At 40.5% G+C, this 71,590-nt stretch overlaps 4 protein-coding genes and 3 long non-coding RNA genes across 9 annotated transcripts in view; 6 read left to right on the top strand and 1 right to left on the bottom strand.

Annotated features, from left to right (window-relative positions):
* Positions 1-8,188: 8,188 nt before the first annotated feature.
* Positions 8,189-17,815, top strand: gpn1 (GPN-loop GTPase 1). The gene is made up of 13 exons (XM_074657526.1): positions 8,189-8,407; positions 9,835-9,928; positions 10,166-10,272; positions 11,744-11,781; positions 13,211-13,289; positions 13,379-13,473; positions 14,393-14,438; positions 14,534-14,680; positions 14,821-14,903; positions 15,415-15,454; positions 15,766-15,856; positions 17,024-17,131; positions 17,289-17,815. Exons 1-13 carry the CDS (start codon positions 8,234-8,236, stop codon positions 17,381-17,383), a joined length of 1,197 nt encoding a protein of 398 aa, XP_074513627.1. The 5' UTR covers positions 8,189-8,233; the 3' UTR covers positions 17,384-17,815.
* A 7,166-nt stretch (positions 17,816-24,981) lies between these two features.
* On the top strand, positions 24,982-28,665 carry LOC141781470 (uncharacterized). Its single transcript, XR_012596872.1, has 2 exons — positions 24,982-27,882; positions 28,381-28,665. It is a non-coding gene; the product is annotated as an uncharacterized LOC141781470 (long non-coding RNA).
* A 2,539-nt stretch (positions 28,666-31,204) lies between these two features.
* On the top strand, positions 31,205-37,398 carry LOC141781476 (stathmin-4-like). Its single transcript, XM_074657235.1, has 7 exons — positions 31,205-31,318; positions 32,838-32,902; positions 33,068-33,160; positions 34,254-34,462; positions 35,524-35,688; positions 35,803-35,820; positions 36,206-37,398. The coding sequence occupies exons 2-7, from the start codon at positions 32,890-32,892 to the stop codon at positions 36,212-36,214; spliced, it is 507 nt and encodes a 168-aa protein (XP_074513336.1). The 5' UTR covers positions 31,205-31,318; positions 32,838-32,889; the 3' UTR covers positions 36,215-37,398.
* Positions 37,399-38,638: 1,240 nt separating this feature from the next.
* LOC141781482 (interleukin-17F-like) lies at positions 38,639-40,245 on the bottom strand. The gene is made up of 3 exons (XM_074657246.1): positions 40,115-40,245; positions 39,114-39,319; positions 38,639-38,988 (listed from the first exon to the last, which is right to left on the bottom strand). The coding sequence occupies exons 1-3, from the start codon at positions 40,145-40,147 to the stop codon at positions 38,745-38,747; spliced, it is 483 nt and encodes a 160-aa protein (XP_074513347.1). The 5' UTR covers positions 40,148-40,245; the 3' UTR covers positions 38,639-38,744.
* LOC141781489 (uncharacterized) lies at positions 38,855-40,367 on the top strand. The gene is made up of 3 exons (XR_012596876.1): positions 38,855-39,016; positions 39,197-39,356; positions 40,234-40,367. It is a non-coding gene; the product is annotated as an uncharacterized LOC141781489 (long non-coding RNA).
* A 1,694-nt stretch (positions 40,368-42,061) lies between these two features.
* LOC141781491 (uncharacterized) lies at positions 42,062-55,419 on the top strand. Its single transcript, XR_012596877.1, has 5 exons — positions 42,062-42,206; positions 49,168-49,302; positions 49,383-49,556; positions 53,744-53,845; positions 54,235-55,419. It is a non-coding gene; the product is annotated as an uncharacterized LOC141781491 (long non-coding RNA).
* A 10,672-nt stretch (positions 55,420-66,091) lies between these two features.
* The window catches only part of LOC141781527 (SH3 and multiple ankyrin repeat domains protein 2-like), a 231,139-nt gene continuing 225,640 nt past the window's right edge, over positions 66,092-71,590 (top strand). Inside the window, exon 1 of one of the 3 annotated variants that reach the window (XM_074657353.1) lies at positions 66,092-66,402. In XM_074657353.1, the coding sequence (XP_074513454.1) occupies positions 66,307-66,402 (96 nt within the window). In that variant the 5' untranslated portion in view covers positions 66,092-66,306. Of the gene's footprint in view, positions 66,403-70,673; positions 71,379-71,590 lie in introns of those variants that run through there. The other 2 variants (XM_074657358.1, XM_074657364.1) reach the window with 2 other exon arrangements.

A 71,590-nucleotide genomic window follows, 5' to 3' on the forward strand; every position in this document is an offset into this window, starting at 1 on the left:
TAAAGTCATAACTTTACGAGAAAAAAGAAAATAACACGCAAAATTACTACTTTATAATATTATGACTTTATTCTCAAAATCTCAGATTTTTTTTTTTCCTCAAAGTGGCCCTAATACTCCGTAGTACCGTCGTACCATAGGCCACTGGAGAGGGGCTAAAGAGACGCAGGTTGCTGACCGCTGGTCTAGAGGATACTGAGGAGTTCTTAAGAAGGTACCTGAGCTTGTTGGGGAGTTTATACGGTTTCTTTAGCAGGTTTTTTGAGGTCGCACATTAGAGTTCTTGCTTTGTGATGCAGCTCAAGAGTTGGAAACGTTTTCTTACTCTCGATTAGACCGTACAGGCCAACAGTTACACCCCAACAAGCCCCACTAATTGAACCTATATTTAGACCGGAACCAGCGACACGTTACCACGCTGGTATTAAAACACTGGAGGTCAACAGGTTCCTCCTCTCCTAATAACACCACCATCACACCCAGATCAGGGTGAAACTCAGTGACAGGTACGTCTCCGGCTGCCTCACCCTCTAATACACCCTTTATACACAATACGACGAGTAGGGATGAGCTCACGTTACATAACCGCACAGCCTGAGGGCTTAATCACTTCACACACTCACAGACACACACTATGGCTATTGTTTAAATATGTGTCAACAGTTTCACAGACGTTTCCTTTACTGCAGCTCTGATTCATCTGGAAGATTTGGTCTTGAAATCTAATATTTATTGCTGTTGTTTCTCATTCTCAAGGCGTCAGATACAGATGCTTTGTCACAGCCGTCGGCGTTTGATACCGCCGCACAAGGCACCCTTTAGCATCGGTATGAGATCCGCCAAGCTTTCCATTAACTACAATGTAAACCCATCCACAGCAACAGTAAACATATACAGTAGGTGCCATCCCAGCAAGGGTGCTGAAGACCTGCGCCCAGGAACTCTCACCAATCCTCCACTCACTCTTCTGTGAATCCTACCATACTGTCAAAGTACCCACCCTCTGGAAAACTGCAACCATAATCCCGTACCCAAAAAAAACCCCGGCCCACAGAACTCAATCACTACTGCCCCATTGCCCTAACATCCATAATAATGAAGTGCCTGGGGAAGCTGCTGCTAAACACTATCCTGCCAGTTGTTGCCCCACAACTGGATCCCCTCATATTCGCCTATAAGGCTAAGAGTGGCACGGAGGACGCTGTGGCCTGCCTGCTACATCTCCTCCTCCAGCACCTGGATTCCCGTGGCAACTTCGCCAGGATACTCTTTGTGGATTTCAGCTCTGCTTTCAATACCATCCAAAGGCATCTGATGAGCCGGAAACTACACCATCTCAACACTCACCCCCGTCTGATCCATCTCATACACAACTTCCTCAGTGACAGACTGCAAGCTGTGCGGGTGGGCACGACCACAATACCTGCACTCACCACCAACACCGGAGCACTGCAGGGATGTGTGTTGAGCCCATTCCTGTATACAGTATGCTTTATACACCAACGGTTGCACCAGTCCGTCACCCAACACCACCTACCTCAAATACTCAGACGACACGGCCATTCTTGCCCTACTCACAGACAACGACCTGCCCTGGACTATCACAACACAGTTGCTCTCTTCACCTCAAACAGTTGAAGTAGTTGACAGCTTCAAATACCTCAGAGTGACTCTGGACGATGAACTCAGTTTTGACCAGCACACTATCAGTCATCTGCAAACTGAAAAGACTTCATGTTGCCCCCCATCTCCTCCTACTGTTGTACCACAGCATCATCCAGCCCATCCTACTCTACTGTTCCACCTGCTTTTTGAACATGTTATCCGTCACTAACCGGCTAAAACTCACACGCATAACCAACTCTCTGCCAGGATAATTGGTTTCCCCACACCCAACTTCACAGAACTCAACAACAAAGTCATTGCACACATTGCAATCTCAATAGTACAGGACATCACACACCTACTCAATCACCACCTTACCCATAATGCCCCGCTCCGGGCACCGGTACAGAACACTGAGGTGCAACAGGGCTCACTTTGGGAAAAGCTTGATACCGGCAGTCATAGCCGCCTTTAACAACAGGCGTCGCTGAACAGACACAGGGCTTTCATCCCGGAGACCTTCTGTTCACGTCTCGTGCGTTATAATTTTAACTTTCACTTTTACAATCAGCTGTTCTTTCATGTCCTGCGTTCACAACATTCAGTTTCATTTTTACTTTACAAACGTGGTCATTTTAAGCCCAATCATGTAGTTTTTTTCCTAAACCTAACTTGTTGCCTGATCTTAAACAAGCGTTTTTTGTTTAATTCAAAACGTTAATCAGGTGTTTACTGTGACAGAAAAGTGACGCTGAGAGGTCTGACAGAGCGTCAGTATGTGACGAGTTGGGGAGAGAACGCGTTGCAGAAATCAAACAGCAGTTAGCCTAAAGTCTGTCAGAGATAATGTTCATTTTGATTTGGTTTTAATCATTTAACAGATTTCAAATTGATTTTATTCATTTGATTAAAAAGTTAAATTTCAGTTCCTGCATTTTTATTTCATGTCTTCTAAAGCATTCTGAGCCATGTCACCGTCTTTGGAGGTGACGCTGTGTTTTTGAAGGGTTAACGTGAGCCTCAGACCCAGCAGCGTCTGACTCTGCAGACTCGCATACCGGCGCTGAGTTCAGCCGGGTCAAGTGGAGGGATCGCGGTACAGCAGGTCACAGGGGTCAGATCTGGAGAGGAGATACCAGCAGCTGCTGGAGTCCAGACTGAAGGAGCAGGCTGCTTTTATTTTTATATTACTTAGTGTCGAAAAAGTAAAGTGGAGATTTTCCACCACAGATAAAGTCAACGAAAAGAACTTAAAATCGTATTACTGGTCACTGGAACTAAGTCTGGTCCTTCAGAGACTTCATAGGGGCCGGAGTGTGCCACCAGGAAACTGTAAAACACTTTAGGAAACTTGATTCCAGCTGTGCTTTTCCTGCTATGACAGGGCAAAATGTCTGAAAGGTCTGTTTCCCTGCTGTTTACTGGTGTGTTGGGTTAGTAGGATTAACTCCCCAGCATGTTTCCTGCACTGATCAGCTGCTGCTCTGATAAATAAAAGCTGAGCTGGTTAGAAGAGAAGAGCTATAGCCGTCTCCTCGGTGATCAGAGGAGCTTCATGCTCTCAGAATAACAGTGTGTGTGTGTGTGTGAGTCATCGTCGGACTAACAGCTCAGTTCAATAATTCAGCGCTCCTCTGTAAGCATGAATTATTGAGTCTGGAGACTGTGTCCTGCACTGGGGAAACCACTCGGCTGAATATTCCTCCTCTCATCAGAAACCAGCTTTTCTTTTCTCAGATGATCGGCGTCTGGAGTCAGGAGAGTGTGACGGTGTTTTAAACTCACCTTCACTTATTAGAATCCGCTCTTTGGACAGTTTGCACTTCACATGAGCTGCATACATACAGGAATACGTTTTTGCCTACAAATACACAAACACGTGCTGCAATGTCAGCTCTTATGTTGGCATGTTTTAGTAGAAAGAAGTGATTTTACTGCATCGCCGTCGCTTTCAAGTTCAAGTTTAGTGTCAGAAACAGGCACCAGAGAGAGAAACTCATATGCAAAGTCCCGTCAAAAGTAAACACATCATGTCTCCTGCTTCAAGTCCCTGTTGATGCTTTCTGTATTAAACCAGGACCACCGTCTCTCCTGAACCAAAGAGCTAAGAGTGTCTAAACAGAACCATAAAAAAACATGAATCATGCTTCAGTTGCTATAGAGAGGAGGCGAAGTCCGCCCCTTCAGGTGGACCACTATGGGACCTTATTCAAGAAAAAAAATGAACCATACGACTTTTTTTCTCTTAAACTTATGACTTTATTCTCATAATATTACGACTTTATTCTCGAAATCTCAGATTTTTTTTTTTTTCCCTCAATGTGGCCGAATACTCCGTCGTATGAAATACTTTTATTGTGACGACAGCAGCAGGAAATGTTCGGTTTGTGTTACCGATAGCCGAATACAGCTCTGAATAAACTGGAGAGAGTAATCAGTGAACAATGAGATGAAATCCTGTTGTGTTGAAGAACACGCTGCCTCGTTCCTGTGAATCCTGTGTGTTTATGAAGGTAATCTGAACGGCACCTGTAACAATCAAAAGTATCTCTACTGTAGTTTCAGTCTGTTGTTGATGTCATCGCACGGTGCTCTCCAACAGGACAGTGTCGCTGATTCCTGTAATGAAACTGAACCATCTGCATCTGGTTTACCCCCCCCCCTCTCATCTTCACATGAATCGCTAATAAAAGTGTCACAATAATTTCATCACACCCGGCTCTGATGAAACGCAGACTACAAAGGGAAGCTTTAAAATTATAATGCCGCGCATTAGCACTCACTGAATATTTCCTTTCTTTTTTAACTGGATGCATTTTAATAAGACACACTGCATTGATTTGCATTTTTCTGTGTTTGGACGTGCACGACGCCATGCGAGGAAGTCGCAGTAAAAGTTTCAATAAAGATGTTTCTCCACTGACAGAGTCGGATGTGATTTCACTTGACTGCTTTTATTTATTTGTGATGTTGTAGTTCGTGTTTCTCACTTGAACTAGTTGACTTTATTTATCTGGCACGAGAATTTCTTTCAGGATGAATAAAGGTCTATCTTATCTTATCTTATCTTATTTATATTTGTCATGAGCAGCCTCTTGCGGAGCCACATCCAGACCAGATGATTAACAACGAGGAAGTCAAAAAATGTCAATTGAAAAATGTCCACAAAAGATGTGGCAAGTGTGGTTTATGGATGAAGCTGTGCACGTTGTCGTAAGGCAGCTCCGTGAGTTATAGTATCATTGCACTACGCTGATTTCCCACCAAGTTTATACCAAGTAACACCAAGGATTTGCTGATGCTTTACTTATGTTACTTATGCTTGTAACAGTATTTTTTACACTCTAGTAATACTACGTTTACGGGGATCTATTAGCAGAAATGGAATATAATATGAATAAATATGTTTTCTTCAGTATATAATCATCTTAAAATAAGAATAGTTGTGTTTCGTTACCTTAGAATGAGCCATTTATATATATATATATATCCTACACGCTTAGTACACAGGAGAATCTTCACTTGGTTGCAATCTGCAACCCGACCACTAGATACCGCCAGATCCTCCACACTGCACCTTTAAGTCACCGCCCCTTCACATGAAAAGGCGTATAAATACCACGATGATGCACAAGGCGTTTAGCGTGCAATAAGTACGCCTTTCTTGATTTCTGGGTGTCATTTGTACACCATGTATCCTGTACTGACAGCAATGTAAACGCATCTAAGAGTTAGTGACGTAGTATAAAAAGTGAGAATGCAACAAACACCGGCCCTTTAACCAGGAGAACGTGTTTTGTTTTATAAGTTACATTAGTGATGTTTGTCACGTGACGACTGACTACATGTTTTTTATTGACGTTTGTGACGTGTTGTCTGTAGTCATGTTACGTTGTTTCCGTGCATGTTTACTTACTTATTTTAAGCGCAACCATGACGTGTCTAAACCGAACTTAAGCAACGTTTGCGTGGCATACAAATGACACGCGACAAGGCTAAAATGCATACTCAATGTCTGTATAATGTCGTGGTATTTATAGACTTCCCGTGAGACCGGGTTGTTTAAGTAAAGCATCTAAATACTTCTTCCACCACTCATCAGAACACAGTGGTTAAGTGCTCACTGAACAGCACCTTTAATCTCATCTACACAGCTCTGATTGGCTCAGTTGTTTCTGTATAAATCACTGAGAACACCTGAGATGTGGACCCGGAGCCAGACTGGTCCTCTTCAGTCCTCATCAAATACAGCTTGTCAGCCCTCATCCCTTCACGCAGTCTCAGTCTTTCTTTCCCTCTCCAGCCTGTCATTATGTAAACGTTCTGTAGATGTTGTGAAAACGTTGTATAGACGTATAAAGTCCAGCTAAGGCAGGGCTCAGCAACCTTTACTATCAAAAGAGCCATTTTAGGCAACAAAATAAAAATATGTCTGGAGCCGCAAAACATGTGATCATTGTGATGAAGGTAACACAGTTTATAGTCTAAGTATATAGTATATAAGTCTAATGCAGTGAGGGACAAAGAGACAATGTACTACGGAGTATTAGGGCCACATTGAGGGAAAAAACATCTGAGACTCAGAATAAAGTCATAATATTACGAGAATAAAGTCATAACTTTACGAGAGAAAAATAAAATAACACGTAAAATTACTACTTTATAATATTATGACTTTATTCTCATAATATTACGACTTTTTTCTCGTAAACTTCTGACTTTATTCTCGAAATCTCAGATTAATTTTTCACACAGTCCTGTTACCATGACAACGGGAGCAGTGTTGTGTCTCTATTGTGATAATTTCCACACAGGCTTTGTGTGTGCTTTTTATTTGTTTATTTGGCAACGTCTCCCGGCCTTTTCTTTTAGGGAAAGTCAAATTCTCTTTTAACTCATAGGGACCTCTGCTGACAAACTCCTTATCTGACCGGGCGGTCCAATCAGCAGGCTCAACAGGTGCTGTCTTATGGACTCACCTGTTGCAGGCTGAGCTCTAGCTGTATACATGATGTACAGGTGGACGTGTGATGACGAGACACACATGCATGCACATATATACTCACTGTGTATGATGCTCAGAAATATAACAAACACATTATTGGTAATATATAGTATGCAACAATAATAACAACTCAACTTCACAATGAACAGACCAACTGGAGGAAACTCACCTGCTGCAGGCGGCTCCATCACTGTTGAGTGCAGTGAGCCTGGTGATCCCTCCTCGGCATCATTGTGCTGTTGGAGCGCCATCTTGTGGCGTTTCTGGGTGCTTAATGATTGCACAGGTGAGGCGGTCCTCCTTATACTGTTATATGCTGACACCACCAGCACCGACTGGAAAGCTGCTGCAAACACAAACAGCTCTTCACAGCTGTTACAACGCCTCCAGCTGTATGCAGCCTTTTCTTTTACACTTTATTCTTTGCTTAGGTTTAAAAAAATATCATTAATTGTTTGAATATTTTCCTCTTTATGAACATCTATGGATCTTTAGTAAAGTTTTGGAACAAGAGTTTGTATTGTAGTTTTAGTTTGTGTGTTTTAAAGGTGTTTCTAGGCACAAGAAACCAGCTGTGACATTGGTTCATGCTTTATAACTAGTTATTGTCCCCATAAAAATAATACATGATAAAGTAGATAATAAATGAAGACTGTGTGTTATTATTTTTTAACAGGACACTACTAGGAGATGTGGAAACTTTCCTGAGACGGGAGCAGTGGTGGATGAAGTACCAAGTAACATTTCACCCCTTATTTATACACCCAAAACTTATCAATTTATGTCTCATTTTATCAATTAATTAATGGCTAACTTTATTTTTAATATTATTTTTGCTGTATTTAATGACATATTTATTAATTTATCAAGTCATTTATTTATTTATTTTTGATTTTGGCAGTTTGTGTCCTCCATAGAAGACAAGAGTTTCACAGTCAAGTTTTTTTGTTGATATATGAGCTTCAAGTTTTCAGAATTGTGCGCCTAGTTGCATTTTTTGTGTGAATATAATGAGGAAAATACTATAGTCTACTATTCTACTATAGTCAGACGTTATATTCACATTTTACCGACAACCTTCTTTTTTTAAATTTTTTTTTTTACTTTGAACACAAAATTAAGTTATTTGTCAAAAAATGTTTAATAATCAACTTAATCAGGAAATGACTCAAATAAATATGAAATATCATAGAAATACCAAAATAATAATAATAATAATAAATAATAATATATATATATATAAATACTATGTATTTATTTAAAATAATAATAATAAATAATATATATATATGTATATTAAAAAATAGTAATAAATAATAATAATAAATAATAATATATATAAATATATATATAAATATATATATATATATATATTATTATTTATTATTATTATTTTATATATATATAATTATTATTTTATATATATATATACACATATATATATGTGTATATATATATATATATATATATATATATATATACATGTGTGTTAAAGCACTAGAAGTGAGGACTCCTTCATCCTCCTCCTTTCTTCGAGCCACACATTTTTACGACAGTACCAGTGCCTTTACGACAGCACCAGTGCCTTAAAGACAGCCGGCTCCCTTACCGTCAGGCAGCAGCATGGCGGAGGCTGCGTGGTGTTCCGGTGCTGAGGAGGATTTAACGGAGAACCGGGAGAGTTCAGCCGCGGGGACAGACAGCGGGACACCGGGAGGAGCTGCTGCAGCCCGGGATAAACCGGTGTGTCTGATCGTGCTCGGCATGGCGGGCTCCGGGAAGACTACCTTCATCCAGGTAGAGACAGGAGCTAACAGAGCTAACAGAGCTAACAGAGCTAACAGAGCTAACAGAGCTAACAGAGCTAACAGAGCTAACAGAGCTAACAGAGCTAACAGAGCTAACAGAGCTAACAGAGCTAACAGAGCTAACAGAGCTAACAGAGCTAACAGAGCTAACAGGAGCTAACAGAGCTAACAGGAGCTAACAGAGCTAACAGGAGCTAACAGAGCTAACAGAGCTAACAGGAGCTACCAGAGCTAACAGAGCTAACAGAGCTAACAGGAGCTAACAGAGCTAACAGAGCTAACAGAGCTAACAGGAGCTAACAGAGCTAACATGAGCTAACATGAGCTAACAGACAGCAGCTGCAGGTTTCATCCCCTCACAGATAAAACTAATACTCACTGTTTACTACAATATCCGCTAGCAGCTACAGCTTAATGAACGCTTTATGGTTGTTCAGGCAACTCAAAGCACTCGGTTGAGATTAGAGAAAGATGGTGGCTTTGGTTCAACACTGACTGAAAACCACACAGAACAATATTTAACCAAAACTGATTCCCTTCAACGTGTATTTGAGATGCAAAGCAACCAACATGAGATCCAAAACATCTACAAAGAGCTGCAAAACAACCAAAATGAGATGCAAAACAACCAACAAGAGATGCAAAACAACCAACAAGGGATGCAAAATAACTACAAAGAGCTACAAAACAACCAAAAATGGATGCAAAACAACCAGAAAGAGATGCAAAACAACCAGAAAGAGATGCATAACAACCAGAAAGAGATGCAAAACAACTAAAATGAGATGCAAAACAGCTAAAATGAGATGCAAAACAACCAACAAGAGATGCAAAACAACCAAAAATAGATGCAAAACAACAAAAAACAGATGCAAAACAACTACAAAGAGCTACAAAACAACCAAAAATAGATGCAAAACAACCAGAAAGAGATGCAAAACAACTAAAAAGAGATAATACTCACTGTTAGCTATGGAAAGCCGTTTGAGCGTTTATTCCATATCCTTGATATCAGACGTCAGTGTCATCCACTAGTTCTGTCTTTGTCAGCACTAGTTGGACATTTGATTGCTCTAGTTGGATAGTTTGTCTCACTAGTTGAACAAAAACTCTTACTAGTCTGTTTTTCAGCAACTAGTGGCACTTTTATCCAACTAGTTCCAACAGAAGCCTTTCTAGTGAGACTGTGCACTGCACTAGTAGGACCAAAGCCCAACTAGTCAGCTTTCTGACCCACTAGTCAAATGACTAGAACAACTTGACCCACAGTGCTGAGCTGCATCTCAAATTAATCTTCAGATTTCAGATGATGTTCACCACTTCTATGTGACATTTACTGTCGACCTGCTATCTCCCCCTAAACACCCCCTTATATGTAGCTCTCTGATCTGATCTCAGTGTTTTTGTTTCCTCCAGAGGCTGACGGCTCACCTTCACTCTCTCAAAGCTCCTCCATATGTCATCAACTTGGACCCTGCCGTCCACGAAGTCCCCTTCCCTGCAAACATCGGTGAGGGACGGTCTATTTCCTGGACATGCACAACATATATCTAAAGTGCTGTTCAGTTAAACACGTGTGAACGGCGGCTCACGTGCAAGACAGTTACAGTAATCGCAGCACATTCCTAATTTTAGACTTGAAGGTTTTAGGCAGAGTAAGTCGGAGTCGGTCCAGACAGACAGTGTTCAGTGTTTTTGTCCCTCCTGCTCTCTGTGGCCTTCAGTCTGTCTGCCTTCTCTCCTCCAGACATCAGGGACACCGTGAACTACAAGGAGGTGATGAAGCAGTACGGCCTCGGACCAAATGGAGGCATCGTGACGTCACTAAACCTGTTCGCTACACGCTTTGACCAGGTGACTCAGTCTGACTCCACCTCCTCTGTGAACTGCATAACCACCACGGAAGCTGTGAATTCACTAAACCAAAGCTTTGAGCTATTTAAATCAAAGAACTGTTTAGACTAAAGCTCTGAACTGTTTAAACAGCCCAAAGCTTTAGTTTAGTTTAAAGGTCTGTGGAGCCGTGTCCACCAAAGAGTTTTTTCCAAGCTGAAACCGCCAGTTAGCTGGGATAAACATTACAGGGGGAGGTGGGGGATGACGTCTTCACTGTGCTCCGTGGTCATTTAAAGTGGCACTCTCTATGAAGTCACTGTCTATCACTGAAAGAGGTAACGCAATGGAGATTGAGCCTCTGGTCCACTGATGGAAGTATTGCAATAATTATATATTTGCAGTATTACAAACTGGGTGTCTGTGGGGACATTTCGGGGGGAAAAAATGCTGTATTGCAGTTTACCTCATTATATTCACACAAAAAATGCAACTAGGCGCACAATTCTGAAAACTTAAAACTCATATCAACAAAAAAACTTGACTGCAAAACTCCTGTCTTCTATAGAGGACACAAACTGCCAAAATCAAAAATAAATAAATGACTTGATAAATAAATATATCATTAAATACAGCAAAAATAATAATAAAAATAAATGTAGCCATTAATTAATTGATAAAATGAGACATAAATTGATATTTCTGTTTTATTTTGCATAAATAAGTTTTGGGTGTATAAATAAGGGGTGAAAATCATGCAGAAATAAATACATAAATACAGACATTTAAAAATAAATATAAAATTTAAATAAATGTATAATTTAATAAAAATAAATACATAAATAAATAAAAAGGGAAAATTAAACAGAAGTGTAAATAAATAAGGGAATTAATACAAAGATGAATAAAGAAGCAAATTAAAACATATATATAATTTGCTATATTTAATGACTTATTTATTTATTTATAGAGTAATGTATTCATTTATTCATTTATTTATTATTTGATTTTACCATCAGGGAAATTACAGACATGGAAAAGTTTGAGATTGATCTCAGAATCTGTGTGCTGGATTGTTAAACTTCCATTTACGTCCATCGCTCACTTTCTGCTCCTCTGGGAAGCAGCCGGGCAAAAAAGTTTAATAAATAAAGTAAGTAAACAGTTATAATAGTATGCATATTTATAATATTTGTTTAATGTTCAACACAGGCCATTTCAGTAGAGACATCAAATATATGACAATAGAATAGAAATAATTTAGTTTTACTTTTGTACGGCGTCCGGTCGGGATTAAAATCTCTGATCAGGTGCAGGTGATGTTAAAATCACCCCACCTCCCCTAGACACATTAATCCAGTCTGAATGGAGCTTTAAACAATAATTCATGTCCTCTTCAGGGACTGTTTAGTTTAGTGTCTGATGAGATCATGACAAACAACAGACTGAACAAACTGATGTGATATAACAAGTGTGTGTTTGTGTTCCTCAGGTGATGCATTTCATAGAGAAGAAGCAGCAGAATCACCGGTCAGTACCAGCATGTCAGCGTGCTTCTGTTTGTCCCGGTGTTGTCTCTGCACAGCTGAGTGTGCTCATTTCCATCCTCATCCTACTCTAACAACAGTTTCTCTGCTGTGCTTAGAGACTGCACATTTTGAATCATTACAGTTCAACTGTTTGTTTTTCCCACATTCAAAGGAAAGTTCAAGTATAACAGTGTTAATTTTGACAGCTATTTTAGATTCAGTTTTAGTCTGTAGACGAAAATGCATTTTAGTTTTAGTCACATTTTAGTACTTTTTATCCTTCATAGTTTTATTTGAGGAAAAGTCATTATATTCTAGTCAAAATGTTTTCTCTTAATTTTGTCAACTATTTTTTATTTTTATTTTATTTATTATTTTATTAAAATGTCCTTTTTTAGTCATCAGATTAAACTGAATATTTCAGTCAATGTAGCCAAATCAATAATTGTCATTTTATTCAAACTTATTTCACATAAAATTTGATCTTGTCATAATCTGATGAGAAGTCCTCCTGACTGCTCATTAGTGATGCGCAGTTCAGTCGCACCCACCGGCCCGTTATGAGAGCTAATTCACACCCACACCGTGCAAAGATCCAGTATGTGTTAATCCACCACCCGAACCAAACCACAAACTTTATGACTTATAGGAGCACAGTTGTCAGGACTGAGGTCTGAGACAAGAAAGACAGAGACGGACTCCATATGACCTACATTTTGGCAAGGTCGTGTTTGTTCAACCTCAGCCCCTTTAATAGGTCTATAATAAACTGTGTGGCCAAGATACTGACACTTAGACCCTTGAAACCACAATTATTGACACCACGGCCATTACAGCATAAAATCATGCCTTCTATAATATCAGGCTTTCAATCTAGAATTGTAGTTGTTACTATTTTCCCACCACATTGAGCCCTCTTCCCATGTTGTCCCTATGGGGCTAATATTAATATGTAGTATTTTATAGCAGTTTTAGTATCGGACATTTTTGTACTCAAGAGGAGGAATCAAGAGGGATTAAAATCAGGGACTAAAAATAACAATGCATCAAAATCAATGTTGTTTCTAATCATTCACATATCCCAGACTGTGATAATCCCTCCCCAAAAAAGTCCCTCGAGCATTTAGTATCCAGAAAATAATTCAGTTTTTATGTTTTCATAGAAAACAACAGTGACATTATGTAAAAAACCTGGCATTTAAAGGGTTAAAAATCTGAAAATTAATGAATATTTGGTAGTTATGATCAGGACTGACGTTGGTTAAAAGATTTAACTCGGTGAAAGTGGAAAATAATATAAATATATCATATTTTATGGCAGTTTTATGACGCAGACCATAGTCATGTTCACAGCTGCACCAGATCTCAACTGGACGCCTCGTCTTCCTCCACAAACGTCACTCTTATTGTCTCTCCTGTGTCCTCTGCAGGTACGTGCTGATTGACACCCCGGGTCAGATCGAAGTCTTCACCTGGTCTGCGTCTGGAACCATCATCACAGAGGCTCTGGTAGGTCTGAACGCTGGGGTTTCTGTTGGCCGTTCTTTATGGGATAATATCACAGTCGGCTTATTGTTCCACGTGTGTGTGTTTTCCAGGCCTCGTCCTTCCCCTGCGTCGTGATCTACGTGATGGACACGTCCCGCAGCGTCAGCCCCGTCACATTCATGTCCAACATGCTGTATGCCTGCAGGTACCACACTGAACTAATGATGTATACCGTTGTCTATCATTTCTATCAGTCATAATAACACTGTGCTCACCAAAGTCTATGAACACAGCAAATAACACCAATACAGGGATGAACACATTGGACTTTTATTCAAATCATATACCAATCATATACAATGTGTGATATATCCAGTATATCCAGTAGGGGGAGCTAACTGAACAGATAAGACAAACCAGTCCCATCCTACACACTAAGTGCATACAGTATGTACTATATATTAACCCTTCATAGTTGGTAAAATGTAATCTATTTACCATCTTTACGGCCAGTATTATCAGGAAATGACACAATTCCTGCACCAAAGCACCTTAATGAAACTGACTTTAGATGCCACTTTGAGTTCAACTTCACTGAAGCCCCATTCAGCTGGAAGAGAAAGACAAAAGCTTCCACAGGGGGGCGAAAGAGACACAGACATGAATCACATATTGATATCATTCAGTGTGACTTACACTTCCCGAGGATATCATCTCTGATGCCCATCCAAATAAATGTGCAAAAATCCACTGAGAAATCAAAGAACAAAAGATTTGTTTTATTAATATATCTTTATTTTCTTTCTCCCTTGTTTTGGGATCATTTTTATAAACCGGTATCGTTCTGAGCACCAGAGTCCCTTTAGACAACCTCTCATTTTACTGCAGCAGGGTCTGACAGTCTGAACCGCTCAGTTCTGGTTCTGACAACAACACGTTTGACTTTTTCATTTTTACACAGAAGTTTTTTAGCCTGCATTCTGACTATTTCTACTGTCCCCACTCTGTCCACTCCAGAGTAAAAACCTGCCTAGAATGAGTAGTACTGCATGCTAACATGTCTCACAGTAGTCCTGCAGTTCTGCTTTCAGTTCTTTGTCTCAGCTGATGTTTCTCTCCTCCAGTATTCTCTACAAGACCAAGCTGCCCTTCATCGTCGCCATGAACAAGGTCAAGTCACTTCCTGTCTGCTATGTGACTGTTCAACATTTAGAGTTGTTGTTGAGTTATTTCTCTCTTCTTACGTCGTGGACTTGCTTGTGCAGACCGACATCATCGACCACAGCTTTGCAGTGGAGTGGATGAAGGACTTTGAGGTTTTCCAGGACGCTCTGAACCAGGAAACGTCGTACGTCAGCAACCTGACGCGCTCCATGAGTCTGGTGCTGGACGAGTTCTACACCAACCTGAGGGTAAGAGGACGAGCACGGACCAGGAGGCCGTATCTAACCGATAAGATTCACCGGAGAGCCAGATCAATTAGGGATTAACTCAGAGTAGAACCCGATATTAACGGTCCACCCCTCCTGACACGTCATCTCTATTTCTGCAGGTGGTGGGCGTGTCCGCCGTGACAGGAAGCGGATTGGACGAGCTGTTCGTTCAGGTGGAGGATGCCGCCGAGGAGTACGAGAGGTGAGTTACAAACTATTTTCCTACTTGTTTCACTCATCACATTTTTCTTTAGATGCCCCAGAGTTTGATTAAAAAGGTTTCAGATATCATCATGCTGCGTTCCACCTTAAAACAACTTGATGCAGTTTATCATTGTGTTTTAATACAGGAGATAAATATCATCCTCATCACTGTGTTCTAAATGAAACAACAAGTCAAGGACTACATTCTATCATTTTTATAAATGGGATTATAGAGAATTTAAAACTTGAATGACTCGTCTCACGGGCCGACTTTAAACTCTTAACTCTGAATATATTTAGTTTGTATGAATGTATTCTGTGATTGTCTCTGATGCTGCGTGAGCTTTGTTTCATCTGGTTATGTTTCCTCTCTGCTGTACTCAGATCTGTCTCGCAAAAGAGATCTTGATCTCAACGAGGTTGCGTGATTAAATGAAGGTGATATGTTCTGTTCTCGTGGAGGAAACGAGGTTGTGTGATGTACTGAACTCTTTCTGCTCCTTCCTCAGGGACTATCGGCCTGAATACGAAAGACTCCGCAAACAGCTGGTGAGTGTGGTTGTGTGGGTTCTAACTGATACACTCCTCCAATCACAGGCATGCATTCGCCCACTGAAAATTTGCATAAGCGCAGCCGGCCAATCAGGACGTGCCTACCCGAATACATGGACCCCAACAGTATATAAGACAGCCCACACCGCTGCAAATTCATGCTTGTGATTGGAGGAGAGTATTACCCCTTAGAGTCCAGTAGGGGGCTCTCCCTGTGCTTATAGAACTAGGGTTACTTTACCGTAACCTTTGTTTTCTGTCCTCACATGTCTTGTTTTACATGTTTTAACGGACTTCCTGTCCCTCAGTTGGAGGCTCAGAGCAAGAAGCAGCAGGAGCAGCTGGAGCGGCTCAGGAAGGACCTGGGAGCTGTCGACATGACGAGCACACCGTCAACAGGTAGAGCCGACTGCTACTGAAAATAGAATAGGATTTACTGGTAACACTTTATCTTACAGCTCTGTAATTCATAATGATTCCCTGGAAAGAGCTATTAGTGGGGAGAGAGGACGGCTTCAGTTAAACCCAAATATTTTAAATGTTGATTGAATCGTACGTTCAGCTGACCTGCTGACCTCGATGCCTTTCCTCGCCTCATCTCCTCGTATCTTAGTCCCGCCTTCAGGAGGAGAGGAAAAAGACACGAGGAGATGAACAGGTGTTGAACAAATGAGACATCCTGCCTCGGAGTCGTCAATTAAATATAACGCGTCTCATCAGCTGTCCATGTTTTGTTTCACCGCTGTATTTTATGATCTTGTCAGTGTTCATGACAACTTATATATTTGTACTATTAATTAAATTCACAGCGTGGCATAATGTGACAGGAATGCGCGGATGTCATGTTGGTTGCAACATCATGTCACGATTACAGCAGGTGAATAAGGTGTAGCCTACATGTAATGATATAAACATCACTAACATGAAGATGAAATGTCATTAAGGAATGCAGTTAGAACAGCGGCTTACGAGGCGCTACACAAGCGGTGAAGGGCAGACAGTTTGATCATCTTAAATAACTACAACTTCTGAATGAAAAAGGAACATTTGTAGAGTCCTGTCATGGTCTGAGATTATTCCAGCTGTGTGTCACGCCTGTTTTAGACGTCACATGTGCCAAAAAAGCAAAGGATACGCCGGTGTATCCTCGCTTACAGCTCCTCCAGCAGGCCTCCCTCTCCTCGATCTTCGAGATGCATTTCAGGAATTGGGGATGGAGTGCTGAGATTATTGAGGATCAAGGAGGGAGGAGACACAAAATCGAGAAATGAGAGATTACTGTAACTGTAATTAGTTAACTGGAAGTGTACTAATAACACAGTCTCCATTTCAGTGTTAGTTGACAGCCCTTTTCCCTCTACAAAAACAAGAGTAACACTAAATAAAAAGCAACCTTTAAAACTATAGAACAAATACAAATCAGGTGCCAGAATTTACCGTCTCTATTTACCCTGAAATGAGCCGTGATATGTCTGTGAAACAGTAGTGAGGCTGATATCAATCAGACAAGTCTGCTTGTTGTTGTATTTTATTGTTGTATTTTGCTGATTGACTTCCTGTCCACAGAGGAAGCTAACATAACCGGGCCCAGTGATTTCATCATGACACGTGGTAACCCTGACGACAGCGAGGACGAGGAGGTGGACAGCGACACGGATGACATCGACCACAGCGGTGAGAAAAGAAACCTGACGTTTATACACTATAAAAAAAACCCTCACATAATTCACTGTAATAAAACAAAACCAAAAGAAACCTCAGTGATCACCTGAATATGAATATGTGGTCAGACTGCTAAAAAAAATACAATCTTGTTTTTATTTATTTCTAGCAACGGAGGAGAGCAAAGAGACCGACGCTTTTGGAAACTTCCTGAAGGAGAGGAAGGAAGTGGTTCAGGTTCGAAACAGAAAGTGTGATGCCTGAGGACCCCTGACCCTTGACCCCTGACCTCTGACCTCTGCATCCTGATGTCCAACTGGGAGAAAAGACAGCGGTGGCGTGAAGGTGAGGGAAATAAACAGCCTCCCAAAGGTTTCCCTCCGTGTGATACAGACTATCACCTGGAGCAGATACGCTGGAAGTACAGTATTTTTTTTCTCAGAAGAAATCTGAACTCTTAGAGCTGAACTTCCTGTCCGATCAGGTGACCCTTGACCCTGTGACCTCGCACATTCAGAAAAGCTGATTGGCTGCTCCTCAGTGTCGCTTCTTTCCTGAAAAAAATAAGTTATATTTTTATATTGGAAAAGACTTCTATTCTGCTTTTCTTGTGTTTTTCATGACTGTCGATGTTTGTTTGTAAAAGCACTGAAAGGATTTACGATCTGCAAAATAAAAGTTAGCTTTTAGTTGAAATTTGGTTTGAATTTAAACTTCTGTTTGTGACATTTTCCACCACGAGGCTCTGGGAGTCGGTTGCAGAAGCTGTTCTAACCAAAGTGTTCACAAACTCTTTGTTACGTAGAGATAAGTTGTTAAAGGGACTGTTTGTAACTTTTTAAGCGTATAAATGTAGCGGGTCGCCACACGTTCGCGTGTGGCCGCTGCCTCTCCTCTGCCTGCCTGCCTTCACTCAGACAGCGCACGCATTCTCAGCTCGCTCCACCTCTAGACGTGAACGCGCGCTCACTCCACACTGCAGAAGAGTTAGTTTAGCTCTGAGAATATCTAGTGAATGTACAGTGGACGTTTGTGCAGAAATAACTGCTGCAGCTCCTCCAGACCAACAGAGGTTTCCCGTGTCTTGTAAAGTGACGGAGTATCTCAGCGAGTAAAGTTATCGTCTCGTTACCGACCGGGTGCCGGTGTCTCCCTGCTCTCTCCGGCTGCGGGCGGAGAGAGCAGGGAGACATGCTGCAGAGCCCCGCTGCATCAGCCTGCGCTGAAGCAGGAAAAGCCAACACTAAGATCAGATCTAAATCATGTTCATGGAGAGACCTTCGTCTGGTCAGCTCAGCTAACATTACTGCCAAGCAGCTGAAATATAGTGATATTGTGGTTTTAGCTGACGTGTGTCGCCTCACTGTTTTGAGCGATGCTCGTTCAGGTATATTTAGAGCGAGCAAGCGCGAGCTCGACGCTGACTTTGGTTGATTTCACGCCCACAGGTGTCGCTGTTAAGAAGCATTTCTGAAAGTTACAAATAGTCCCTTTAATATTTCCAGCCACTAACTGCAGGTGTAACTGTTGTGTAGCTCGCTGACAAAACTAACGTTGGCATGCTAATATCTGAACCGTTTGGCGTAAAGGAGGTGATATAGAGTACGGTCGACATATCAGCCCTGAAGCTTGAAAAATGCTGTCAATATAGCCAAGCAGCCAGAGCTAAAGGACAGGGAGGGACGGAGCAGCAGCTAGGAGGACGGTCCTAAGGACCAAGCGTCCCTCTGTAGTGGATGCTCCAGAATAAAAAATAAACTTGGTGTTCAGAAAAATAAAGAAAGCAATTGCAATCATACATCATAAACACGTTTGTGTAATTACTCTCACTGCCAGAGAGGGAGACCATACCTCCACACTCCACATTAAAAAAGCTATATACAGAACGATACCTTAGTGAAAAGAAGTGATTCAAAAGAAGTTCAGCAGTGCATCTCCGGCAGCCATGATGTGTGAACTAAACACTGACGGGTGAATTCACGAAGAATGGATTGCTTCCGCTAACAGCGCCATGAATCTGCCCCGTCTGAAAAGTGAAAAATATCCGAAAAAATTAAATCCTGAAACATTTTCTAAAAAAAAAAAAAATCTGAAAAAAGTCAAATGTTTGAAAAATATCTGAAAAAATATTCTTAAAAAATATCTGAAATGTTCTGAAAAAAAAATCTGAAAAAAGTCAAATATTTTAAAGATCTGAGTGATGTTTGGGAAAAAAAAGTCTAAAAAAATAAAAACCTGAAAAATGTTCTAAAAAAAAAATATCTGAAAAATATTCTAAAAAAAAAAAGTCGGAAAAATTTTCTAAAATAAAGTGTGAAAAAAATCTGAAATGTTCCAAAAAACAAATCTGGGAAAAGTCTCAAATGTTTGAAAGATATCTGAAAAATATTCGGGAAAAAATAAAAACCTGAAAAATGTTCTAAAAAAGAAAAGTGAAAAATATCTGAAATGTTCTAAAAAAAAAAAATCTGAAAAAAGTCATGTTTGAAAGATATCTGAAAAATATTCGGGGGAAAAAAGTCGGAAAAAATAAAAACCTGAAAAATTTTCTAAAAAAGAAGAGTGAAAAATATCTCAAAAAATATTCTTAAAAAAAAAGTCAAATGTTTGAAAGATATCTGAAAAATATTCGGGGGAAAAAAGTCGGAAAAAATAAAAACCTGAAAAATGTTCTAAAAAAAAAGTCGGAAAAATATCTGAATAAATATTCTTAAAAAAAAAGTCGGAAAAATATCTGAAAAAATATTCTAAAAAAGAAAGTCGGAAAAATATCTGAAATGTTCCAAAAAGAAAAATCTGAAAAATGTTTTAAAGATATCTGAGAAATGTTCGGGAAAAAAGTCGGAAAAAATAAAAACCTGACAAATGTTCTAAAAAAAAAAGTCGGAAAAATATCTGAATAAATATTCTTAAAAAAAAAGTCTGAAAAATATCTCAAAAAATATTCTTAAAAAAAAAGTCGGAAAAATATCTGAAATGTTCTAAAAAAAAAAAAATCTGAAAAAAGTCAAATGTTTTAAAGATATCTGAGAAATGTTCGGGAAAAAAAAGTCTGAAAAAATAAAAACCTGAGAAATGTTCTAAAAAAAAAAAGTCGGAAAAATGTTTGAAAGATATCTGAAAAATATCGGAAATGTTCTAAAAAAAAAAATCTGAAAAATGTTTTAAAGATATCTGAAAACTATTCGGGAAAAAAAAGTCTGAAAAAATAAAAACCTGAAAAATGTTCTAAAAAAAAAAAGTCGGAAAAATATCTGAATAAATATTCTTAAAAAAAAAGTCGGAAAAATATCTGAAAAAATATTCTAAAAAAAAAAAGTCAGAAAAATATCTGAAAAAATATTCTTAAAAAGAAAGTCGGAAAAATATCTGAAATGTTCTAAAAAGAAAAATCTGAAAAACGTTTTAAAGATATCTGAAAACTATTCGGGAAAAAAAAGTCTGAAAAAATAAAAACCTGAAAAATGTTCTAAAAAAAAAAAAGTCGGAAAAATATCTGAAAAAATATTCTTAAAAAGAAAGTCGGAAAAATATCTGAAATGTTCCAAAAAGAAAAATCTGAAAAATGTTTTAAAGATATCTGAGAAATGTTCGGGAAAAAAAAGTCGGAAAAAATAAAAACCTGAAAAATGTTCTAAAAAAAAAAGTCGGAAAAATATCTGAAAAAATATTCTTAAAAAAAAAGTCTCAAAAATGTTTGAAAGATATCTGAAAAATATTCGGGGAAAAAAAGTCGGAAAAAATAAAAACCTGAAAAATTTTCTAAAAAAGAAAAGTCTGAAAAATATCTCAAAAAATATTCTTAAAAAAAAAGTCGGAAAAAAATCTGAAATGTTCTAAAAAAAAAAAATCTGAAAAAAGTCTCATGTTTTAAATATATCTGAAAAATATTCGGAAAAACCTGAAAAATGTTCTAAAAAAAAAAAGTCTGAAAAATATCTGAATAAATATTCTTAAAAAAAAAGTCTGAAATATCTGAAAAATGTTCTAAAAAAAAAAATCTGAAATGTTTTAAAGATATCTGAGAAATGTTCGGGGGAAAAAAAAGTCTGAAAAAATAAAAACCTGAAAAATGTTCTAAAAAGAAAAATCTGAAAAGTCTGAAAAATGTTTTAAAGATATCTGAGAAATGTTCGGGAAAAAAGTCTGAAAAAATAAAAACCTGAAAAATGTTCTAAAAAAAAAAATGTCGAAAACAATTCTGTAATATATAATACAGATTAAAAAAATATATTTTCCAATATTACCAAAAGTATATAGACACTGACGTCCAGACTACCCAGCCAAGTAGTTTTGTTGCTTAAAAAGGTTGTGCACTGCAGGGGGTTGCGCAGGCGCACTGATCGCTGGTGTTGCTGAACGTTTGTAGGAGAACGCAGAAAAACTAACCGTTGTGTGAGGCTACGTTGAAGTAGGTGGTGCATCATGCATCAACTTTCCTGATGCATCACAACATTGTATATGTTCATTATTGAATCTGAATCATCGTCAGCAGCCTAATTCTCATCAAAACAGAATTTGCAACAGCCACTTCCTCAGAGAGCATCGAGAAAATCAATCTGCAAAGTTATCCATGTGGCAAAGTATAAAGGTTGTCTATGTTGGCAGAACAATGGAGAGAGACCGATGGCTGCCCACCCAGAGCTGGGTTCTGCCCAAGGTTTCTACCTGTTAAAGGTTTTTTTTGTGCATGCTCATGGGGGATCTCTTGTTGGGTATAGTACTGCTCTTTATGAAAAGCGTCTCGAGATAACTTCTGTTATGATTTGACGCTTTATAAAAATGAATTGAATTGAATTGAGAGAAAAACATGAATGAAATGTTCAGACGGCGAGCTGCAGAGATGTTCCTCAAAACTTCAGGAAGGAATTTACAGAGAGAAACCGTATCTGGGATTTAATATCCAGTCTGTCAGTTACCACTAGCTAATTATTATCTCACTATAACTGCATGTGGCTATTAGCGCTGATCTTTGTGAATTGGACTTCAGCTCCAAATGTCTGCATATAACCTTATTTGAATATGTGCAAATAGCACAGGAGCACCGAGACGCTGTTTGATTGGCAGAGCAGTTAGAGGTGCATTTCATCCTTTGCAGGTTTCTTTCTGTCTTATTTGTGCAGGTTTAGCAGCTGTGAAAGCGGCGCAATCCTTTTTGTGAATTTACCCGTCAGTGTGCAGTTTATTAGGTACAGCTAGCTAAAGCTAAAGCAGTCTTTTACAGCAGTCCTGTATTAAATCCTCCTTCATAAAGTTTGTTCAGGTGTTTGTGTTGTTTCCTTTATATGAAAAGAGAGGAGGCTAAAAACCAGAGCCAGCTCTCTGAATGGAAGGAAGTAAACTCCCACTCACTGTGTTCACTTTATGAAATGCACCGCGTTGCGATGAAAAGAGCATCGGCAGTTGTGTGCTTTGTTCTGTGATGTTTCTGATCGGTGTGGTATTAGCGTGTCTCTTCTGAGTGCAGCTCCTGACAGATACTGTGATGGTGTTTGTCTTCATTCATGTCTGAGCTCTGTGAATGGATTCAGATCCTCCGCCTGCCGACCATCTGCCAACACTCGCCAACACAACACTCTCTGCTGTCGCCTACACGCTCGCTGAAATCCGGCAGCGTGGTCGGACTGAAGAGCGGCTGAGTCACTTTCCACTCGTTCAAAAGCAGTGGCGGAATGAAACTAAGTACATAAGTGCAAATCTGAAGTATTTTTATTTTCATGCCACTTCATACTTTTACTCAATTTTACTACAATTCAGAGAAAAATATTGTCGTTTTTACTGATTTTCCTTTTAATAATAATGTATTAGTATTAATATTGAGGTCTAGACTGTTGGTTGGACTAAACAAACATTGTAAAGATGTCACTTTGGGTCATTGTGACACCATTTCCCACTATTTACAAACCAATCAATCAATCAATTAATGGAGAAAATAATCAGCAGATTAATCCATAATGAAAATAATCATTAGTTAATGGTTCAAAATGAGCTCCAGCTCGACCAACTACAACAGCAAAATCCTGCTTTTACATTAATGCATGAGGAATAATAATCTACTGAGAATATACAATAGTACAACAGTCACAGTTTAATACTTTAACTATATTTTCCTGATTATACTGACATACTTTTACAAGGCAGGACTTCTCTCTTCTCAGATCTGTGTTCTTCAGACACCACTGCTCAAAAGGACAACAAATGAAGAGTCTGTCTGAAAAAACTGCAGAAAGACGGCATGTTTTTTTATTAATGAGATGAATTGAACACGTCTCCATTACTTGCATCTTAAAAGAAGATGAACCTACATATCCAGCTCTGGAAAAAATGAAGAGACCACTTCAAAATGATCAGTTTCTCTGGTTTTACTATTTATTAGTATGTGTTTGAGTAAAATGAAAATGTTTGTTATATTCTATAAACTACTGACAACATTTCTCCCAAATTTCAAATAACAATATTGTCATTTAGAGCATTTATTTGCAGAAAATAACAACTGGCCAAAATAACAAAAAATATGCAGTGTTTTCAGATCTGGAATAATGCAAAGAAAACAAGTTCAAATTAATTTTTAAACAACGCAATACTAATGTTTTAACTTAGGAAGAGTTCAGAAATCAATATTTGGTGGAATAACCTTGAGTTACAATCACAGCTTTCATGCGTCTTGGCATGCTCTCCACCAGTCTTTCACATTGCTGTTGGGGGACTTTATGCCAATCCTGGTGCAAACATTCAAGCAGCTCAGCTTTGTTTGAGGGCTTGTGACCATCCACCTTCCTCTTGATCACAATCCAGAGGTTTTCAATGGGATTCATGTCTGGAGATTGGGCTGGTCATGACAGGGTCCTGATCTGGTGGTCCTTCATCCACACCTTCACTGACCTGGCTGTGTGGCATGGAGCATTGTCCTGCTAGAAAAAACACTCCTCAGAGTTGGGGAACATTCTGAAAAATGTCCGAAAAAGAAAGTCTGAAAAATGTCTGAAAAAAACAAATCACTGCAGGGGGTTGCACAGGCGCACTGAACGCTGGTGTTGCTGAAGGTTTGTAGGAGAACGCACAAAAACTAACCGTTGTGTGAGGATACGTTGAAGTAGGTGGTGCATCATGCATCAAGTTTCCTGATACATCACAACATTGTATATGTTCATTATTGAATTTGAATTATCGTCAGTGGCCTAATCCTCATCAAAACAGAATTTGCAACAGCCACTTCCTCAGAGAGCATCGAGAAAATCAATCTGCAACGTACACAGAAGAATTTAAAATGGAGGGTGAAGCTGCATTTGCATGATAAGAAATTTGCTCTTTGCTCACTATGAGGTAGGACGCAGAGCCTTGCTTAAAAAAAAAAAAAAACTTTTATTAAATACATCCAGGTATTTGAAATTTGACCTCTGCATTTAACCCTGAGGAGCAGTGGGCTGCTGTAAATTGCCCAGGGGGTAGATTTGGGGTTGCATGCAGACAGAAGGAGCTGAGGATCGAACTGCCAACCTTGTGTTGAAAGGACAACCGCTCTACTCACTGAGCTACAGCAACCGAGGTCAGAGTTGAAATAATTTGAACTTTGAGTGAAGTGCTCGGTGGCAATTTGGAGCGATGAGCCGAACCAAGGGTAGCACCTGTCTGTCTGTCTGTCTGTCTCTCTGTCTGTCTCTGTCTCTCTGTCTGTCTCTCTCTCTCTATCTGTCTGTGTCTCAGGTGAGTTTCTGGAAGCCTCCGCCTGCAGCAGCAGTGACTCACCTCCTCTGACATTCAGCCTACACCGTGGTCTGTTCTCTCTCTGTCCTCCTCTCTCTCTCCTCCTCCTCCTCCTCTCTCTCTCCTCCTCCTCTCTCTCTCCTCCTCCTCCTCTCTCTCTCTCCCCCTCTCTCTCTCCTCCTCCTCTCTCCCTCCTCCTCCTCAGTGGGCTGCAGACACGACCACAAACAGAGACGCTGAGAGTCACGACGTCTCGCCGACACAAATAAACACACGACTGCTGGCTGAGAGTCGGGCTGCTCATTCATACTGGAGCTGAGCACACACACACACACACACACACACACACATACTGGTAAACTGGTTTCAACTGGTTTAAACTGGCAGACAGCTACATGGATCTCCCAGTTCAGATTTGTCTCTGCAGCTGATAAAATGTGATTAAATCCGAGTGATTAAAGTTCTGCTCACACTGACACCGTTACACACATTCACACCTGGAGGCTGGAAACTCAACTGGATCAGTCGGAGTCTTGCTCAGGGGCACGTCAGCAGTGGTCACGAGTACGGGTTGGACTTGTTTGCACCTAATAGAAACACTAAATTGTATCATGACATTGAAAAAAAACAAAACAGTATATATATGTGTTAATGTGGATTGATCACGATCCTCTAAACACAATCAGTGCATCCCACATTTGTTCTGCCTGGGAATCAAACCTGCAACCTTCCAGTCATTAGCCTGGTTCTCTGTCCTGTAGTGGTCTAAAGACAGTGGTGGAAGAAGTACACAGATCCTTTAGTTAAGTAAAAGTGCAACAATGTGAAAATACTCTTTTTTTTAAAGTACAGAAGTATTATCAGCAAACTGTACTTAAAGTATCAAAAATAAAAGTACTTGAACTGTAGCCCAGTCAGTATATTGCTAAGAAGTGAAAGTCAATTGTTCGTTCCATTGCAACATCAGCGCCCGGCAGCAGAGCTACGCTTCTGCCATTTTGGACTGAAAGCGACTGCAAAATGCTTTATTGTCGTATTTAATGTCTCTTCTGAAAAGGCCTGTGTTGAACATTACAAATATTTTAAATATGCATACTATTATAACTATTTACTTTTTTATTTATTGAACTTTGTTTTGCCCGGCTGCTTCCCAGAGGAGCATAAAGTAACAGCGTGCGCAGTGAAAGGCAGCGTTGCCTGGGAGTCTAAACTCAGGGCACAAAGCACCTCCTCTACCTGAATGATAATGAGGTGATGAGAGCAGAAAAACAATCACACTGCAAATCTGTTGCTCAAATAATACAGATGTTTTAACAAAGAGGCAACATCTCCCCCTTCAGTAACACACACACACACACATACATACACACACACACGCACACACACTCACACCCCTCCTTGTTTCTCTCTGATCAGTCTCACCTCAGCTTCCACTATCAGCTACGTGACTCATCCTTTATTCTTTATTCTTTCTTTCTTTCTTATCGGTCATATTGTCATGACATCACTCTGTGTCGAGCGCAGTGCAGTGACCTCATTGTCAGTGACATCATCCTCTGGAGTCAGAGATGATGTCATTGCTTCCAGTTAGTCTGCTGCTGTTTGTCCTCGAAAGCAGCCTGCAGAGCCAGAGCCCCACCCCTCCCCACCTGTGTTTATATCACATGTCTACTCTATTTTATTTTATTTTATTCTACTCTGTTCTATTCTATTTTATTATATTCTGTTTTATTTTATTTGATTATATGTTTTATGTTCTTTTTCATTTTATTCTATTCTATTCTGTTCTAGTCTGTTCTATTGTATTTTATTTTATTATATTTTATTCTATTATACTATGTTCTATTTTGTTTTATTATATTATATTTTTTCTGTTATATTTCTTTTATTATATTTTATTATATTCTAATGTATTTTGCTCAATTCTATTTTATTCTGTTCTATTCTATTTTATTCTATTATATTGTATTTTATTTTATTCTGTTTCATTTTATTCTTTTTCATCATATTCCTTTTTATTTTATTCAGTTTCATGATATTTTATTATATTATGTTCTATTTTATTTTATTTTATTATATGTTTTTCTGTTCTATTTCATTTTATTCTTTTCTATTTTGTTTTATTCCATTTTATTGTATTATATGTTTTTTTCTATTTCATTTTATTCTATTATATTTTATTCTGTTCTATTTTATTTTATTCTTTTAAGTTTTATTATATTCTACTGTGTTCTGTTTTATTTGTTCTATTCAATTTACTCGGTTCTATTTTTTATTCTGTTCTATTTCGTTCTGTTCTGTTCTACTTTAAACAGCTCTATCCTGTTTGCTGCATGCAGCTCTTAAAAAAAAACGTAGTGCTGCAGATGTGTTGTTGTTTCTGCTGAATCCTGATTTGACTTTAAAGCCACACACATTCACACACACACTCTCACACACACACTCACACACACACACACACACACACACACTGACAGTGTGGCTCTGAGAGCTCTCCGCTGATTGGCTGCAGGTGACATCATCATTTGGGATGTGGAGGTTTCTGTCTCCTTGTTGCTGCAGCCTCTCGCCCACCTTGCCAACTCCACACACACACACATACACATACACGCACACACACACACACACACACACACACACACCCACCCACGCACACACACACACACACCCACACACACACACACACACACACACACACACACACACACACATAAACCTAAAGCATTGCAGTAACCTAAAATTCTCCCAAAACCCACAAACAGCTGCTGCTCAGCATCCAGCATGTCTGAAACTGGTCCTCACAAAGATAGAGGTACAATAACACACACACACACACACACACACACACACACACACACACTGCAGCTGCATGACATCATCTGGTTCAGTGTGAGGAGGAGAAGAGGAGGAATAATGTGTGAGAACACTGTGTTCTGCTGTGGTGCATGATGGGAACTGTAGTCCCCTGCTATCTGTCATGTTGTTCACATCGTGTGATGAAACTGAAGTCACCAAGAGACATGACCTCTGACCTCTGACCTTCAGCTATACGGGTCGAGGTACTGTTCTGATTGGGCTCGGGCGTCGCCAGCGGGCTCCATAGCTTAGCATTTTAATATTTTATTATATATTATTGTATTTTATTTTATTCTGTTTTATTATATTCTGTTCAATTTTTTTTATTTTATTAATTTCTTTCTGTTCTATATTATTTTATTCTATTATATTATGTTCTATTTTGATTTATTCTATTTTATTTGATTCTATTATATTCTGCTCTATGCTATTTTATTATATTATATTGTATTTTATTTTATTCTGTTTCATTTTATTCTTTTTCATCATATTCCCTTTTATTTTATGATAATTTATGATAATTTATTATATTCTGTTCTATTTTAGTTTATTTTTTCTATTCTATTTTATTTTATTCTTTTCTGTTTTATTATATTCTGCTCTTTTCTAATGTGATGCTAAATCGCGAAGGAATTTGTTTTGATTGCTCGAACGGTGATGTCATAAGTCATGTAAGAAGACGCCATTTCATCACTTTACAGGTATGGAACTTTACGATACTCCTTCAAGAGGATTCAAGAGGCAGCAGAATATTTCGCGAGACGGCGTTGTTGTGGTGGCGCGGCAAAATTCAATGTTTCGACATGACACAGTAGGCTGTTGTAACTCGACTTTACATAGTCCAATGTACCACTAGATCGCCGCCAGATCCTACACGTTGCACCTTTAAGTGAACTTGACAAATCGTTGTTTTTTTCTGCAATCGATTGCCAGAATTCTTGATGGCTTGGTCGCCAATGTGCCCAATAAATCTTGAAGAGAGAACATGCAAGTATAACCTTAGAGATGGTACTTCACCCACAGGTGGCGCTGCGGGAACATTTAAATGGACATAATTCAGTTGTCCATGAGTATGAATCGCTTTCAATTTGCACAGTTAATTGTTTCACAAATCCCTGATCTGTTCTACAAAAATCAGCGTCTCATCAGTCATTTTAATTAATGAAATAACAAACATGTTGTCTAATGCACAGCTGGTAGACGGGTACAGAGGAGGGTCCACAAATTTGGGACCTTATCTGAAACAGACTGGAGGAAAACCCAAAGTTGATCCGTAGAATTACATTTTCTAAAATACAAACTATGTCCAGTGGAGCCCTGAAGACCTCCAGAATAAAGGCAGTAAACCGACAGCGCTTTTATTATTATTATTATTAATAACATAATACATGTGTGTGTGCGACCGTGCAGCTTCTGTGGAGCTCTCCGAGCGTTTGATGAGTTTGAATAAAGAGCGGCAGACAGACAGAGAGCGAGTTTGGCTTTCAACCAGAGCAGCAGGCGGAGGCGTTAATACACACATACTGATCTGAGATGAGTGTTCAGCGAGGATGAGTAAGAGTTCATTGTCAGCCTTTTAAATTTAGCGCTGACATTTCCCCAGAAGCAACACACAAACCAGATCCAACCAGATCCAGCTGTCCTTTCATCTTCATAGAAGTTTTACAACTGCATTTCATTTTTATTTGACATGCAGTCCGACAGAAAGTGTGTTTACTAAAACCTGATGTTTCTGTCTGGTGAAACATTCTTGTCTTTCCTCTTGCTGGACATTTCCTCACAGGTCGGGTCAAAGGTCGGGGGCCGCCTGTCTGTGTGACTTCATTTCGGGTACAATAACAACATGCAATGACAGGAAAGCTCCTGAAAGTGAATCATCACAAATGGCTGCATGTTGTTTTACAGCTGCATCTTTCCATCAATATTCTCACGTATCATTACATTTTCACACATTTTCCGCTATAAGTAAGAGATAATGTGCAGCCAGCCGGTCGTTGTTGTGAAAGAATCCCCGACAGGGTCTCCGATCGCCCTGAAGGGGATTCTTTCACAACAATGACCGGCTGGCTGCACATTATCCCGTTTATTACACGACTACTTACTGAAGAAATCAATATTTTGACCCAGAAACGGTCCGCCAGAGTCCGACATCAGAGCTGCGCCCATAGCAACGGTCTGTCATACGTAGCAACGGTCTGCTATACGTAGCAACGGTCTGTGATACATAGCAACGGTCTGCTATACACAGCAACGGCCTGCTATACATAGCAACGGTCTGCTATACACAGCAACGGCCTTCTATACATAACAACGGCCTGCTATACACAGCAACGGTCTGTTATACATAGCAACGGTCTGCTATACATAGCAACGGTCTGTTATACATAACAACGGCCTGCTATACATAGCAACGGTCTGTTATACATAACAACGGCCTGCTATACATAGCAACGGCCTGCTATACATAACAACGGTCTGCTATACATAGCAACGGTCTGCTATACATAGCAACGCCCTGCTATACACAGCAACGGTCTGCTATACATAGCAACGGCCTGCTATACATAGCAACGCCCTGCTATACATAGCAACGGCCTGCTATACATAGCAACGGCCTGCTATACATAGCAACGGCCTGCTATACATAGCAACGCCCTGCTATACATAGCAACGGCCTGCTATACATAGCAACGGCCTGCTATACATAGCAACGGCCTGCTATACATAGCAACGGCCTGCTATACATAGCAACGGCCTGCTATACATAGCAACGGTCTGCTATACATAGCAACGCCCTGCTATACACAGCAACGGTCTGCTATACACAGCAACGGCCTTCTATACATAACAACGGCCTGCTATACATAGCAACGGTCTGCTATACACAGCAACGGCCTTCTATACATAACAACGGCCTGCTATACATAGCAACGGTCTGCTATACATAGCAACGGTCTGTTATACAGAAATTACAGACCGCAGGCCGTCGTGATTGACCAATCAGAATCAAGTATTCAACACAGCCGTGTAATAGTTCAGAATAAAGTTCTGTGAATTTGAACAGAGTTTAATGGTTGTAGAGCTGGAGACTCCAACGTTAAAGAGGTTGTCTGAGACCGTCAGGTGATCAGCTCTTCTGTCTTTTAATGCAATGTTTCATTTTTTATATAGTATATATATATATGTATATATATATACTAATTAAAAAAATAAAAATGTTGTTAAATTGTCATAAGATCTTTGTCCTAAATCTTCTTTATCTGCTCTTGCACAGTGTGTCTCTGCAGAACATGATCTCATCTGTCAGATTATATATATATATTATATATAGCTGAACAGTGTCAGTGTAATTGAAGTGAAATTCCTTGTAAATTCTGTGAGAGCTGAAGAGCTTTCTGTCAGTGATGAAGAGGATTCCTCTGAAATACACCTCCACTGTTCTGAACCCCCTCGTCCTCCTCCCCTCCTCATTCTCCTCCTCCTCCTCCCCTTGGCCTGCTGGACCAATCACAGCCCAGTATCCCTGCCGGCCAATCAGATCCCTCCTGGGTGATGTCATACAGCAGGCTGCTGTTTGGTGCTGATGCTGCTGAGCTGCAGATCTTCACTCTGAGCAGAGAGACCGAGCATCACTGCAGGGTGAGTACACACTGCACATTATATATTCATATGTTTTCATGTATTTGTGATTATTATTTAGTGTTATTTCTGAGCTTCCTGCATGTTTGCAGCTCAGATGGCTGCAGCCTCTTTTTAAACAGACATGTGAACAGATGGAAGATGGTTTCACTCGTTTTTCATTCTATGATTCATCTGCAGATTCTGTTTCATCATTTTCATTTCATCTTTTCTGTGTTTCTGTCTCTGCTGTTTTGTTTCCTGCATCTTTTTCTTCTCCTTTTTTACGATCAGTTTTAGTGTTTGAGCTGCGTGCTCGACTCGCACTTCTCTGCAGAAGGTGATGCGCTTACTGGCAACAATGACATCATCGCTTAGTCCCTGCACACACACACACACACACACAAACACACACACACACATACACACACATATATAGGCACACACACAGGTTTTTTAGCCCTTAAAGGATAATCAATATAAATAAGTGACAAACAGAATCATGTTTTTTTGCAGTCTTTTTACTCTAACAATATGATCTGCTTCATAAAATTGAGGAGATTTTATCTTCATTTGTTTGTAATCTGAATCTCTTTGTGTTTGTTGTTCAGACTGAAGAAACTGTTTAAGGAATACGTTGTGATTTTGACACGTAAACATGCATATTTGTCTTTTATTTTGGATATTGCAGAGATTAACAGTTAAAGGAAAAGATGCCCGGTAGATGAATAGATAATAGAGCATCATGTTAACCTGCAGCTGGGGGGTTGTTTCTATCTTTTTAATGCACTAAAGTGAAGGTTGGTTCTGCTGTTGAACTTCTCCTGACTCAGTGTGAGCTGGATGATCTGTAACATCAGGAGGCTGATTCATTCAGCTGAGCTCCTGCAGCGTGTCATGTCTCTGTGTTTGCTGCTGATTCACACTTTGGATTAATCATTTTAATCCCCTGAAGTCACGGCTGCTGAATCCAAAAACAGCTAATTGCTCATATTTTTAAACGAATGACTCACACAAACAAAGATCTGACATTTAAATCAAAATGAGATACAGTTTTGTATAAAATAAACTTTTAAAGGACATCTGGGATCTAAATAAACTCCTGTGTCTTCTAAACAACATTTAATTTAACATATGTTTCTAACATAAAAATGATCAGACTTTGACCAAATGACAAAATGATGCATTAAAGATAAAAACGATGTCTCTATCTGGTAAACAAATGAACCCCCAGGTGACCTTAAACTCCACAAGGTTAACATCTCATGCTGCTGAGGAGGCACTTTCTCCTCTTTCTTCTTGAACTGTTTTCTTTTTTTTTTGGTTCCTTTCTTTCTTTGTAGTTTCTGTTTTCTACTCTATTTCCTGCTCACGCTCCCGTAGGAGATGCTAAAGTGTGTCATTGCCTGAGAAGCTTTATTCAGGGCAAAAAGCAATCCATAAAAATGCTCAGTGCTGTTTCCACTGCACAGCAGAGAGTAGCTCTACTGCACCGACTCTCCTGGATTCACCTTAACGTGACCCGTGTGTTTCTCCTCAGGAACAGACTCTACCTCACCACAGTGTCTTCGACAGAAAACAGCAGCAGCAGAATGACTCTAGCAGGTAAAACCTCACTTATTATCACACATTTTCTGACTGATTTTTAGTCTCATATTGATTGTCGTCGGTGTGATGTGTTCATGTTCGTATGACTGAATGTGTCTGTAGAGGATTTGTGGCTCAGCTGCATCTTTTCTTTTTTCCTCTCTCTCTCTGTGGATGTTCCAGCATACCGAGAGAAGATGCGAGAGCTCCCCCTGGTGTCTCTCTTCTGCTCCTGCATCCTCCCCCAACCCAGAGACACCACGGCCGACAAGGAAGGTTAGCAACACTCTTTTATCTCAGTTTTAAAGCTAGACTGAAGATACTGGTATCATATGAAACTATAAAACCTGATGAATCCATTGGTACCAACCATGTCATACTAGCTTGTCCTGAAGGAGGTTAAATAACGCTCCAAACTTACACTAAATGTTGGTGAGGAAAAACTGTCATGTCCATTTTCAAAGGGGTCCCTTGACCTCTGACCTCCAGATCAGTGAATGTAAATGGGTTCTATGGGTACCCACGAGTCTCCCCTTTACAGACATGCCCACTTTATGATCATCACATGCAGTTTGGGGCAAGTCATAGTCAAGTCAGCACACTGACACACTGACAGCTGTTGTTGCCTGTTGGGCTGCAGTTTGCCATGTTATGATTGGAGCATATTGTTTTATGCTAAATGCAGTACCTGTGAGGGTTTCTGGATCAATATCTGTTATTGATTTGTGTTGTTAATTGATTTACAATAATCAATATATACATACATTTGCATAAAGCAGCATATTTGTCCACTCCCATGTTGATAAGATACTAATAAATCTCCCTTTAAGGTACATTTTGATACATAACATCAACTCAGTTCGTCAACAAATCATAACATCATCATCATAATATTGATTGCTGCATTATAGAACAATGTCATTAGTTCCATCTTTGACTTTCCTGCTGTGACAAGTGAAAAAAGAAAACGTGAATCATTTGGAAATTACCAAAAAATACAAAAGGTTCTCTGATGTAGGCAGGCGATAATGACTCAAGTTAGCTGGCGTTATTCAGACAGATGAAGTACTAGATAAAAGGTAAAACAGGTGATGGACAGTGATCAAACATGTCGAGATATTATCATCTCATGCTCAACTTTACTTGCAGTACAGCAGGAAAGACTTTTGTGTGTAAAAACTTATGTGAACTACAGAAAAAAGCCTATCCCAGCATGCATTGGGTGAGAAGGGGGGTGTCACCAGTATATCAGTATCTAGTATCTCCATTTCACCTAACCTGCTTGTCTTTGGAGGAACCTGGAGCCACACAGACGTTATACAGATAGTGGAAACCGTTGGTTATTAACGCTCTCGTGCTCCTCTTGCAGCAGGCGTGGTGGACCTGAACCTGTGCAACATCCGGGACATGGAGGTGATCGAGCTGAGCAAGCGTACGAGCGGCCAGGCCTTCGAGGTCATCCTGAAGCCGCCCACCTTTGACGGCGGCCCGGAGCTGAGGGCGACCACGCCGCCTCGCGGGAAACCCTCGCTGGAGGAGATCCAGAAGAAACTGGACGCTGCTCAGGAGAGGAGGAAGGTGGGTGTGAGAATGAGGGCAACATTGATTGTTATTGTCAGGTACCGCTAGGCTAGTTCGCACTGCGAGTGATGATCCACCGTAAGCCTCATAGAACAAGGCTGTAGGGGCTTTGAGCTAAATGCTAACATCAGCATGCAAACATGCTAACATGATGATATTTAGCAACTTTACCCTCTTAGTTAAGCATGTTAGCATGCTAACATTTGCTAATTAGCACCAAACACAAAGTAGGCCTACAGCTGAGGCTAAGGCTGCATTCACACCAAATCAGGAGTTTCAGCGAAAACACCAGTCCATCCATTGACTTGAATGTGGGGTAGTACGTTTAAGCTAGTGGCCAATCATGTAACCGGTGATCCAGAGCTGTAAAAGCCGGCAATGATGGAGTACAAAGACGGTAATCATTGTGCGGTTGCTTGGTGTTGATGGGCCATTAGTGACAAGTGACACTCCCACACCGCCGCAACAACCATGCTCTACGCCTGATTTGGTGTGAATGCAGCCTAAATGGGAATGTCATTAGTTTTGCAGGTATTTGGTCATAAACAAAAGTATTGGATGAACAAAATCCTTACGATTCATCCTGAGGGGAACATCAATGTCTGAAACAAATTTCACGCCAATCCATCATGTGGTTGTTGAAATATTTTAGTGTGGACCACAGTGGTGGACCGACAAAAAACAGTAGCCCCACAATCAATCCCTGAGGAACCCCGCACGTTATTTTACAGTATTATCGCTGATGATTGTCTGAGACATTCAAGGAAGTTCTAGCCACAGCACTCTCTTTTAGCCATATTTCTGATTATCAGCATTAAGGCTGCAAACTAGTTTGATTGTAAGTCTTTGATTTTTGATTGGCATTCACGCCGACCAAACACAGAGCATGGATGATTTGGTGCGATATCATGCAAGTGCTGTCAAACCAGAAATCAAGACCACCAATAAACTAGTGGCCAACAGACTCATAGTGACACAGTAAAGACAAACTGACAAGAAAATGATTCTGTTGGAAAAAGCAAAACCAAAAACACGTCCTCTCCTCTGTCTCCCTCTAGTGTCATGAGGCGGAGCTGCTGAAGCACCTGGCCGAGAGGAGGGAGCACGAGCGCGAAGTCGCTCAGAAAGCTCTGACCAAAGAACGCCAGGAGCACCGCGCCGACGCCGACAAGGAGCAGCGGCAGATGCACCTGAACGCCTCACAGGAGCGACTGCAGGAGGAGGTGAGGACGCAGGTTTTTTTATCGTCAGCTTTCGCTCTCATTTGCTGAGATGATTCATGATTCTGTTTTATTGGAATGAATCACTAACAGGGAGTTTGTGTTTGTGTCTTTCAGGACAAGCACAGTGTGGAGGTGAGGACGAGCTGGAGGAGGAGGAGGAGGGCATTCTGGGTAGCTGCACTGAGACAAAATATGAAGACAGTGGTGTGATGACAAGGGGTTGACAAAATAATGTTAAATGGAAAAGCATTCTTAATGTAATAGTTTGACATTGTGGGACTTTATTGCAGAGAGTGTCTGTATGTTACGTACACAGCTGGAGTTAGGACAATGTTAGCTTAGCATAACGACTGGAAGTGAGGGGAAACAGCTAGCCTGACTCTCTAAAGCTCACGGGTTAACATGTTGTATCTCGTCTTGATTCATCAACGTCTGAATCAAGACAATGTTGGATGTCCTGCCATTCTCCATGTGTGTTAGCCACGTGCTAACTCCAGCCCGTTTCTTCTGCCTCCAGGTGTCTTGATGGCCTGATCACAACACAAGCTGAACCTTATTTGGAAGCCATTTTGGAGGGCTGATGAGCTGAGGATTGATGTGCCGGCACAACCTGGCACTGCTCCGACTGGGAGACTGACAGGACAAAGAGACTCTGAAAAGAGTGAGAAGAAGAAGAAGAAAACGAGGAGGAGGAGGAGGACTGAGGAAGAGTCCGACTGCTCGACCTCCTCCCGTACAACCAGGACTCTCTTTAAACGAGATAAAACTTGTGAAGGACGCTGCATATTCATCATTAGATGGTTCACAGGGGTTTTACTGTGCTTTGTTGCTATGCCAACAGTGCCAATGTGTTCATGTGTGTGATTGTAAAAGTGTGAAAGGTGGACCAAAACCATACCTGAAACAGAACCCGGACACGAGTCCAAGGAGTCCAGAAAACAGCCAGCTGGACTGCAGTAGCCGCACCGGGCGTCTTCTACTTCTACGTCAAAATGATCCCTCACAGAAAGACACAGGCTGGACCGCCTCCTCCTGCTGAGAGGGTTGAATGTGTTGGAGTCTCTGCTACCTGGATGTACAACTGATCTGAGTTAAACAGCTCCATCTGCTGGACGGTTTAGATCATCACATTTACTGTAAAACCATGACAACAAGAAAGACATCTAGTGGCAGATGTAGGGAAGTGTAGTGAGTCAAGACCGAGTCCTAACACAGATCAAGACCAAGCCAAGACCAATACCAGGAAAGGCAAAAAGGTTAACTGGACTTTGTTGACACCAAAGTCTGTTGTAGGCTTAGATTAGTGTCTGAGACTGAGAGTCCAAGTCTGGATGAAAACACCCACCAAACCAAGACAAGGCCGGGTCAAAAACACTCACTGAGGCGAGTCCGCATCAGAGCGCTCGTTAGAGTTGGACATGTCCGGTTTAAAATGACCACAAAAGTCTGAGTTCATACATTCACAAGATAGAGATAAGTCTGAGTCAAAACGCCCGTGACACTGAGACAAGTGCAAGTTAAAACATAGATGATACCGAGACAAGTTCAAATTATAACACTCACAGGACCGAGACGAGTCCAAGTTAGAGCATTCGCAAAACCAAGACGAGTCCAAGTTAGAGCATTCGCAAAACCAAGACGAGTCCAAGTTAGAGCATTCGCAAAACCAAGACGAGTCCAACTTAGAGCATTCGCAAAACCAAGACGAGTCCAAGTTAGAGCATTCGCAAAACCAAGACGAGTTTGAATCAAAGCATTCGCAAAACTGAGACGAGTCCGAGTCAAACACACTTGAGATCGATACGAAGTAATAAGTAATTAAAACTTCAGTACTACAGTCCGGCTTTCACAGCACCCAAGTTTTTGTTTTTCAGATTCTGTATTAGGAATAAGTTTCATATTTCTGAATATCAAGACAACGTACTGAAATTAACAACTAAAATGTTAGCGAACAAGACCTTTGTTTGTTGTGTGGCTAACATTAGCTATATGACTGGATATCTACCTGTCCAACAATCATTATACCAACCCCCCCACCCCCTCATGATATGAATGAATGAATGAATCTCACTGGTGAATAACTGATAATCGATTGTGTAAATTGTTTACAGCTGTGTGTGTCAGTTTGTTTCCCTGGCAACGTCAATGTAAAGGAGTCAGGGTGTGATGATGATGATGATGATGATGATGATGATGATGATGATGATGATGTACAGAAATCACATTATATTTTAAATTCAAGAATAAAACAATGACACTTTACTTATTTGTTAATTAGTTTTTTTTATTGAGTCAACACCACATCCAGCCTCTGAATAAATACATCAACATTAATATATCACCAATAAATACCTAATGAAATATGTTTTAAATAGGAAATAATTTAAATAAACCATAAATAGAACATAGTATATGAAACACATCCAATAATAATAATAATAATAATAATCTGTTTTAAACTTCATCTCCAAAGTGTAGTTGTCTAGTTTCTCCATTTCTCTGTTTGGAGACAAATTTTAAGAATGTAAACAAAATAAAATAAGTTATTAATAGATTAATTTACCATCCACCAGATCACAGAGCAGCATGTAGGAAAACTTTCACCTCACATCAAATTAAATACACGGATGAAAAGCTGGAGTTAATTCTTCTATCTAAATCATGACATATTAACTACTAGTTTTAATTTACAATGCATCCTAAATGATGATGTATTAAGTCAGATATTTGGCGTGATGTCTTGTGAGACTCTCCACTCTGATTTTTAAAGTCACGATTAGCCTATTAGATAGTAATATATATATACCACATTTAGGTTCAATATTTCAGAGCACGATATCAGTTTCTATGCAGATGACTCTAAGATCTACCTCTCCTTCACTCAGATCGATCAGAAGTTATTAAAATCAAATCATAAATCTTCACATTATACCTTTCTCTCCTCCAAAATAACAGTTTCTACTTATTAAATGGTAAGCAGGTTATAACATTTTTAACTTTTTTTTTTTCTTGTTCTTCCAGACAGAAGCTTCTGCCGGTGCGGTCTCTGCTGGTCTTCAGGCTTGGTGAAGGACGATGGGTCGGACACAGGTGCAGCCCACGGCGATGAGACGGGACTCCAGCTTGAAGTGGTAGCTGGTCTCCTCCCCCGCCGACTTGACCCGGCGCAGCAACAGCACCTGGTGCATGATAGGTCTGGACTCAAGGTTCAGGTCCTCACGGCCCTCTGAGTCCCGACAGCCGCGCAGTGAACAGCGAGCCTCTGACAGAGGATGGAGCAGAGAGTCGTCCTGGGTGGTGCTGAGGACAGAGGACAGAGAGAAGGGAGGTAAATATCACTTTATCTTAGAGTTGATTAAAGGACCATAACACTGTTTTCTTTATATTAGCTGATGAAGTGGCTTCTTATGTGTGTGTCTCCGTACTTGTATGTCCACGGGGAGATGGAGGCGTCCTGCAGCGGCCTGGTGGTTTTGATAGGAACAAAAGCTTTGGGGTCAATCTGCAGGTGGACCATTTTTCCCGCCGCTTCAACAGACGAATTCTTGTGTGTCTTCGCCGGGTGTTTCGTTAAGGCTGCTCCCTCCGCCATCATCATCATCATCATCATCATCGCCACCACACAGGCAGCCTGAGGAAGAGGAGGAGAAATTAACCTTCAGACACAGGTTTTTGTTCTTTTACTTTTCCATGTATAATAAATAATATCTGTTTTTTTAAATTTTATTTTTAATTTACATTTTTTGGGATAATAACGTTTGACTTGGGAAAACATGATTTAAAAAAAATGTATACAAATATAAATTTAATATAAATTATTTAATATAAATAAAATGATTAAAATGACAATAATTATTTTACAAGTTGAATAAACAATAATAATAATAATTTTGCAATATAATTAAAAATACAATATAATTCAAATAAAATGTATTTATTTTTTATTTATTTCAAATGTATTATTTAATACATTTTACCCAAAAAAATAGAAAAGTTTGAATGTTTAAAATGTATTAATCTATAAATAAAATATAAGGGGTTTGAGGCTAAAATATAATATCATAATACCATAATTAAATCTTTGAGATCTCTATTCTCTACCATCACATAAATGCATACAAGGCCCCCAAAATACACACAAATATTGAATAAATACATTTGAAAATAGAAAGCTTTTGAAGGCTTTAATGTGCAGCCTCTTGAATTAAAACATGAACACTGTCACTGTGAAAATCAAAATGATTAAACATTTCATACTGAGATGAGTTTCATTCATTTATATATTTTAATTTTATTATTAATATAATTTTCTATTTCAAAATGTCTCACTTCTTTGTTTACCAGAGTTTTTTGGGGGCTTTTAAAGCCTCAAATCTCATCCTGAACTCGAAACGTTTGCACTCAGATATAAATGAGAAGCTCTTACCATCACTTTGGAGGAGTTTGCTGTTGAAAACATGCTGACGGTTTGGACTCTTATGCTTTGAGTGTCCTCGTTGGTTCTTTTTGGTTCCTAATCAGATCTTTATTTTTGTCTTTTCGCAGATCTTTCAGACGCCACCGAGTCTTGTTCTTCAGGGTTCTCAGGCTCTGCTGGAGGTTCAGGTCAGAAGCTGTAAGCTGGAGGTCGCTGATTGCTGTGTCCTCTGGTGTGCAGGTGCAGGTCCTGTTCTTCTTCGCTGGTGTTCTGCTGGATTTTGGGTTAAGCGCCGATATTTATCCTGATCAGCATCACTTCCTGTGATGATGTCACCCATCTGTGCATCTTTGATCCTCCTCTCTAAACCACACAGACCAGACTGCATGACAAGGCCTGATGGTCGACCCACTTTCAAAGTCGGAGCCACAGATTCAATCGTTCTGCACAAAAAAGTTGCAGCACATTATCTAGGTCATCTCTATAGAGTCTTCACAATCTTCATCATAAAGCATCACGCTATGCCGAAGAAGCTTTCTAACATCATCCGGAGACTTTGTTGGGAAACTTTCTCAGACGGTTGTTACAGTCGTCCTCATACCTTCATGAATCTTTGGTCTGTTTTTCCTGGTTTAACTGAAGTGAACTCTTAAAGGACCAGTGTGTAACATTTAAGGGGATCTGTTGGCAGAAATGGAATATAATAATCAGTATGTTTTCATTAATGTATAAACACCTGATAATAAGATTTGTTGTGTTTTTGTTACCTTAGAATGAGCCGTTTATATCTACATACGGAGCCGGTCCTCTTCACGCCTGCCATGTTTCTACAGTAGCCCAGAACAAACAAACCAAACTCTGGCTCTAGAGAGGGACATTCAAGCTTTTCACGTCGGCCACCGTAGTTCTCCTACACGCTTTGCACACGGGAGAAGCATCAGTTGGTTGCAATCTGCAACCTGCACCTTTAATAACATAACCTAAGTAGTCAGAGTACGGTAGCCAGGATGTGCCAAACCAGAGAGTCAATGTGATTAATTCATATTTTTCTGAAGAGTTTACATGAATCAGTGCTGGAAAATAGGACTGAATGTTTGCAAATCAGCTGCAATTATGGACGAGATTAGATTAGAAAAAAAACAACAACAACTGTTCACTACCTGCTCAGGTACTCTGATCACTACCTGCTCAGGTACTCTGTACACTACCTGCTCAGGTACTCTGCGCACTACCTGCTCAGGTACTCTGTACACTACCTGCTCAGGTACTCTGTTCACTACCTGCTCAGGTACTCTGTTCACTCTCTGCTCAGGTACTCTGTTCACTACCTGCTCAGGTACTCTGCGCACTACCTGCTCAGGTACTCTGTACACTACCTGCTCAGGTACTCTGTTCACTCTCTGCTCAGGTACTCTGTTCACTACCTGCTCAGGTACTCTGTTCACTACCTGCTCAGGTACTCTGTGCACTACCTGCTCAGGTACTCTGTGCACTACCTGCTCAGGTACTCTGTTCACTCTCTGCTCAGGTACTCTGTGCACTACCTGCTCAGGTACTCTGTTCACTACCTGCTCAGGTACTCTGTTCACTACCTGCTCAGGTACTCTGTGCACTACCTGCTCAGGTACTCTGTTCACTACCTGCTCAGGTACTCTGTGCACTACCTGCTCAGGTACTCTGTTCACTACCTACTAAGCACCAACCAGCTGACAGACTCAGTTAGAGACTAGCTGGTGAACATAGTGGAGCATTTAGCAGTTAAAGAGACAGATATTTCCCTCAGGAGCTGGTGGAGACCAAAAACAGAGCTAAATTGGTGATGATACGTTGAGGTTGATTGTTTCACAGTCTCTAAGTGTAATGTGTCATTCTGTGTTCTGTTGTTTTGCTTGTGTGTGTGTGTCTGTTCTATGTCTTTGTGTTCCAGGTGCAGCTCCCTGATGATTGATTGAGAGCACCTGTGTGACACAAGACACAGCTTTTTGTGTTCCCCTATTTTATGCTTTTTGTTGTCCTGTTGCATCTTTATGTAGCGGCTTTCGAGCCAGTCGTAACATAATTGGGGGCTTGTCCGGGATTTTTCATTTCATTAACGTTTAAGGTAATTAATTCCTGCATCTTTTTCTCAAAGTATATACGTGTGTCATAGAATTAAAACAATTGATTTCACAGAAGTTGTACAGAGAAGAGTCACCTAAAACTAGTAAACATTAAAAGTAAAACAACCATAATACAAACATCAATGTTAAAGGCTGAAGAATGTTAACTAGCCTGAAGCTGTGGGAACAGTGAAACAAAGATTTGCAATCTTTGTCAGAGCGTCAGATGTGTGTAGGATGAGTCACATCATGACCTCACATCACGTCACATTCTGCATCACAGTTGCTTTAATGTCTGATGCAACAGGAGAAAGTTGCCAACCAGTCCAACATGATAATATCCTGGGGCCCCTCTGGGCCCCTGTATCTCTCTGAGTCGTCCCCGTCTGTCTTCACTCTGTAGGAGTTCTTAGATTTGCTTGGTTGCCTCTGCAGCGTTTTGCAGAGTCTGACCTGGTTTACAGTCGTGTTGTGACTCAGGTCGGTCCGGACTGCAGATTCATCACTATCAGGCATGCCGTGTGTTTTTTGTTTTTTTTCAGACCTCTGACCTGGTTTTGATTGACGGATCGATGCTTATCAGTGATCTGAAAGATTTCCTGCTTCCTGCGTGAGATTACAGCCCCCAAAGATCACACAACATTTTGCCTTTGTCATGCACTCGTCTTCAAAACGCTTACAGGCCTTTTAAGGAAACGTGCATTTATTCTTCTGTTAAAGTCTGAGGCAGAGAATCTCTATGAAATTCACTCGTTTCTTTGATATTAAAAACCTCTCTGAGACAGAAGACACAAAAGAAATATGACAAGATTAATAATAATATCACAAAACTACAAAAGAATCACATAAAAAGATAATTCTAAAGAAATATATATATTCAAATATAGTTTTAACGTGAGTTAAATCATTTTGTTTTCATATGAATGAAGTTGTTGAATCAAACTGACTGACAACAAACACCTGGAGCCGGTACATTTTAACCCTCTGAGACCCACAACAGACCTGGTTTAGTCTTCTTTAGGGGGGTACAGGGGGTTAGGGGGGGACAGCAGGTCAACAGTAGATGTCACATAGAAGTGGTGAACATCATCTGAAAGCTGAGAACCTGAAGATTAATTTGAGTCAAGTTGTTCTAGTCATAAATCAGAAATAAACATGAATTGAAAAATTAATTTGTTAAATAAAATAAATAGTGAAAGTGTATGAGAGTGTAGAACATGATGAAAGAAGTATATGATGGTCATCCCCATGCTCTATTATGTCTCATTAGTTGTTGTAGCAATTTTTGTTGCACAGATTTTGATCAATAATCCTCCAAAATACCACATTAAGACACCAAGACCTTGAGGAACACCATAGAAAAAGCCATGCTGTGATTTGGGATCAAAAACTTTTGACATTTGGAGATTTCTGCAAGAATTGCATTTTTTGCCGATTGGATGGCGAGCACTTGTGTTGTGTAAACTGCTCAGAAACCCCTTTATTGTCAATCTAGCTAGGAAAGCCATCCATCCTCTGAATGCTCTAGGTCTCTAGTCTGATCCATCCATCCTCTGAATGCTCTAGGTCTCTAGTTTGATCCATCCATCCTCTGAATGCTCTAGGTCTCTAGTTTGATCCATCCATCCTCTGAATGCTCTAGGTCTCTAGTTTGATCCATCCATCCTCTGAATGCTCTAGGTCTCTAGTCTGATCCATCCATCCTCTGAATGCTCTAGGTCTTTAGTTTGATCCATCCATCCTCTGAATGCTCTAGGTCTCTAGTTTGATCCATCCATCCTCTGAATGCTCTAGGTCTCTAGTCTGATCCATCCATCCTCTGAATGCTCTAGGTCTCTAGTTTGTGGCTGTAAAGTTTCATGAGGCTGTGATTATCCTAGAGGTCACCACAAGTCATTTTATACAACGAGGTCAAGTTAAAAAAAACGGTCTCACCTATTTTCATCTACATATCTGGAGGTCAGAGGTCAGGGGACCCCTTTGAAAATGGCCATGCCAGTTTTTCCTCGCTAAAATTTAGCCCAAAGCTGGAGCGTTATTTATCCTACTTACTGACATGATAGTATACCACGGTTGGCACCAGTTGATTCTGTAGGTTTTTCTAGTTTCATATGATACCTGTGGCTTCATTCTAACCCTGAAACTGAACCTACTAGTCTGATCGCCCACGATCCCGCGAGTCTCAATGGTGGTTTCTAACAACCTGAGTTCACTGGTGCTTCTGATTATAATAAAATAATTGCTGAAATGGTGGAACACAGCAGCACTACTACAAATAGTCCAGCTGGGCAACAAACACAAAGGGCTCTGATCCATGAAGCGAGAGAGGAGATGTACAGACAGACAAGCAGTTTTTACCCATTTTCACCTGAAAGTACTCCGACTGATTAAGAGGAGCAGACACTTTTAACAGATTTAAAACCAGATTGTGTGACAACACATTCTGCTGGGACAAAAACAAACACTTTAATGTGAGAGTTAAAGTAAAAGATCAGCCCAGAATAGTTACAACAACTAATAGAAAGTGCAACAGTCTGATGGCAGTCCGTGAAACAATCACACATTTAATCTATTTGATTCGTGTACATTGACACGAATTTCCCTTTTTTCCCCGTGATGTTCAGCACGACTTTCAACAATGTATTATTTGTGCGTGACGCACGGGTCAATTTCCGCTCCAGTCTTTTCAAAATAAAACTACTTAGTTAGGCTTAGGAATAGATCACCTTAGGGCGATCCCATCAAACCAAATGTGGGACAAAGAGTATGTTTGTGTGGGACAATGTGGGACACGTTACCAAGGCTGAGAGGTCGTCTACAATGCTGATATAATGTCTATCTAACTTAAATAATAGACATTTATATTCTGCCCCTCATCTTGTAACATCTCTATGCTTTAATGCATCCAGTGATGGGTTTTTGAGTTTCTTGTGAGACTCACATGAACTGTGTCGCTTTGTGTCGTATTCCCCCCCGTGTGTGAAATTGAAAAACAACAGTAAAATACATAAAAAACTCTGAGACTCACCTTCCACCGGCTTATTAATACTTATAAATAGTTTCACAGTCTTTGATGAAGCTGAGTTTCCTTTTCTTTGTGCTAGTTTACATTATATTCCACCTAAATCTGCATAGCTTGCGTCTTTGCGGTGACACGCAATTTCCTCCGTTGGGCGCAGCGTAGCGAAGATTAACCTGCACTTGACCCCTGTGTGGGCAGTTTGACATCAAAAACAGCCCCCACAGCCTTCCCTGCTTTCTTCACAGCCATTTGGATAAAAGCCAGATTTTGAAATAGCATCTGCCCTGCAGTGGTTTGACTTTTGAAAACTAGAGCCAATGAAAATGTGGGACATAGTCTCAATAAGTGGGACATTGGACAATAAGGGATAAAAATGCTGTGCAGTCCGTCGTAGAGCGGGGACACCTGGTCACTCTAGCTCCACTTGGTTAGGTTTAGCTTTAGGAAAAGATCGTAGTTTGGGTTTTAATAACACCGGAAGTGCTGTGACTTAAGAATGGAAGTTAGGTGACAAATAGATCCACTTTGACACCAGTCTCCTGGGTGAAAGTCCTGTGCTTTCAGACCCACTTGTATTTTTCTTTTTGGGGGGCTAATTATATTTATTAGAGACCAGCATATCAATGCAAACAGTTACAGAAATAAAACAACACAACAGCAACACAAATTGCAATAATAAGTTCTGGATTGCATACTGCTTGGTTGCATTATGATTCAGTGTTTTTTATTATTGTATAATTATAATATTGTGTTATCATTAGGGCTGCCAATCAAAATATTTAATTACGATTAATCGCACATTTTTTATCTGTTCAATATGTACCTTAAAGGGAGATTAGTCAGGTATTTAACACTCTTATCAACATGGGAGTGGACAAATATGCTGCTTTATGCAAATGTATGTATATATTTATTATTGTAAATCAATTATCAACACAAATCAATGACAGATATTGATCCAGAAACCCTCACAGGTACTGCATTTAGCATAAAACAATATGCTCCAATCATAACATGGCAAACTGCAGCCCAACAGGCAACAACAGCTGTCAGTGTGTCAGTGTGCTGACTTGACTATGACTTGCCCCAAACTGCATGTGATTATCATAAAGTGGGCATGTCTGTAAAGGGGAGACTCGTGGGTACCCATAGAACCCATTTACATTCACTGATCTGGAGGTCAGAGGTCAAGGGACCCCTTTGAAAATGGACATGAAAGTTTTTCCTCGCCAAAATGTATTGTGTGTTTGGAGTGTTATTTAACCTCCTTCATGACAAGATAGTATTTTTCATACTTTTTCATACTTTTTTTTTTACATTTTTACAGACTTTTTTTTCGAATATTTTTCAGACTTTTTATTGGACATTTTTCTGACCTTTTTTTCTAACATTTTCTGGCTATTTTTCAGACATTTCTTTTTAGGTTTTTCAGAAAAAAAATTTCGAACATTTTTTAGACTATTTGGGACTTTTTGAAACAATCTTGGGACTTTTTTGGAAATTTTTCTGACTTTTAATTGGACATTTTTCTGATTTTGTTTCTGACTTTTTTTCTGACATTTTTTTTTAAACTTTTTTTCGATACTTTTTTAGACTATTTGGGAATTTTTTGAGACATTTTTCTGACTTTTTAATGGGACAAAAGTCCTCACACATTCACATATCTGGAGGTCAGAGGTCAAGGGACCCCTTTGAAAATGGCCATGACAGCTTTTCCTCACCAAGTTTGGAGCGTTATTACCCGCTAGTATGACGGATATTAATTTGCGTTAACATGTTATTATGGCATTAACTTTGACAGTCCTAGTTTAGTTTTGTGTAAGCAGCATTTTAATGTTGTAGCCAATGTGGCTAATTCTAACTAATTTAGTAGGACACAATGGAAATTCTCAAGTGCCTCAAAGCTGTACTTAGGTAGAGTACCGGCTGTTTCCACAGAGTTCCACCTTTAAAATCACAGCGTTCCTCGTTATAAATATTGATGACGCTGATTCCCCAAAATTATATATATACATTTCCAGCAAAGGTGCAATAAAAAGAGCAGAAACAATGAGTATGTACAGAGGAAAGATGATGTCACTTTCTGTGGACACCACAAGAGAGAAGGTTTTATAAAAGGGGGTCAACAATACGTTTCCACACGTAGAGAGACCAGAGGAAGCAGCGGGCGGTGGTTCAGACATACGTGATTTAATCAGAAGGATCTCTCAGTGAGGTGTGGTCTGTTTGATCAGGGTGGTGTTGGTCTTTCTAGGACTGCTGCTGCTGCTGCCGCTGCTGCTGCGGTGACTGGAAACACCTTCACAGGGAGAGGTGGTGGGGGAACCTGAAGCTGCAGCAGCAGCAGGGGCTTTCTGTTCTGATCTGAGGTCTGTGTGAACCACAACGTCTCTGACTGACATCCAGGAACACAACCTGTGATTTACCCCTCGTTTAACCGTCCTTTCCTCTCCTTTCCTGCCTCCTGCATTTCTTACTTACCCTTACCAAGAGGAAGTTTATTCAAGTGTTGCTATTTAAACTTAAAATAAGAGAGTAGACTTTCAGTTTACTTTTTATGTACTTATCAGATATATACTTAACAAAAGTATACAAAAAAGTCTAAGTATACTTGGCTTATATTTGTACTTAATCTTTTGATCAGATATACTTAAGAAAAGTAAAAGTTAGTATACTTGCAGTATAAAAAAACTATTTAACTCTTTTACTGAATATACATTAAAGTGTACTTTTATAAACTATAAAGTGAGCTACAAGTATATACAAGTGTACTTGTAGTATAAAAACTATTTAACTAGTAGTTTATTGAGAGTATACTTTAAAGTGTACTTTTATAAACTTAAAAAGTGGGCCAATATAATCCCAAGAAGTATTGAAGTACTACACTTACAAGTATAAACTAGTAAACTATCTGTATACTCATGGGATAGTTGCAGTACAAAATAAGACTTAAATGTAAACTAGTTGTGTACTCAATGTTAATTATTCTTACACTTAAAGTTTACTTAAAAGTATACTTTTATAAACCAGAAAGTGGGCCAATTTAGTCCCAAGAAGTATTGAAGTAGTTAATTTGTAAGTATACTACTAGTACATTGATATTAGTATACTAACTACATAAAGTATACTTACACTATATTACTCATTGCACGAATCCTCATTTTTTACATTCTACTGTTATACTGGAGACAGTGACTCAGCATTTCACTGTGTCAGCTGCTTTTTAGTACCATGTTGCACCACCATACGGTGGTCCAGAACAGACAAACCAGACTCTATTAACTTTTCACGGATGGGCCGGAGTCGATAACGTTACTTGCTGCTGTCGTTGCTGTCGCCGCCGCCGCTCTCTCTCTCTCTTTGCTTCACCACTCACTTCCCACTGACTCTGCTCCAAATGACCTACGCTCCTCTTACATCAACAACTGGCTCTAGAGAGGGACATCAGCTACCGTAGTTCTTCTACACACTCGGCACACAGGAGAAGCTTCAATTGGTTGCAATCTGCAACCTCACCGCTAGATACCGCCAGAGCCAACAGTTTAGTCTTCTGGTCTTTAGTGATCATTATGATGAAGCCGTAGAGGTTTAGAGGTCATTTCCTGGTTTGTGTGAAAAGTGCTGACAGCTCTTACGGTAACCAGCGGCGGCTTTGATTTATCTGATCAAAATTCGTCGTATCTGGTTTCGTCTGTGAGTCAAACGAGGTCAGACAGACGCTTCTGACGACTCTGATACAAACAGTTCAAAACCTCAGAGAGTCGACCACATTGCTGCCTAAAACCACACAACACGCCCCCGCTGTGATGTCACAGTGAGGGGCGGGGCCACAGCACAGGAAGCTCTGTGGACTACGTATATGGAAACATTTGTTTTCTGTGTAACTGTTGTGTTGTCTGCCTCTCTGTCCTTCCCTGCAGTCATTCTCCATCTATTTGCAGTATATAACCAGCCATTTCCACTCATTCCCGGCCAGATCCCCCCATCATCATGTTGCTTTGTGAAGCCTGGAACCTGTAGGCTACATGAACCCTAACCTGCCCCTGCCTGTACTCATACCCAACCCGGATTTGCCAGTAAGACTTTGTTTTTCACTATTTCAAAAAATCACTTTTTGAAATGAAATATATGAAGTGTTGCACGTTTTTCATCACAGGAAAACATCCAACAGGTCTTTACGATGTGTGTCATGGCAGTAATGCAACATCGTGGATACCAACTGCTGTGAAACCTCGAAGAAGAAGAAGAAAATGGTCACATGACCAGAGCTGTTTACTTCCTGGTTGCACCATGAGAAGAGGATGGCTGCATCAAAGCTCCCAAACAAAAGGTTAGTAAAGTATATTAACATAAAGATAGGACAGATGTTGTTGGTACACACCACCTTTAAGGTGTCTAGTATTGATATTTTCAGTTACTCATTGCACATTGTTCAGTGTGGTCATAGAATGAGGAAATGAATGCTCCCTCCTGCTTTGTGGGCCCCTTAGTACCAACTGAGCATGGATTAAACACCACAGCTTACCTGAGTAGAGCTGCTGAACACCTCCATCCCTTTATGACCACAGTGTACCTCTCTGCCATGTCACAAAGCTCACATCATCTCACACTGCTTTCTTGAACATGAACAGTGAGTTCTCTGTAATCAAATGGACTCCAGATCTCAGTCCTATAGAGCACCTCATTTGGGATGTGGTGGAAAGGTGCTCAGTTGGTACTAAGGGGCCCAAAGTGTGCCAAGAAAACATGATGAATGAGTAGGATGGATCCGTGCTTTCATGTCCACCCTCTATGAATCTGAGACTCATCAGACCAGGCAACATTTTTCCAATCTTCTATTGTCCAATTTTTCAACTGTAGCCTCGGTTTCCTGTTGTTAGCCGACAGGAGTGGCATGCCAGGGCCGGCCCTAGACTTTTTGGGGGGCCCTAAGCAGGATTTAGAAAAACTACAACTTCTTTAGGTTTAGACAATAAAACTACAACTTATTTAGGTTTAGGCAACAAAACTACAACTTCTTTAGGTTTAGGCAACAAAAATGCAACTTCTTTAGGTTTAGGCAACAAAACTACAACTTCTTTAGGTTTAGACAAAAAAACTACAACTTCTTTACATTTAGGCAATAAAACTACAACTTCTTTAGGTTTAGGCAACAAAACTACAAATTCTTTAGGTTTAGGCAATAAAACTACAACTTCTTTAGATGTAGGCAATAAAACTACAACTTCTTTAGGTTTAGGCAACAAAACTACAAATTCTTTAGGTTTAGGCAATAAAACTACAACTTCTTTAGATGTAGGCAATAAAACTACAACTTCTTTAGGTTTAGGCAACAAAACTACAACTTCTTTAGATGTAGGCAATAAAAGTACAACTTCTTTATATTTAGGCAACAAAACTACAAATTCTTTAGGTTTAGGCAACAAAACTACAACTTCTTTAGGTTTAGGCAACAAAAATGCAACTTCTTTAGGTTTAGGCAACAAAACTACAACTTCTTTAGGTTTAGACAAAAAAACTACAACTTCTTTACATTTAGGCAATAAAACTACAACTTCTTTAGGTTTAGGCAACAAAACTACAAATTCTTTAGGTTTAGGCAATAAAACTACAACTTCTTTAGGTTTAGGCAACAAAACTACAACTTCTTTAGATGTAGGCAATAAAAGTACAACTTCTTTATATTTAGGCAACAAAACTACAACTTCTTTAGATGTAGGCAATAAAACTACAACTTCTTTAGGTTTAGGCAACAAAAGTACAACTTCTTTAGGTTTAGGCAACAAAAAAACTACAACTTCTTTAGATGTAGGCAATAAAACTACAACTTCTTTATATTTAGGCAACAAAACTACAACTTCTTTAGATGTAGGCAATAAAACTACAACTTCTTTAGATTTAGGCAACAAAACTACAACTTCTTTAGATTTAGGCAACAAAACTACAACTTCTTTAGATGTAGGCAATAAAACTACAACTTCTTTAGATTTAGGCAACAAAACTACAACTTCTTTAGATTTAGGCAACAAAACTACAACTTCTTTAGATTTAGGCAACAAAACTACAACTTCTTTAGGTTTAGGCAACAAAAAAACTACAACTTCTTTAGATGTAGGCAATAAAACTACAACTTCTTTAGATTTAGGCAACAAAAATACAACTTCTTTAGGTTTAGGCAACAAAAGTACAACTTCTTTAGATGTAGGCAATAAAACTACAACTTCTTTAGGTTTAGGCAACAAAACTACAACTTCTTTAGATTTAGGCAACAAAACTACAACTTCTTTAGGTTTAGGCAACAAAAAAACTACAACTTCTTTAGATGTAGGCAATAAAACTACAACTTCTTTAGATTTAGGCAACAAAAATACAACTTCTTTAGGTTTAGGCAACAAAAGTACAACTTCTTTAGATGTAGGCAATAAAACTACAACTTCTTTAGGTTTAGGCAACAAAACTACAACTTCTTTAGATGTAGGCAATAAAACTACAACTTCTTTATATTTAGGCAACAAAACTACAACTTCTTTAGATGTAGGCAATAAAACTACAACTTCTTTAGATTTAGGCAACAAAACTACAACTTCTTTAGATGTAGGCAACAAAACTACAACTTCTTTAGATGTAGGCAATAAAACTACAACTTCTTTAGATGTAGGCAACAAAACTACAACTTCTTTAGATGTAGGCAACAAAACTACAACTTCTTTAGATGTAGGCAATAAAACTACAACTTCTTTAGATTTAGGCAACAAAACTACAACTTCTTTAGGTTTAGGCAACAAAAAAACTACAACTTCTTTAGATGTAGGCAATAAAACTACAACTTCTTTAGATTTAGGCAACAAAAATACAACTTCTTTAGGTTTAGGCAACAAAAGTACAACTTCTTTAGATGTAGGCAATAAAACTACAACTTCTTTAGGTTTAGGCAACAAAACTACAACTTCTTTAGATGTAGGCAATAAAACTACAACTTCTTTATATTTAGGCAACAAAACTACAACTTCTTTAGATGTAGGCAATAAAACTACAACTTCTTTAGATTTAGGCAACAAAACTACAACTTCTTTAGATGTAGGCAATAAAACTACAACTTCTTTAGATTTAGGCAACAAAACTACAACTTCTTTAGATTTAGGCAACAAAACTACAACTTCGTTAGATGTAGGCAATAAAACTACAACTTCTTTAGATTTAGGCAACAAAACTACAACTTCTTTAGGTTTAGGCAACAAAAAAACTACAACTTCTTTAGATGTAGGCAATAAAACTACAACTTCTTTAGATTTAGGCAACAAAAATACAACTTCTTTAGGTTTAGGCAACAAAAGTACAACTTCTTTAGATGTAGGCAATAAAACTACAACTTCTTTAGGTTTAGGCAACAAAACTACAACTTCTTTAGATGTAGGCAATAAAACTACAACTTCTTTAGGTTTAGACAACAAAAAAGAGACTTTGCTGTTGAGTTACTCAAATGTATTTAGTTCCACTATATTGGAGAGAAGGCAGACAGCTCTACGGTCGATATCTCCCAACACTCAACAACTCGTAAAATATGTAATTTTGATTTTAGACTGAACTGTCCCTTTTAAGCAAAAAGTATTAGCAGCAAAATGTACTTTAACTACTTATTATGCAGGCTTGTCTTTTTCAGAGGTTTATATTATCATATTTATATATTTATATATTTATGGATTCTATTTGAGTCAACATACTGAGGGGCTTTCCACCACTGACAGGCGATGTATTACAGGATGTTTTATTCATGCACATGTTTAATGTAATGAATATATGAAGCCACTAGATGGCAACGTCTGCTCATTTAATACCAGAACCACAAACACAGAAAACAAACCTGTTCCTGTTGCAGGATGGTGTTTTAGTATTTTCTCAGATTCTCATGAATGGGAGAGGTGACTTCATACTGTACTGAACGATGGTTTACGGGCTCGCCTCCATTCTCCTTCCCTGAGTTATTTCAGCTGCAGCTACAGTAGTTGATTTCCTGCCTCTACATGGCCGGTCTCCAACCTCATAAATGTTAATGCAGAAATTCTCTTTTTTCGCTTTTATGATCTCGTTTCCTATAATGTCCTGTGAAAGGCAGAGGGGACAGATATGTAGAGGGGTGTAGTTTTTCTCAGTGTGTCTTCAATTTGTCTCTGTTATTATGTTCTCTATAAAAGCCCCGTAGTCATCCATCAAAGGGGAATTACATCTCGTTGCCTTCACATTGATTTTTCATTACAGAACAATCACATTTTCCTCTCGCTTCGTCAGTTTTGTCCCTTTTTTTTGTCTGTGAAAATATGAAACAGTCCAAGATTAGAATAAGACGGGGGATGAATCTCCCATTTCCACATTTATACCCTTCACACTGACATGAGGTCAACTTGGTTTGGATCTCACAGTTTGTGGAGGAAACCACCCAAGACTCGGTTCTAATAAAAGAAGCCGTCTCGTTGCCATCAGCTCTTTCTCTTTCTCTTTCTCTTTCTCTCTCTCCACCAGAGTGAAAACAAGTCCTCCAGTTGCCGTTGACCCACTTGCCTCCAGCACCACGAGGAAGAGAACCGGAGGAGTAGGAGAAAAAGGGAGGGGGAGGAGGTAGAGGTGAAAACATGTGGGAGTCTGCTATGATTAATGTGCTTTCAGAGATGGAGTGAGTGAGAGAGATAGAGAGCGGTGAACGCCGGGCTTCTGTGATGTGTGGTGGTGGAAATGGAAAAAGAGCACAAGTAGGCTCCTGATATAAAGGTGCACCCAGCAAATAAATGACCCCGTCTTCATCTTAATGCATCAACGTGAAACACTTCAGCATGTCTATCTGCAAAAGGAAGACAGGAAGTTGAACTGTATCAGAGGGGGGGTGATGGTGATCAGGGAGGAGAAGATTCCCTCTCTCTGCTGGTCAGAGGAGAAGAGTCCTTCTCTCTGCTGGTCAGAGGAGAAGATTCCCTCTCTCTGCTGGTCAGAGAGTTAATGATTTTTTATCTCTCCAGGAAAGCAGGCAGGACTCTTTCCAGATAAATCAGCAGGGAGTCGATCATCAGTCGTCCCGCTTTGATCCTCCCTGAGGATCGATGGCATCAGCGCTGACCTCCTCTTCGTCACAAACGAGGGCGGGGGGATGGTTCGATCCCCGTTCTTTTGAATCTTAGCAAAGCCTTGGACACCGCTCACAGTCACATATCAGAGAAAATAAACCTACAAACACTGCAGCTCACGAGTGAGTTCTTTTTAAATTACTGCAGCTCATCTGAAATCTGGTGTTCCTCAAGGCTCAGTCTTCTGCTCTGTGATATTCTGCATTGGTAACACTTATAGAAAAATAAATAAAACACTTAATACAAATCTTTTATAAATGGTAAATTGACAGTTCATTAAAATTAGTTAATTGTTATTTTACAAGTAAAGGGATACAGCTGATCATGTAAATGATAATCAATAATGTTTACTAATTATTAGTAATGCTATAATTTATGTTATTTTAACAGATTATTGTTGCACACATTATAACATTTTATATATTATATATATATAATGTTATGTGTGCAACAGAAGCCTGGGAGTTTGAGGGTACTGCTCAGTATCTTAACTGTTCGTAGGACTGCGCTCTTCTGGACTGAGGCTTCAGATGTCGTTCCTGGACTCTGCTGGAGCCACTCTCCCAGTTTGGGGGTCACAGCCCCGAGTGCTCCTACTACCACGGGGACCACGTCGGCTTTGACCTTCCACGTTTGTTCCAGCTGTTCTTTCAACCCTTGATACTTCTCAACCTTTTCATGTTCCTTCTTCCTGATGTTGCTGTCAGCTGGTATCGCCACATCTATCACCACTGCCCTCTTCTGCTGTTGGTCAACCACCACGATGTCCGGTTGGTTAGTCAGCAGCTGCTTGTCAGTCTGGAATCTGAAGTCCCACAGGACCTCAGCCCTGTTGTTCTCAACCACCTTGGGTGGTATGTCCCATTGGGATTTGGGTGCTTCTAGTCCATACTGGGTACAGATGTTCCTGTACATTATCCCAGCCACTTGGTTGTGCCTCTCCATGTACGCTGATCCAGCTTGCATCTTATACCCTGCTATGTGCTGGACCGTCTCAGGGGCGTCTTTGCACAGCCTGCACCTTGGGTTTGATCTACTATGGTAGATCCCATGGTTCTTTTTCTTGCTCAGCTCTAGATATTAAACACATTTTTATGAGATACCTTTTGCTAAACTCTGAGTTTTTACTGTAAAATTGCATAATTACATTCCCTGCACTGTGAAGCTACATTTGTAAAAGGAAAAACATATATTATAAAAAAAGGTGAGAACTCTGAACCAAAACTATCTTCTATATATATTTTGTTATATATATTTATATAAATGTTCTGCTAAAGTGTTCCCACACATCAATGTCATTCAAACTTTATTGTCCCTGAAGGGAGACGACATGAATCCAGACAATCAAAGCAATCAACCACATATCAAGTTAAAAGCAACAACAAACTCTCATCTGATGAACGAGTCGGAGTGTGACCTGCATATTAAATAACATTAAAACTGAAATTAAAGACTCAGACTCAGAGGAAAAGTTGTAGCGCAGTTAGAGAATGTATTTATTACATCAGAATAAAGGAGGACATTAACCTCTTCAGCCCTACATGGTGCATGGTATGATGATGTCATGGGTCCATACCTTAAACAACAGAGGACTTGCAGGGCATTCAACTTTTCAACGTGTGTGTGTGTGTGTGTGTGTGTGTGTGTGTGTGTGTCGGTCGTCTGGACACTGCAGGTCTTTACTGCATCACTGCTCTCCTCCTATTCTCTTTTTAGCCCGACATGTTTTTTTTCCAGCGTGCCCTAAATAATGTCCCACTTTGCAATTAGGTCTGCTGCTGGTGTGTACGGAGAAGAACAGCAAGATGGAGATTCCTCCCGCACCGCACACTGCTGGGCGTGTGTGTGTGTGTGTGCGTGCATGCGTGTGTGTGTGTGTGTGTGTGTTATTCAAGGCCGTCTGTGATGTCGTCTCGCACTGTTCTCAACTCTCAGACTGCCTTTTCGTCGCCTCTGGAATTGAGTTCACTCTCAAACACCTCGTCCTTCGCCTTGGTTTCACGTTTCAGCTCCAGAGCCGGTCAGCCTTCCCCTGACGACTCTTCCTCCCCCTTTTTCTCTATTTCCCGTGTCTTCTTCATCTTCTCGTCCTCCTTCTCCATCGCTGATCCCATCATGTCCACAGAGACATGTCATCTAGTCATCTAATCAACCTTCCATTCATATTCTGGTCCTTCATCTCGCTCCTACTCGCTCAGTGAAATGTCCCACTTCAGCATCTTTACTAGGAGATCTAGCACTACATGCATGACCCCCCCTCCCAACATGGTTCATTAGTTGCCATAGCAACAAGACCTTTCCTGGCTAAGACCCCCCCCCCCCTCCAACTCCTTCAACCATGCATAATATTGCCTGTCCAGATGACTTCTCTCTCTCTGTCCTCTATTTATACACTGAAGAACGCTGAGCTGAAAAGGTGCTGACAGCAGTGATTTTTAGGTAAAAAGAGATTTTGGAGGTGTGATGTAAAGAGTGTTACTGCACACAGACTGTTTTAAATGACAGTAGCTCTCTCTGTCTCTGAATCTCTGTGAGGACTCTTAAGCCTGCATTGAGCAACATTTCTGAAAACTCTGCAGTTCTAAGAAGCTATTATTCTGCTCATTGTAGTGGTTTTATTGTCTGGACATATGGTTGGAAACGTGCGCTGCTCTGAGAGAGAGAGAGAGATGTCGTGTTCACTTACAAATTCTATGCAAATATGCAATTTCAGATTTGTTCTCAGAGGTGCAAATTGAGGTGAACATGCGCTCATTGCACTTTGAAGATGTTTAAGCTGGAGTGAAAAATACACACAAACCTCCAAATCTCTACTTTATAACAGTAAAATAACAGAAAGAACTGCGGACGTCTGTACAGTCTTTACTTTGGCTGTTGCCATAAACCAGCTGTAGACTACCAGCCCAGCACCAAAGATGATGTTAGCAGCTTAGAACATCTGGCATTTAGCAGCTAAAGAGCCAGATGTAAAGTAGTGGTTGTGTATCTGTCTGCTTTAAATATGATTTTTATGCTTTTTACCTTTATTATAGTACAGCTGAAGATAGACATGAAAGGGGGCAGAGAGAGGACAACATGCATCAAAGGACCGCGGATCAGATTCAAACCCGAGCTGCTGCTAAGGACCCGGGTCATTTATTACCTCCTTCAGGGCCCGCTTTGTTTTCACCGGCGTCTGTCTGTCTGTCTGTCTGTCTGTCTGTCTGTCTGTCTGTCTGTCCGTCTGTCTGTCCGTCCATCTGTTAGCAGGATTACTCCAAAAGTTCGTGATGGATTTGAATGACATTGTTTTGGAGGGGTGTGATGTAGCACAATGAACAATCCATTAGATTTTGGTAGCGATCTGGATCATGATCTGGATTCAGGAATTTTTCTAAGGATTCCAATCAGCCAGAACATTAAGACCACAGGGTATAATGCACGTTGATGACGCGTGACCCCGCCTCCTTCTTCGAGCAGAGAGATACGTGTGTGGATGTGTGTGTGGAGCTGCTGTCCGTCCACGGTGAGAAAGAACAAAGATGATGGGATTAGAGACAACGCAGTGTAACGTTATACAGACATAACAAGGCTGCTGAATGAGAGAGACATCCGCCGATACGTAACACGGAAACACACTGTGTTAATAACAAGCCGACCGCCTCACGGTACCACCAGCTGTGAGCTGTGATCTGTTTTTAAAGTCACGCGTTGGCGGAGGTCTGCGCTCTCCGAGTGCCATTCTAGTTTTTGTTTTTTTTGCCCCCTAGTGCCTAAAACTTGATAAATGCAGTTTTACACAGTAAAATTGAAGGCTCAAAACAATGTGTATGATTTTGTTCTCAAAGATTCTGCAGCTCAACATACGTTTAGTGCTGTTTTAATGTTCTGCAAACAATTAGTGTTGTTTATAGTCGTACATAAATCGAGTCCTGTCAGGTGAGTGAATAGAAATCCATCCAGTCAGTGACACATAAACACGACAGTAATGTAACTTTTACCACGGAGAGCTTCGCTGCTACTTATTCAGCATATCTAAAACCTTCCTCTTCAGTGGAGTCTGCACACACACCAACACTTGAGAGCTGGATGCTTCAGCGTTTACACTAAAGACACGTGCATTTTGGCAGCACTGAGAACGACCCTGCAAACTCAAAGCTTTCCATCAACTGGGCTGGTTGGATGGAATTCAAAATGTCTTCAGTTAAAGAGCCAATCAGGACGAGTTCCAGCAGCGATGGGTTAACAGGAGTCTGGAGAGAAAGAGTAGGTATTAGAAAAGACAGTAATTATAAATCCAACCTGAAACAAACTGGTGTTCTGTATGTTTAATGAAGCGTTGTAGATGTGAATAGAAGCAAAGCTGAACTCCTGTAATATACTGTAGGAGCATCGCTGACACATCTGGTGACAGCAGATTTATTACCTCCTCCTCTCCCTACCAGCTAGAGAAAAGACAGAAGATGATGTATGAGGCGACTTTACTCTCACTTCATCCCAAGACATTTAAATCTACACTGAATGGACTTCTAGCATCGTGCTTTACCCGCTGACTGGTCCAACACAGGACTGTAGGCATCAGAGAGACTGGATCTCCGTGGCCTTAAAGCTTCAATAGGCAGTACATTTTTGGCATCATAGGGCAAAGATTCCACAATAACCTTTCAGCATATTGTAATTCAAGTGTTCTGTGAGAAAACTAGACTTCTGCTCCTCCTCATGGCTCTGTTTTCAGGCTTTAGAACATCTAGCCTGTGACGGGAGACTTTGACCAATCACAGGTCATTTAATTGAGAGAGCATTCCTATTGGCTGTGCTCCGGTCATGTGACCGAAACTTGGCGTTCCTTCACCAGATTTCACAATGGTGGCAGCGTCACAAACTTTCTCATTTTACAGCTAAACCGTGCACTACAGATGATTCTGAGAACATCTGAGGAGAGAAATAGACATTAACGTAACAGAATATTGATTCATATTTGATCAGTGCTGCCTAGTTTGACTGTTTGGTCGGAGTTCAGAGTGATTGACAGCCGGCTCTCATAGACGGCAGATGGACAGCAGACCTCAGATCAGCTCTTACTGCTTGTTTTCCTTCCGGTCTTTGAGAGCTTGCAGATGCCGTTAGGAGCACCGGAGGACACAGAGGAACATGATTTTTTTCAGGTTACCTGTTTCATGTACTACTGTCACAATATAGCGACCGTTTTATAAAAATAACTTTTTTTAATCATATTTGCTCCAATCTCGCCTACTGATGCTTTAAACCCAACGAATCCGGTATTCATTCAATCAAACATTACAGCAGACACACCGTTTACATTACTAAGCAACTGTGAATTAAAAACAAAAATCTGGTCCTCGCTGTGTTGCTCGGGCTTTATCTGATTGGCGTGGAGAGGAGGTTGTGTTGCTCTGGTTCTATCTATCTGGTGTGGAGAGGAGGTCGTGTTGCTCTGGCTCTACCTATCTGGTGTGGAGAGGAGGTCGTGTTGCTCGGGCTCTATCTATCTGGCGTGGAGAGGAGGTCGTGTTGCTCTGGCTCTATCTGGTTGGCATGGAGAGGAGGTCGTGTTGCTCTGGTTCTATCTATCTGGCGTGGAGAGGAGGTTGTGTTGCTCGGGCTCTATCTGGTTGACGTGGAGAGGAGGTCGTGTTGCTCTGGTTCTATCTGGTTGGTGTGGAGAGGAGGTTGTGTTGCTCGGGCTCTATCTGATTGGCGTGGAGAGGAGGTTGTGTTGCTCTGGTTCTATCTATCTGGTGTGGAGAGGAGGTCGTGTTGCTCGGGCTCTATCTGATTGGCGTGGAGAGGAGGTTGTGTTGCTCTGGTTCTATCTATCTGGTGTGGAGAGGAGGACGTGTTGCTCGGGCTCTATCTAGTTGACGTAGAGAGGAGGTACTACAAACATAAACCACACTACCATGGACAGGTCATCATAACAGACCTGGTAACTGTGTGTTTCTGTATATATATATATATATATATATATATGTGAGTGTAAGGAGAGATTGAGCCAGAGAGATGCTGATAAAAGAGTGAAAACAGGAAGAAGAAGAAGGAAAGGTTGTGGCCGTATGAATAACTCAACAGAGTGAAGCACGCTTCCCCTCATCTCGCATTCCAGATCTTAATTGTTTATTTACATCGCTATGAAGGCACCCAGAAAAGCTTGTGCTTATCAGCCGGTTCAAAGCCAGAATGCAGGGCAGTGCCTCTCTGGGTGGAGATCCTTCCGTTAATTGCCGTATTTCTCCCTCAGATTAAGTCAGCTCAGTCTCGCTTATTTACTGCCCTGCAGGAATTGCTCTATAATAAAAGGATGATACATTCAACAGCAGTAAAAAAGAAAAAAGAGTCTTTTGTTTCCACCCTTGCCTTTAAGAATAATGAGCGCTGAATACATTTTCAACACAAACATCTACTGAAGCTGCAATAAAGGCTGAGAGCTCCTCTTTCATTCCACCGCTGCCGTTGAAGTTTGTCTTGTTTCTGACATCCTTGTACGAGCGATTGTTGTTTATTCATGTTAGAGAGTGTGTGTGGAGTGGGGAGCGCTTTATTAATTCATTTATTTCCCTTTGTTTGTTCTATTCTTCAGTGCCTCTTACCATCCTGTGCTTGTTTTATTGTGAAGAACTTCTATTTTAAAGGGTTATCGCTATAGAAATAAATCTCCACTTATAGATATAGTTTCAGTTTTTACTCTCTGCTCTTCAAAAGGCCGCGACCTTTTGGTCAGAGCGTTGATGTCTGTCTTCATTAACAGCCTGCAGTTTTCTGTACAGTACAAACCTGTGTTCATGTATTGTTTCAGATTAAGATGAATCTGAGCCCAACATGGTGAGTAAACAACGGCCACATTCAGACTCTCTTTTCTCTCACAGACCCGACTGAAGTGTGATTTGGCAGCTGACGATGCAAGTCAGCTTATAGTATTGCTTTTGGGGCGAATGAAAAACGTATTTTTTTGTTATCTGTTATACAACATATACTAAATGGCCAAAAGTATGTGGACACCCGTTAATTCTAAAGCCTGTTGCTCTAACAGCCTCCGCTCTTCTGGTTTCAGGCTTTCCACCAGATGTTGAACCTATCTACGTTTTTATTGGACTTTATTAGTTGTAATTCACAGAAGTCAATCCACAAATGTTTACCATGATTTCCAAATATTTCACTATCCACAAACATGTATTTTTGTATTTGTGTTGTGTAAAGTCACATACACAAAAATACAGGGCGATTTGCAAATATGCATAACTTACTCTGTAAATACGTATTATATTGTTCACATGTAAAGTGATATATATGCATTTTTTACACGTTGAATTTGCGCATTTGCAGATAATTTATTCGTAGCACTTCGTCTTTCACCAGAAGCCAGGCTGTTGGTTATGTGGTCGAACTGACTCTTCTTCTATAGCTTTCTGCCAGCAGCATTAGACTGTAGTTCCGTCAGCTCATGTGAGGGAATGTCGCCACCTTCTGGTGGAGCTAGTAAATGCACCTCATACTTACAGATCGTTTCTACAGATCTATGCACTACGAATTGGACAAAATTACATAACCACACAGGATGGAAGTTGCAAATGTCACATGGCCCATAAATCCACAGGAAGTGATCTGAAAATGCGCAAATATCATTCCACGTGTAGAGATGGATCCACAAATGCATATATATCACTTTACATGTAAACCTTAAAATACATATTTACAGAGTAAGTTATGCATATTTTGTGAATAGTGAAATATTTGTAGATCATAGTGCACATTTGTGGATTGTCTTCTATGGATTACAACTAATAAAGTCCAATAAAAACGTCCATATGAACCCTGCTGCAGGGATTTGCTCCCATTGAGACACAAGAGCATCAAAGAGGTCCAACACTGATGTTGGGTGATCATGTCTTGTTGTTCCAGTTCATCCTAAAGGTGTTGGAGGGAGGTGAGGTCTGGGCTCTCTGCAGACCAGTCAAGTTCTTCCACACCAAACTGGGAGAACAATTTCTTCATGGAGCTGGCATGTTGAAACAGGGAACGTCTTTTTCCAAACTGTAGACACAAAATTGGAAGAACACTATTGTCCAAACAGCCCCAAACCCCACCCCGTCTCCTAGAAATGATGTTCATATTAGGGCTGTCAATTGATTAAAATATTTAATCATGATTAATTGCATGATTGTTCATAGTTAATGATTAATCACACATTTTTTATCTGTTCAAAATGTACCTTAAAGGGAGATTTATCAAGTATTTAATACTCTTATCAACATGAGAGTGGACAAATATGCTGCTTTATGCAAATGTATGTATATATTTATTATTGGAAATCAATTAACAACACAAAACAATAACAGATATTGATCCAGAAACCCTCACAGGTACTGCATTTAACATAAAAGAATATGCTCCAATCATAACATGGCAAACTGCAGCCCAACAGACAACAACAGCTGTCAGTGTGTCAGTGTGCTGACTTGACTATGACTTGCCCCAAACTGCATGTGATGATCATAAAGTGGGCATGTCTGTAAAGGGGAGACTCGTGGGTACCCATAGAACCCATTTACATTCACTGATCTGGAGGTCAGAGGTCAAGGGACCCCTTTGAAAATGGCCATGACAGTTTTAACCTCGCCATAAGTTAGCGTAAGTTTGGAGCATTATTTAACCTCCTTCATGACAAGCTAGTATGACATGGTTGGTACCGATGGATTCATCAGGTTTTCTAGTTTCATATGATGCCAGTATGTTCACTCTAGCTTTAAAACTGAGATTTGATTTGATTTGCATCAGCACCGAAGTGTCTGCCAAGTCGCAAAACTGTTCGTACTGAATGTATCTGAAAAACTGACAACATATTTCATTTGCTTTCCCCACAATGTCTCGCTAAGCAACAGCAACTAAAGCATGACTAATGTTTTTATGGTTATGTTCGGGGCTTCTCGGTTATGGTGAGGGAAAGATGATGGTCTCGGATAAATATTGAAAAAGGCAGAAGTGATTTGAAGCAATGAGACCGGACATGTTTACTTTAATATTTAATCAGAGCCACAATCTCTTCCTATAACCCTATAACCATAGTGCTGTTGTCACTATACGCCTCCAACATGCATTCAGAAACCCATTAAATAGTCTATGTAGTCTGTAGAGTAATACTGTATATAGCCAGATGTTAAAGCAGATAAGAAACAGAATTAAAGTGTGTAAGTAAAGATGACTCCAACTCACAAGTTCACTTTTTCTACAGGTAGGAGTTTCTTGAGCTTTTTTATTGAGTGCACTTATTAAAGAAGTTGATACTCAAACTGATGTGACTTGTATGAGACACAAAACAGATGTTCTTCAGTAGTTTCTGAATGTTTGGGCTTACAGTACGGAGGAATTCAAAGTCTGGAGTCGGTGTTAGTGGAGACCAAATGAAATGAATTACTGAAGCTGCTGTTTTGTTACCAACAGGACAGAAATAAACTCCAAATATAAACAGTGATGGAAGCAGCTTTAGTTCTGATCCTGAATGATTAAACATGAACACACAATGTGATCCCCCAACATATTCCATTTTAATATACACTGATCAGCCGTAACATTCAGACCACTGACAGGTGAAGTGAATAACATGGATTATCTGGTTACCATGGCACCTGGCAGTGGGGGGAGGGGGGGATATATTAGACAGGAAGTGAACATTTTGAACTTTGAACTTTGTGTTGGAAGCAGAAAAAATGTGCCAGCGTCAGGAGGGCCAGCGTAAGGATGTGAGTGACTTTGACGAGGGCCAGATAGTGCTGGCTAGACGACCGGGTCAGAGCATCTCCAGAACTGCAGCTCTTGTGGGATGTTCCCGGTCTGCAGTGGTCAGGACCTACCAGAAGTGGTCCAAAGAAGGAAAACCAGTGAACCGGCGACAGGGTCAGACCCGAGGCTCATTGATGCACGTGGGGAGCGAAGGCTGGCCCGTGTTGTCCGATCCAATAGAAGAGCTACTAAAGCCCAAACTGATGAAAAAAAGTGAATGCTGGTTCTGATAGAAAGGTGTCAGAACACACAGTGAGGAGCAGTTTGTTGCGTACAGGGCTGCGTAGCCGCAGACCGGTCAGGGTGCCCCATGCTGACCCGTGGCCACCACCAAAAGCGCCTACAATGAGCATCAGAACTGGACCACGGAGCGATGGGAGAAGGTGGCCTGGTCTGATGAATCACGTTTTCTTTTACATCATGTGGACGGCAACGAGTTGGAGGTGTCGACTCGGCCTCCAGATTCTCCAGATCTCAATCCGACTTAAAGGATCTGCTGCTGACGGCTTGGTGCCAGATACCACAGCAGACCTTCAGAGGTCTAGAGGAGTCCAGGCCTCCACGAGTCAGGCCTTCAGAGGTCTGGTGGAGTCCGTGCCTCCACGGGTCAGGGCTGGCTACTCAATATTAGGCAGGTGGTCATCATGTTATGACTGATCGGTGTAGACACATCATTTTGATTTCATGAGATGAGAAAGACCATCACTGTTAAAGGCATGAAATGACTGCAGAAGCATCTTAAATCTTTTCTAGTGAAATCAGTGCTTCTGTTTTTGGTTGTTTTTTTGCACTGGAAGGCCAAAAGACAGTTAATGAATTATAAAAGTATAGAACTGAAGATGTTTAATAAATGCGTTTGAAGAAAAGACCCCAGATGAGTTTGGTTACATTAGCAGTTACCCTAAACATGTTCACCAGTGGCCTGCAGGCCGGCCGGCTCACAGCTGTCAGATGATGTGCCGTGGAGAGCTGACTGCAGGGTTTCACTGGCAGCGCTCCATCTGGCTGAGACGGTCCTCTGCACACGGCGAGGACACGGGAAACGGAGGGAAAGCAGCAAATGTGATGAATGTTCTACTGTGGCTGAAGATGTGGGAAGTAAAGGAGGATAATGAAGGTACCAACTTATTAGAAAAATATAAAAATACACACATCTAGCAGAGCTGAAGATCAGCTGTGATGATGTTCTTCCTACATTTAACAAGACTCTTATAAGTCATTCATTTTCTTTGTATTTTTCTTTGAAGGCAGCAGGGGGGCCGGAAAATGTCTGTTGAAAGACAGAAAGGTACAGTCCGTTAAAAAACATAAAGAAACTAGAAAAAAAATAAAAAAATTTCATTTTGCAAGAAATATTTGACTTTTAACATATATTAATTGTTAGAATAGAGTCATACACCTCACAGAATTGTCTTACAAATCACACCACTCATTGATTCCTTTTAATAATTAATTATTATTCGTACCAGAACATGCATTCACCAGTTATATATATAAATATATATATATATATATATATATATATATATATATTTACTATATGAAACCGAATGAGCTGTGCGTAATCAGCGTGACACCGAGACAGAACTACATTATAAATGTAGTTTTTTTTTATTTTTCAAAACGACAGTATCCATAGTAACAGCAGAAAACATTAAAAACATTTACATACAGAAGAAGCATAGCAAAAACATAAACAAAGAGCTGTGACAAACAGAAAAGGACAACAGAAATGAAAAAATAAATTAATAAGAAAAAAGGCATTACTGTCTTTGTCACTGTAACCATAGCAACCTAATATAATATTGCTATAGTACAGTGCAAAATCTGAGAAAATGTCATTCTAAATGTTGTAGTTGTGTTGGAGAGCTGCAGGTGAGCTGCAGGTGAGCTGCAGGTGCATATAAAGTCCTTAATGTTCTGATTGGTGTGCTGTGGTAAACTGAGAGTAAACTCCGCCCTCCACCTGCCACCTGTGAACAGGAAATGACATCACGTGTTTAGTTTGAGTGTCTAAAGCAGGAGATGAAAATGGGTCTGCTTTTTTTTTATAAGGAGAAATAAAACCTGAGATTGTTTCCTGTGCAGGTTCCTATCAGGCCTCAGGCTGCAGGACAGGAAGAGATGACATCATTCAGATCTCTGAACAGGTGAAGTGGAGAGTGGACCAGATGGACAGTTCACAGCCAGAAGATGGTTCAGACACAAACTACCAGCAACCTGCACACCTGCACACCTGTGTGGACTTGTGACAGGACCAGGTGTGAGGACTACAGCTGGAGAGCTCAGGTAGGAATGTGGATAGATAAATAGATAGATAGATAGATAGTAACTTTATTGATCCCAGCATCACAGTTCCATAGTGCAAAAAATGTTATTAAAAAGGCAGTATAAAAGTTAGTAGTGCAAAGTACAAAGTACAAAACAAAATATACCAGATATAAAAATACAAGGAGATAAAGAAGAAAACTGTTAAAAGTGAATATAGTGCAGAAGAGACTGTTAAAAAGTGAATATAGTGCCCTAGAGAGGTGTTGTACTGTTTGATGGCTCGGGGCTCGGGTCTGTTTGTGGTGCTGAAGCCAAACATGCTGACTCCAAATAACATTATTTTACATCTTCAGATTCATAGACTAAATGATTCGACCTGTAAAGGGCGTTACATTCAAATGGTTCCTGACTGCAACATATAATAGTATATAGTATTTTAAATGACTATTGTTTTGTGGTTAAATTGAATAACTTTTTCCCAACAATCTTTTTAAGCAGTTGAGGTGCTTCATGGTGATATAAAGGGCTCAAAATCAATGTGCTAATGTTTTGTTAACTCCAAAATGTTGACTGTATCACAGTTTATTGTAGTTATACTGTATTTTGCTGATTGAATGTTTAGTTTTTAGTTAATGATTTCATTCTGCCGTCTGCCAGAAGAAGTCATGCTTCTGTTTATTAGTTATTTATTAAAGTGATTTTAATCAAATGTTGTGGTGAGGATCCAGGAATGTCGTCTTTGTGAGGGAACCTTTTTGACCATTTTCATGAAGTCCTTGAATAAAAACAATATGTGGCACATGTATCCCATGATTCACTCTGCTGAGCCGGGTGCATGCAGATTAAACCAGATAGTGAGCGTTGTTTAGCCGTAGTGGTGGAGGAGTGATTTCTAGTTTGTTTGTTTCAGTGGAACATCTAAGACTTAGAGAAACATTGTCTGAGTACACAAAGTCTCCCCTTTCTGTCTTTCATTGGCAGCTTTTACAGCTTGATGATGTCACAAGTTTAGAGTTGTTCACGGTCACATGACTACTGAAATAATACACTATTTGGACAAGTGCTTTTTCTTCCTTTAAAGGGACTGATTGTAAGAATCCTAAATGTGTTGTTAACAGCTTCACCTGTGTCCGTTAAGTCAACTAAAGTCAGCGTCCTGTTGCTCGCGCTTGTGCTCGCTCTACATAGACATGAACGAGCATCGCTCAAAACAGTGAGGAGACACACGTCAGCTAAAAGCACAATATCACTCTATATTTCAGCTGCTTGGCAGTAATGTTAGCTGACCAGACCAAGGTCTCTCCATGAATCAATGCTGATCCTAGTGTTGGCTTTTCCTGCCTCAGCCTCCCGACCGCGGCCGGAGGGAACAGGGGAGACGCCGGAGTTTTGGTGGGAGACGATAACGTTTCTCTCTGCGGAGCCCCGTCACTTCACAAGACACGGGAAACCTCTGTTGGTCTGGAGGAGCTGCAGCAGTTATTTCTGCACAAACGTCCACTGTACATTCACGAGATATTCTCAGAGCTACACTAACTCTTCTGCAGTGTGGAGTGAGCAGCATGCACGTGAGAGGTGGAGAGAGAGAGAGAGATGGAGCGAGCTGAGTGAAGGCAAGCAGAGGAGCAGAGTACAGCAGAGACTCCGGTCCTGGAGACCAAAGCTACGGTCTCCTCCGCGTCCTCCGACCGCGGCCAACACTGTTTAACAGCTTCACTAGATACAACCAAGAGGTTTTGGTGCTTCCATGTAGTTTCTGTTGGAAAGAGTCAGATATTTTCTGAGGTGGTACGTGGTGTAAAAAGTTTGGGAACCACTGGTTTAGAGTAAAGAGATGGATTAGCTGTTTCCCTTTACTTCCAGTCTTTATGCTAAGCTAAGCTAACTGCCTCCAAGCTCTATGTCCACATGAGAGTGGTGATGATCTTCTCATCTAACTCTCGGCATGAAGCCTGATATGTGTAACTGTTCCTTTAAGGCTCCAGCCAGCTTTGTGATGAACATGATGTTTGGTGGAGAAGTGGACGGGTGGTTTGGGATCTTGTTCCTAAACCACATGTACACGGTTGTGATTTCCTCTCTGCTCTAAGTGTGAATAGTTGGTGTTGAGAGGAACACGGCACATCTCACACTCTGGTACCGTTGGATGTGTTCTCTGTTGAGCTGCTGTCGGAGGATATGAACCAGAAATAAAAGTCAAACCCTGGAGTTCACACGTCGGCTCGCCCCCCGGGGGAGAACCGGGCTGTTGGGTCTGGCTGCCTGCCAGCACCGTTGCCATGACCGACATCCTCCCGTTCCGGCTTGTAGCCTGGTTGTCATGGTAATGACCGTTTATTTGCAGGGTGCTCTCTGGTCTCCAATATTTCCGGGATGCACAGAGACAGCTAGAGGAAGTGAAGGTGAGAGAGAGGAGAGGAGAGGAGAGGACAGGAGAGGAGGAGAGAGGAGAGGAGGAGAGAGAGGAGGAGAGAGAGGAGGAGAGAGGAGAGAGGAGAGGAGAGGAGAGGAGAGGAGAGGAGAGGAGAGGAGAGGAGAGGAGAGGAGAGGAGAGGAGAGGAGAGGAGAGGAGAGGAGAGGAGAGGAGAGGACAGGACAGGACAGGACAGGACAGGACAGGACAGGAGAGGAGAGGAGAGGAGAGGAGAGGAGAGGAGAGGAGAGGAGAGGAGAGAGGAGAGGAGAGGAGAGGAGAGGAGAGGAGAGGAGAGGAGAGGGAAGAGGAGAGGAGAGGAGAGAGGAGAGGAGAGGAGAGGAGAGGAGAGGAGAGGAGAGGAGCTGCCAGACAGACAATTTACTTAACAGGCAGGAAGATGAATCAGGGTCAGTCTCACTTTAATTTCTAAATTGTAAAATCAATATTCTTTATTACATTAGCGCAAATTTCCCAAAAATGTGTTGAAAAATCTTTTATGAAGCTTAAATCAAGAAAATCCTTGCTTCCATTACAGTTGACTTTTATTTATAGCCATTAAAGGAACAGTGTGCAGCATTTATATAATATACATAATATATTATTAATAAGCATGTTTTCTTTAGTGTATAATCACCTGAAACTAGAGTTGTTCCAATACTGATATTGCCCAAAAGTCGATATCGGGTATCGACGAGTATGCCAGACTACATACCAATCCGATACCATCATTTATTAACCCAGAAAGAAATCAACTTGTTTAACCGTAAATCAATTCTTCTTCTTCACTGCTCCGAAGCAGCAGCCTCCACTGTGCTGTCGCCCTGAAGGTATCAGGCTGCCACTGGCAACTACTATTTTAGAGCAGAGAAGAAGAACTGACTGCAGGTAGTTTGTCACGTGACACGTAACAGTGCGATGCTAGTGGAGAGTGTAGCGGTAGTCAGAGCGAGGGAAATGTAGTAGTTTAGTAAACAGCTGTTTAATAATAACAATAATAATAAGTACATATATTTTTTTATCACGCAGGTATCGCATCGGTACTTGGTATCAGCCGATAGCACAAGTTCAAGTATCGGAACATCTCTATCTGAAACTAAGGATTGTTGAGTTTTTGTTACCTTACACTTTGTCCACACACGCGTCAGGTGTTCACACCAGCTGCGTTTCTGCTGCTGTCAGCCCTTTCTTTCTACGTAGAATTAGTCATTCATAATGGTCATTTCATTTCATTATAAATGTAATTTATATTTATTTAAGACGGAGAAAGGTTAAGAAACGTGTGGTAATTTGTAAATAATAGTAATAATCCACAATTAAAACCCCGTACTTTATTCATTCATGGAGCTCTGCAAGTCACTGCATGTTCTACAACACTGTCCGGCACAGATTTCAGAATAAAAGCAGGTGCAAGTGTGATTTAAAAATAAATCTTTACTTTTTTTTCATCTCCGTAACATTTTATACACATGTAAACTGTAGTAATGTTGCTGATATGATGTCAATATACAGTCAATAGATCACTTTCACTGTCTGTTGATGCTGTGAACCGCGCGGCTCGCATCAAAACTAGGCGAGACCTCGAATCTCTAGAAGAGACGCAGCTGACACGCAGCCAAGCTGTGTGTCTCACGCGGGCAGTGCGGCTGCTCTAACCTGTTAACACGGACGCCAAAATAATAATAGCCGCTGCTGGCGTTCCTGGTGTGGATGAGGTTTAAGAATATCTTGGCAAGCCAATCAGAGGCAGAATAGGGCAAGTCATGCCTTCGCTATGGGAGGATTTGTAATATCGCAAGACAAACCAAACCCTGTCAGCAGATAGAGCCCTAGTTCTCGCACACGCTCAGCACACGGGAGAAGTTTCAGTCGGTTGCAATCTGCAACCTCACCGCTAGATGCCACCAAATCCTTCCCACTGCTCCTTTAATTCATCCATCCTTTTTACCAGGCTGCAGCTGGAGGTGAAGGTGTTTTATTAAACTGCAGCCGGCTCCACTGTATTCCTGCTATTTATAACCAGCTCTGCTGATAATGAAGAGGTGTCGACGCTGAGCCTGAATCTCAGATTCCATCTCTAAAATCCACTGGATGTGCACTTTGAGGGAGATCTCTGCTCTGCTGGCCTGAGGTGACAGACATGACAAAGAGAACCACAGGAGCTCATCCACCTGTCTTGTCGGGGAGCGCTTGCTTGGTGTCCTTAGAATAAACGCCCTCCTCCTCCTCCTCCTCCTCCTCCTCTTCCTCCCAGCTCGCTCCTGTGTCTGATGAGATGAGCTGAGCTGCTCGGAGGCGCGCTGACTGTCTGTCGCCTCATATTGAGTTTCAGCGCGGCAGCAGTCGGGTTTCTCTCCGGGAGATCAGGTTGTAAAGTCCCTCCCTCGGTGCTCTCCTCCTGCACATCACTCCTACACAGATCCGGACTTCTCACTGGAAGTTTCCCTCCTGGCAGAGCTGGACCACCGGCGGCATGGAGCCACATTAGGGGGGACAGTATAACAGAGAGGAAGAGGAGAGGAAGAGGAGAGGAGGAAAGCAGGACGAAGGGAATAAAACAGGAACCAGGACAACGTCCAAGGTAAGCGCTCAGCTTTTCTTACTTTTTTCACCCTCACAAAGCCGATCCTGCAGCTTGTCCTGTACGAATAGTATAATAGTGCACTAGTAGACTTCTGACAGACACCTGGAAGTGACTTCATCCACCTGGGCGCACTTTTCTGTCTGTTGTTTCTTCCAGAGATGAACCTCTGTTACCTCCAGGTGGAGGTCTAGTTTGACCTGCAGCATCCT

This window comes from Sebastes fasciatus, chromosome 2 (assembly GCF_043250625.1).
Source record: "Sebastes fasciatus isolate fSebFas1 chromosome 2, fSebFas1.pri, whole genome shotgun sequence".
In the NCBI taxonomy this organism is placed as follows: Eukaryota; Metazoa; Chordata; class Actinopteri; order Perciformes; family Sebastidae; genus Sebastes; species Sebastes fasciatus.

Excerpts from the sequence above, each read along its gene's own strand:
- gpn1 (XM_074657526.1), top strand. The coding sequence starts at position 8,234 with ATGGCGGAGGCTGCGTGGTGTTCCGGTGCTGAGGAGGATTTAACGGAG. Across the intron at positions 10,273-11,743 it reads TCGCTACACGCTTTGACCAG|GTGATGCATTTCATAGAGAA; the intron begins GTGACTCAGTCT and ends TGTGTTCCTCAG. Across the intron at positions 13,290-13,378 it reads CCATCATCACAGAGGCTCTG|GCCTCGTCCTTCCCCTGCGT; the intron begins GTAGGTCTGAAC and ends TGTGTTTTCCAG.
- LOC141781476 (XM_074657235.1), top strand. Across the intron at positions 33,161-34,253 it reads CACCACGGCCGACAAGGAAG|CAGGCGTGGTGGACCTGAAC; the intron begins GTTAGCAACACT and ends CTCCTCTTGCAG. Across the intron at positions 34,463-35,523 it reads CTGCTCAGGAGAGGAGGAAG|TGTCATGAGGCGGAGCTGCT; the intron begins GTGGGTGTGAGA and ends GTCTCCCTCTAG.
- LOC141781482 (XM_074657246.1), bottom strand. The coding sequence starts at position 40,147 with ATGTTTTCAACAGCAAACTCCTCCAAAGTGATG. Across the intron at positions 39,320-40,114 it reads CAAACTCCTCCAAAGTGATG|GCTGCCTGTGTGGTGGCGAT; the intron begins GTAAGAGCTTCT and ends CCTCTTCCTCAG. Across the intron at positions 38,989-39,113 it reads ATCTCCCCGTGGACATACAA|CACCACCCAGGACGACTCTC; the intron begins GTACGGAGACAC and ends CTCTGTCCTCAG.